This window comes from Arachis hypogaea, chromosome 13, assembly GCF_003086295.3.
Source record: "Arachis hypogaea cultivar Tifrunner chromosome 13, arahy.Tifrunner.gnm2.J5K5, whole genome shotgun sequence".
Classification (NCBI taxonomy): domain Eukaryota; kingdom Viridiplantae; phylum Streptophyta; class Magnoliopsida; order Fabales; family Fabaceae; genus Arachis; species Arachis hypogaea.
Genome location: NC_092048.1, coordinates 13,315,180 through 13,387,268, shown reverse-complemented (window position 1 = coordinate 13,387,268; position 72,089 = coordinate 13,315,180). Strand labels below are relative to the sequence as shown.

Genomic DNA, 72,089 nt, shown 5'->3' with positions numbered 1-72,089 from the left:
TAATGTGTATACATTGACCTTATGAATTGCAGTGCCTTCTTTATATGTATTGATTTATTTGTTAATGAATTTTGTACATGTGAATGTACTGCGCCTTTGATTTGTGAATTCAGAAATAAATGTGTATGATGTGTGTGCGTCGTATACTGGTACTATTGCACAAACACAGATTAATTTCCTTTTGTTAATGCCAGTGCCGTGATATTGCAATTCCTTATATAAATGTGTTATCATGTATGATTGTTTATATATATTATCATTGTTTAAGGTATAACTATATATACATGAAACCGAACTGGCGTTTAATTTATATAATAAATAAATGTTTTATTTTTTAAAACATTAATAAAGTATTATTGAATTATAATGATTAATTTTAATGTTAATGGATCAAGAATTTTTGACACATGAGTTATAATCATGTTTTTCTTTAAGGTCTTAAAAGACATTATTAAGATTTAATTCTTTTTAGGATTTAAGTATTTTTTTTTTTTGTTTTTTTTTGTTACATAAGGAAACTGGTAACAATTTAAATTAGTATACCCATCTATTTTTATAAAGATTTGGTTTTGAAATAAATTGATTGAACATTATGCTGCCAAAGTAGCCTCTTTTGTGAAAATTGATTTATTCAAAACATAAGGAATATGGTGATATGTAATTCATGCGAATATTGGTCGGCCCAAAAGAAGACCTATATTTGGCCGAATTACATACACATATTAATGGTAAATAAATATTTGGGTAACTAAGAATAAAGTAATACTTATTATTTATGCGAACAATAATCGGCCCAAAGGAAGTTTATTGTTTGGCCAAATAATAAGCATTGCACACTTCTGTTTATTTTCTATTAATTATGCGGTCAATAGTCGGCCCAAAGGAAGGTTATTGTTTGGCCAATTAATAGAAAATATATGCGGTAATAAATAGGTTGCGAAGTTTAAGTTTCCATGTGCGCATTAAGTCGATCCAAAGAAAGGCTTAATGTGTGACAGGAATTTTGACAATATTTAATTACTGCAATGAGAGTATCACTTACAGTTAATTTTTCTATCCAAAGATTGAAAATTAATGTTGTGCTGGATATCTCAATATGGATTTTTACCCATTAATTAACTAATATTTACTGCATGTTCTTTTGTTCTAATCCAGAAACTATGGCTTTAGCTACCAATGTTTCTGCACAAATTAGCAGTATTCCTATACTGAATGGTTCAAACTTTAAATTTTGGAAGGATACCGTGGAGATTGTCCTCGATTGTATGGATCTAGATATAGCTTTTCGAGAGGAGAAACCCACTTCCACTACGAAAAACCTCAATGAGGTTAAAATAGAGAAGTGGGAGAGATCCAATCGAATCAGCATTATGATCATGAAATGCTCAATTCCTGAGGCGTTTCGGGGCTCAATCACTGAGGATAAAGATGCCAAACAGTTCCTAAAGGATGTAGAAAAATTCTTTACTAAGAATGAAAAGGCGGAGGCAAGTAGTCTTTTGAGCAAACTTGTCTCCATGAGGTATAAAGGTAACGGGAACATAAGGGAGTACATTATGGAAATGTCTCATCTTGCTTCAAAATTGAAAGCACTAAAGTTAGAGTTGTCTGAAGATTTACTCGTGCATTTCATTTTGATTTCCCTTCCTGCACACTTTGGGCAATTCAAAGTGAGTTATAACACTTTGAAGGACACTTGGTCCTTAAATGAGCTTATATCTCACTGTGTGCAAGAAGAAGAGAGGCTACAGCAAGATAAGACTGAAAGTGCTCACATGGCTTCATCTTCTCAGTATAAAAGAAAGCGTGATACTACTGCGAATGTGCCTTCTCAGTAGAAAAAGGCTAAGAAACAAGATCAAGTTTCAACTTATTTCTTCTGTAAGAAGGTGGGACACATGAAGAAGGATTGTACCAAATATGTCACCTGGCGTGTAAAGAAGGGGTTGCCTGTGGAGCCGACCGCCAAATGATGCTGAAAGATACACCTATGTGGCAGACGGCAATATAGTTGCAGTCGAAGCTATAGGAACCTTTAGATTATGTTCCACGAGTGGATTTTACTTGGATTTATTAGAGACATTTTATGTACCGTCATTTAGACGGAATTTGGTTTCTGTTTCTCGTTTGGACAAATCAGGTTATTTTTTGTTCGTTCGGAGACAATAAAGTCAATCTCTTCTATAATTCGAATAATATTTGCTCTGGTCATTTGGTGGATAATCTATATAGGCTTGACTTAAATTCCTATAATAATGAAATACTGCAAACGGGTACAAAACGAAAACTAAATGAGAATTCGGCATCATTATGGCACAAACGCCTAGGTCACATCTCTAAACAGAGAATTCAGAGGCTCGTGTCGGATGGAATTCTTAGACCCCTAAATTTGGCGGACTTTGAAGTCTGTATTGAGTGCTTAAAGGGAATAAGGACAAACGAAAGGAAATTAGGTGCCGAGAAAGCTAAAGATGTCTTAGAACTGATACATACCGATATTTGTGGCCCATTCCCTACTGTCTCTTGGAATGGACAACGGTACTTTATTACGTTCATAGATGATTACTCTCGTTATGGGTATCTATATTTAATTCATGAAAAGTGTCAAGCCTTGGATGTTTTCAAGTCTTTCAAAGCTGAAGTTGAACTTCAACTTGGAAAGAAAATTAAAGCTGTCAAATCTGATCGTGGTGGTGAATACTACGGAAGATATGACGGTTCAGGTGAGCAACGTCCCGGGCCTTTTGCTCTTTTCCTAGAGGAGTGTGGTATTGTTCCGCAATACACCATGCCAGGCAAACCTAGCATGAATGGTGTTGCAGAGCGAAGGAACCGAACTCTTAAGGACATGGTGAGAAGTATGATTAGTCATTCTTCCTTGCCTGAATCACTCTGGGGAGAAGCCTTAAAGACCGCAGTGTACATCCTTAATAGGGTACCAAGCAAAGCAGTTAACAAAACCCCATATGAAATTTGGACTGGAAAAAAGGCCCAGTATAAAGCATATGCATATTTGGGGATGTCCAGTTGAGGCGCGACTTTATAGGCCGCATGAAAGAAAATTGGACTCAAAGACAATTAGTTGCTACTTTGTTGGTTACGCTGAGCGCTCACGGGGGTACAAGTTTTACAATCCTGCATCAAGGTCTATTTTGAAACGGGAAATGCGAGATTTCTTGAGAATGTTGAGTTTGGGGGGGGGGGGAAGGAAATATTAGGAATGTTGCTTTTGATGAGGATTCTGTAACTAACAATGATCAGGTCCTTGTGCCTATTGTTGTTCAAGATACAGTTATAGTACAAGAGCAAAATGAGAATCCTACTGTAGATTCAGTTATAGTACAAGAGAACAATGAGAATATTGTTGTTGCTTGAGATACTGCTACAGTACAAGAAAATGATGAGAATCCTCATCAACCCCAACCCATACAGCAAGCTCAACAACCTCAAGAAGTGTCATTAAGGAGATCCAATAGAAAAAGAAGAAAATCCATCTATGGTCTCAAACAAGCTTCCCGTTAATGGTATCACAAGTTTAATTAAGTCATTACCTCAGGGTTTTGAAGTAAATATTATAGATGAATGTGTATACCGCAAGTTTAGTGGGAGTAAATACTTTTTTTGGTCTTATATGTTGATGACATTCTACTTGCCAGTAACGATATAAGCTTGTCGCATGAAACTAAGAAATTTCTATCGAACAAATTCGAAATGAAAGATCTTGGTGATGACTCTTTTGTATTAGGAATCGAGATACTAAGAGATTGCTCTCAAGATATTCTTAGATTGTCACAAAAGAACTATATCGAAAAGATTTTAAGTAGATATGTCATAGAAAGTTGTAGACCAATGGACACACCCATAGTTAAAGGAGACAAGTTTAGTCTCAAGCAATGCCCCAAAATAATCTTAAGAAGACAACAATGCATGATAAACCTTATGCATCAGCACTAGGAAATTTAATGTATGCTCAAGTCTACATACATCCCGATATATCATTTATAGTGGGAGTGTTGGGTAGATACTTGAGCAATCCGGATATGGATCATTGGATAGCTGTTAAACGCGTAATGTGTTATTTAGAGCGAACAAAGGATTACATGCTTATTTATCGGAGATCAGAAAATTTGGAGATCGTTAGGAACTCTGATTCCGATTTCGATTTCATGGCATATGGTTGCGAAACTTTGTCACTGAGCTTCATATAGTAGATGACATTGAAAGGCCATTAAGGATATTTTGTGACAATAAGTCAGCAGTACTATACTCCAATAACAGTAAGAGCTTGACAAAATCGAAGCATATAGACATCAAGCTCTTAGTTGTCAAGGAGAAAGGTTAAGAAAAACAGATTTCCATAGGACATATAGGAACAAAGTATATGCTAGCAGACCCATGAACCAAGGGATTGATCCCTAAAGTCTTTCATGAGCATACTGCTCGGATGGGTATCAATATTTGTGATGTCTTGGTTTAGTGGGAGTTTATTTTATGCTATATGTCCTATGACAGATATTGAATTATTTTTCTGCAGAATTAAGTTGATGGTTTATTTCATATTATGTGAAATGTTCATTTTGCAATATTTGTATTGTGTTTGATCTCAATAAAGTTGGACCAGCTGGAAATAGACATGCATGAGATCACTTGGCATGTAATTTCCATATTACTCATCCAAATTTGATCTATGTCGTTAAGTATATTAGGATGGTGATTGACGTGGTTTAGTCACGGCATTTAATGTGATAAAAGCTGCGGTAGTTCCATATCTAATGTATGAGACGGACCAGATTGTTAAAATAATGATAGAAATAGCATTCAGATGCGCGCATAAAGTTTATAAAGATGTGATTATGTCAAGAAATAATATATGTATAGCCCAAGTGGGAGATTGTTAGGAAATTATTTGATTTCCTAACTTATTTGTGGGAAATACATATATTAATTATAATCACAAATTATGCTATTTCAAATTAAATGACTTATATAATGGTGATCTCATTTATTGTTATAAATGCTAAATTGAATAAGTCATTATTACTTTTGATTTGGAATTAAATGAGAATAAAACCGGATATTATCTTTTGTTCCTTAGATAATTATCTTTTTGGATTTTAGATATATTATCTTTTGGGCTTTAGATACTATTTTATTTGGGCTTAAGGGTTTAATGGGTGCCATGCTCAAATATAAATAGACCTTCAGGGTTTCGGTCCCCAATATACCAAAGTCGCCTTTGTTACTCTTTCCCCATCAAAAGAGTTGCAGTTCAGCCTCTTAGGAATACAGAAGGCTTTGGTTGAGGAAGATCGAAAGAACCACAAGATCCAAACTCTTCCAATCGTATGATTCATGTTTATGAATTCAGGTACGCTTCCGCATTATGATATATATATTTTTGGTGATTCAATATGGATGATTTGGGTTATTGAAATTAATTTATTCCAACAATAAAATGATAATAATAATTATAATAATAATTATAATAATAATAATAGTAATATAAATAATAATAATATTAATAATAATAATAACTAACCTCTTCGTCGATGTATCCAGCCACGTGAGCAATGCTATTTAGTCGATACAAGCGAGCTTCGTCCTCCATGGCTCCACCATCCAAATCTCACCAAAACCTTCCAAACCTCTCCCTGAAACTCTCTCAACCCCCAAGCTCTTTCAATTTTTGTTTCAGCACAAATGATCCGTCATGACCATCAACAGATTATGTATTTATACTACTTAGCATGTAAACCGTGGGAACTAAGGGAGATTTACGTTCAAGGCCTTCTCTTCATAAACTGTGGGAAGCAACCACGGTTTATGCCTAAGTTTTTTCCTTCATAATCCGTGGTAGGTAGCCACGAATTATGCCCAATCTCTTCCAACCATAAACTCCCGTAGCCTCCAATGATTTACGTAGAAACTGGAAATCGTGGTTAGCTCCCACAGTTTACATAAAATTAAAATTGCACATGCACGTAAGAAATTTCTGTTTTGTGTATTCAGGTAAATGATTCACACAGTTTATTTAATTAGGTAGATTGCCCAATAATTTTCTTTGTAGTTTTGTCCAATTATGCATGTGCTGTCAAAACAGTTATTTGACCTAAGCATTTATAGATTTTGTGCATATGCTTCTTTTATTCAAAATATTAGTTTTGTCTATAGAAAATAAGGAATTAATTGCTATTTCAATAAATAGCAACCAAATTTAGCAGAATCATACTCTTTCAAGACTCAACCAACCAAATTCCATCAGAATAATTAACATTTACGTTTTACCTTTTTTTGTGTTGACAATTTGATCTTTTTTACTGAAAATTTTCATCTTAGTATAAGTGATAACATGCACCCAATAGAATATTTAAACATCAAGAGACAAAAGAAACAAAAAAAAAAAAAAATTAATTTCTATATTGAAATAATAAGCAATTGAAAATGACATATCAGATTCAATGGAGCTACTAGAAATTCATAAAAATTATATTTATACATTAAAATTATATTTAGCATATACAAATTATTCAAAAAATAGCATAAAATTCATATCCATTTAGAATTTTTTAACTTTATTTTTTACATGCAGTACCATTCCAACAATATAATTAAAGAAAAATAAATAAAAAAATTAATTTACAAAGACAAATTGAAATTAAATATCAATACTATAAGGCACTAAATACAATTGCCAACTGAGCTAATGCATATTGATTCAGTTAGGAGAAAGTGGTGCATACATAGTAAATATTGTGCAGTAATGATTCTTCTATTTTAAAGTGGCTTTTGATCAGAGTCCTGCAAAATCAAAATCATGTTTTCAATTTTTGATTTGAAATACCGGAAAAAGAGGTTAAAAAATTTTGATATGGAAGCAAAATAAGTGATATACTTTAATATGGTAATTTTTGGTATTTTTTAAAATTGTGGGAGTACACAAATCGGACCCTCCAATTTGTGTTTAAAAAAGTGAAAAAAATTCATAGTACACAAATCGGAGGGTCCGATTTGTGTAAAAAAATTTGAAAAAACTTAAAGTAGATAAATCGGACCATGAAAGTTGTTTGATTTTAAAATTTTGCTTAAGAAATCGCATGGTCCGACTTGTGGTTGGGCACATATGAATTTCGGAAGCTAGAAATCGGACCCTCCAAATTGTTTGTTGTTGTCAATTTTTTCACGAAATGGAATATCCAACGCAACTCGGACCATCCGAGTTGTTCTACTGACACCACATGGCTGTGAAGTACCTATATTCCCCATGTTTGAGTTCAACACCATTCTTACTTCCATATTCAAATTAAAAAACGGGAAAAAGACGCTTATACGTATGTTTTCAATTTTTGAAATTAAACACTTTTTTAAATTGATATAACTTGTCTTGTTTTTTGAGTTACTATTTTTTTTTTCAAATTTTTATTTTGATTTTTTTGAAAAAAAATTAAGTTTTAAAAAATCTTTTATAAGATAGATAAGATTTTTTTAAATAAATATAAAAAATTTATGTAAATGTCAACGATCTTATATTAAAATAAATAAATTAAAATAATTTGTATTACTCTTTTAAATTAAAAATATTTTTATAATTTATGTTTCCATAATCAAAATATTACAAACCAATTCATTTTAAATATAAATTATTGGATACTGATACTTGAGCATTATGAGTGATTTTCTTAGTTATTTCATATAGAAAATTAATGTATTATGTTCAATTATGAAGTGTTTTGGTACTTAATTTAGATATTACTTTGATTGTTTTGAGTTAATGAATTTTGTAAGAAATAATAGAAATAGAAGTAACAAAAGCACTAATAGAAAAAGTACACTCCCAAAGTGGCAAAAGAACGAAAACAAGACTAATAAAAAAAGCATATCCCCAAAATGGCAAAAGAATGAAAACAAGTACAAGAGAAGTGGCGTGTGTGTAAGGAAGGGGTGTGCGAACTCAAGTGTGCTTGGCGTGTGGCTAGCATACCTAAGAAGTGGCATGCTGGGCCACTAACCCAGAGGGCATTTCAAGCCTCAAAAGTGGCGTGGGAACTGATGTGTGGGTGGCGTGTCTCACTCCACACGCCTTCGAGTCCCAATTTCCTGCAATCTTGGCGTGTAGAGTGGCGTGTAAGGGAAGTGGCACGCTGGGCCATTCTTACAAACTGACATCTCTTCACTCGAACAAACATAACTTAAGCTACAAAAATCTAAATGAAGCACTTCCAATGGCGTTAGAAAGCTGACTTCCAAAATTTTCCAACGATATATAATAGTTTATAGTGGAAGCTGAAGATGAGGTGAAAATCACTAATCTTTTAGCATTGCAAGGCTGGCGTGTAGTCAGCATGTAGAATTCCGCACGCCTTCAAACCTGCAAACACGCCAGGGTGACCTCTTTACCTTCAAAAGAGCATAAATTGAGTTAGAAAAGGTCAAATGACATGCTTTTAGTAATGTTAGAAAGATGACTTTTAGAACTTTCCAACGATATATAATAATCTATAGTGGACATTCAGTTTGGAACCGCGAACGATTTCAGCATTACAAACTCGGCGTGTGGACTGGAGTGTGGAGTGAAGTGGCACGCTGGGTAAACTTCTCAGGGAGATTTCCAAACTTTCAAAACTCCAAAGTGTCACCAAAGTGCCACTTCAATGACACTCCATATTGGTCCACTTCAAGTACCCAAATTCCTTTATTTATTCTTCAATGTTTCAAGCCTCCAAGAGAAAAATCAAAACTTCACAAACCCAACACAATTCCATGCAAATCAAGTCACAATTCACAATCAATCAATACCACAAAGGACCCATTATCAAACAAGGAAGGTCACTAGTGATAGTTAATTAGAAAGTGCATTTGATTGTAATTTGAATTCCATTTAAATTTATAATTTAGGATAACTTATAAATAATACCTTAGATACCTTTAGAAAAGGGCCTTTGGAGAGGAGTCTTCGGTCTCTCTTATCCTCTTCCTCAATTTCTCTTCTTCCATCTTCGTTCTTACCCATTTTATAATTCTAGAGTTATGAGTTTGTAATTTTTATCATTGGGAAAAAGAGTTCTATTGTATTTCAATGGGTTAATGTGATTTTTTCTTCATCTTCAATTCGTCTTTCATTTGCTTCTTTAGAAAGAGTCTTCGTTCTTTATCAAAGGAACTAAATTTATTAGAAGATAGTTTAGATCCAATTTGGATTTTATGATCACTTGGAAATGTTAATTCATGTAATCAAAGCTTGAAAACTCTTTCTCCCAATTCTTGTGATTTTGGATTTAGATTTGATACGTGACATTTAATCAATCTATATTTAGATTTATGAAATTATGTAGCACTAAATTAGAGGATATGCTTCATCTCTTTTCATAAGAGATTGATTAAGGAATTGGCAATTGATCAAGTCAAGAGAAATTGGATTATCAAGGAATTGGAATTCAATTACTTATGATTTGCCAAGAGATCAATGATTGTATGATTGTAGTGGCGATGAGGCTATTGATCCTAAGAATACAACATCTCTTGATTTCAATGTTCTCTCTATTCTTAATTCTTGTCATTTACTTTCCAGTCATTTACATTATTGCAATTTACATTCCTAGTCATTTACATTTCCGTCATTTACATTCAAGTCATTTATTGCTTTCATTTATTTCTTTGTTAAGTCATTTCAATTACAATTTACTTGATTAATCATCATCCAAATATGAATTGTCTAACTAGAATAATCAATTTATCATTGTTTGCTTAATCCATTAATTATCGTGGGAACGATAACCCACTCACCATAGTAGTATTACTTGATATGATTCGACGCACTTGCTGGTAGATACGCGAAAATTCCGTATCAAGTTTTTGGCACCGTTATCAGGAATTAACGGTGATTAACAAACTACCGGTTGATTGATTATCTAGATTAGACACTTTTTTTCTTTTTTTTGTTGTTCTAGTCGTTTACTTGCTTTTAATTCTTTCTTTTCTTTTGCCACTTAACTGTTTGTGTTATTACCTCACTAAAGAATTCCCTACTTGTGACATAAGAAATTTCAATTTTCCTATATCTTGGTAATTTTGTTTCTACAGAATCAAGGAAGAATGGAGTTTATATTACCCTTTGAGCAAGCAAATTACATGGTATATTTTTTACCACCACAAAATGATCCTGTTATTATGCTGATTGTGGGTGGGAATATCAAGAACAAAGTACGAGTAAGTAAACCATTCGGGGTATTTCCTAGGGCCACAACATGATTCATACTCCTATGAATGGAGTAACTATCCAAATGATGATTGAAAAAATCAAGACCAAAATAATTTCAATGTTCCATATCCCATCCATCAAGAGTCATCATCTCTTGATCGTGTCATAGACAAACTACAACAAACAGTGAACTTATTCATGCAAAATTGTCCAACTTTCCCTCATGATTTTTCACTTGACCATACCTTACCACAAAACTCCTTTCAAAATTCACAAAATTCATTTCAATCATTTTACCACCCACAAAATTCAATCCATTATATACAAACTTTCTTTCAAAATCTACAAAATTTATTTCACTACCCACAAAAATTCTTTCAAAATCCACAAAATTCATTTTACTACCCATAAAACTCATTCTGTACCCCTCAAAATAATTTCACCACAGCACTTGCATATCCACAAAATCATTTCCAACCTTTATCTCTCGAGCTAGCATCAGAACTACTTTTTCAAACTGTCAATAGTTTCATTCAAGAGTCCAGAGTAAATAGAAAAAATCAGGAAGCCTCAAGGAGAAATTTAGAAGTGCAAATAAGACAAATGGCATAATATCTTACTAAGAAACCAACCAATGTCTTTCCTAACCCAAAGAAAGAATACAGGGCCATATACTTGAGAAATGGAGTAATACTTAGCAAGAAGAATGAAGTGGTTACAAAGGAGAAGTTAGAAGTGTAAGAGCAAGACCAAGAGACCCCTGTGTCGAGTGAAATTCTAATGAAGAAGGAGGTTGTGGAGGCATACAAGCCTAGAATTCCATATCCTTAGAGGTGGCAAAAGAATATGTAAAGTCCCTCTCAAAAAAAGCAATGCAAAATCTTACAAAAAAAAAGGGAGAAAATCAACCAAGGGACTCCACACTTACTCCAACGAAGTAGAGAGTTGCATGGAGGGTGATTTAATTGAACCATCAATTCAAGAAATTTTTGATAAAGGGTATCTTCCAACCATTACACAACACCTAAACCTTGAAAAGGAAGAAGTGAAGACAATCAAAAAAAGCATTGAAAGAAGGATTATGACCAATAAACAAAAGACAATATCTATGAAAAAAAGGTTAACAAAAAGAAATCAAACTTCAACCCCAACAAGCAAGTTGAATTAAAATAATAATAATAAAAGAAAATTTGCTAGGAAAAAATCAAATATGGGGCATCAATTTTCTCCTATTCTTCTTTGAAGTCATTCTTCTTAACCAATTAAAAGAAGAGGAAGAAAATTCAAGAACCAAAAGTCAAGCTAATGATATTAAAAGAGCGCTTGTTGGAAAGCAACCCAACCATTGGTAACAAAATTTCTTGCTTGGAAAAACTACCAAAAGTATCCATAAAGTTTACGAACGCTGACAAAAGTACCCATAAACTAAGGAAATTAACGTTGTACCCATGAAAGATGAGTTCCATATGACAAAATCCAAATCTTAATTTTTTGTTGATTTTTTAATAAAATTCCTAAACTACCCTACACTCAACCTCAACTCACTTTTTCAATATTTCATAACTCAATTTGTACCAACTCTTGTCATAGAATCCAAAACTACTCCTACAACAAACCAGTCCGAAATCAATGGTAGTGGTGGTGGTGGTAGAGGATCGGACCTCAACCGATTCACTCATAAGTTTATAATTCATACCCAAACTAAATTAATCAAACACCAAAAAATACTCAAAACATAAAAATTTTCAAATCCATTCATCCAATTTCAATTCACTTTAGCAAAACTAGAAATAGAAAAAGTCATCAACCATAAAAAATCAACAAATCCATTCATCCAATTTGAAATTTATTTCAGCAAAAATTAGAAGTAGAAGTAGCCATCAACTGAATCTTCTCTAAATCAATCTCAGCCTTCATAAAAAATAGAAGCAAATTTTAAAAAAAATAGAACAGTATCATTTTAGTAGTAACTAAATCAATTTCTGAAAAGAAGAAAAATAAAATAAAAATATTTAAAAAAAAAGAAATACCTTTTTCGTCGCCGACCGACTGTAACATCGTCAATGGCAGAACCTCCATCCACAATGCCGCCTCCCTTTCTTCTCTAATTTCTCTTTACCGAACCCGCTTTCTGCATGGAAGAGTACCACGACCCCTCTCTCTTTTCAGGTGTGCGACGACGGTGTTCTCTTTGACTGGGTCAGACGCGCCACGACGACGTTCTCCTCGGCTACAACATGCGTGCCACTGTAGCATTCTCGTCAGGTTGGATCACAGGTGTGCGATGAAGGTGTTGTAGTCACTTTAATAGTGAGAGGGAGAACAGTGAGAGGGGAAGAGATTGGCGGTAATGGAGTAGGTGGGTGGCGGACTGCAATGAGGAGGTAGGAGGAGAGTTTCTGTTACTCTGTGAGGGTTTTTGAGGGATAAGTGAGGAGAGAGGAAGAAGAGAAGAGAGGGAGTGACAGTAGAATGGGGTTAGGGTGAGGTAGTTTAGGAATTTTATTAAAAAATCAACAAAAAATTAGAATTTGGATACTTTTGTCATTCGGAACCCATCTTTCATAGGTACAACATTAATTTCCTTAGTTTATTGATACTTTTGTCAGCGTTCGTAAACTTTGTGGGTACTTTTGGTAGTTTTTCCTTCTTACTTTACTTAGTTTTAACTTTCAAATAATTGGCATGTAATTACATAGAACAAGTTTGATATTATCATGCAACAATTTGAATTTTAATCTTCGCTAAAATACTTGCATAATTTTAAGATGAAAGTATCAAACCAAATTTGGTATTGACACATAATTCCCATGTAATGTACCTTTTAGAAAATATCCGTTTTAAAGACAACTTTGATAATTTACCTGTAAAAAGAAATGAAAGTTTTATCACCTTTAGGCTTTAACTTCTTATATATACCTTATTTTTTGTTTATTACACTCCACAAATAATGTGCTTTTTTCTTTCTTTTGAGTTATGATTATACATTTTATCTATTATATTTTTTTAATTTTACAACTAAAATCTGTCACATGTCATTTTTTATTGTAATTAAAATCAAATTTTTTCCTCCAAAATTAAGAAATTCTCCTCTCCTCCTTACTAATTTTACAACCAAAATGTGCCACATGTCATTCTTAATTGAAATTAAATCTTTTTCTCCAAAATTAAAGAATTCTTCCCTCCTTCTTACTAATTTTACAACCAAAATGTACCACATGTCATTCACTCATTGTAATTGAAATCAAATCTTTCCCTCCAAAATTAAAGAGTTCTCCCCTCCTCTCTCTTCCTTTCTCTATTTCTCTCATTCCTTCAACCACTCTATCTATTTTATATATCATTATCAATATCAATGACTAATTACTAATTTGATAATCAAAATGTGCAACATGACATTCTTTAATTGCATTAAAATTAAAATTAAAATATTAAAATTGAAATTGAAATTAAAATATACCTATATTGTGTATCATGTATTACTATCTAATTTAATAATCAAATGTGCCACACGACACTCTCTTATTAAAATTGAGAGAAAATAATTTTTTTAAATTAATAAACTCCCTTCCTAAATTCTCTCATCTACGTCTCTCTATTTTTCTATTTCTCTCTACTATTTTTACTCTATATAATTTATATTTTATATTAGTAATTTGACAAATCAAAATATATCATCCGATATTTTTTTACAATTAAAATAATTTTTTTCTTCAAATTAACAAATTCTCATTGTCATTCTCATTTTTCATCTTTATCTTTCTCTCTCTTTTCTCTCATTCTCTATTTTTTCTATCTTTCTGTTCTTGAGAAAATAAAATTAACAAAATAATATAATTTAAATAAAAATTATTATTATTATTATTATTATTATTATTATTATTATTATTATTATTATTATTATTATTATTATTTTTTAGTTTTTTATTTAGTTTTAAATTTTCACCGCTTATTTTTCTAATTTATATTTTTATTTTTCTTCTTTCAAATATTTATTACATATAATGTGGAGAGAATACTAATATTATAATTAAAAGTTAGAATCAAGATTCAATTGTTTTAAAAAAATTAATTTTAAGTTAATTTTATAACTATCAGTATAATTTTTTTATGTTAATATCTAATTATATTTTTATATACATAAAGAGAAAAAATATTATTTTTAAATAGTAAGTATAAAAATTAATTATTTCTATTTGTGCACCAGACTTAACACCTAATTAAATATAAAATGATACATGTTAAATTATTTTAAATTTTAGATAACGAATGTTAAAATTAATTATTAATAAAAAATTAGATATTTTCATATAAAAATATTAACTAAAAATTTTATTATTTAATTTTTTTTATCTACAGATACCTTGGTCTTCTTAGTCAGAGACTTTTGTCAATTTACGACTTTTATTGTAAAAGTAGTTTAATTTTATAAATCTTTTGTGATATGCATAATCTATACTGTCAGAATAAAGTGGACTGTAACTTTAAAATATTTATATTCCTATAATATTATTACGGATAAAAATACTACTTAATCTTATATTGATAACTATTTTAAGTAATTTAGAGTAAAAATTTGTGCACATTAAAAATAATGATTTGAAATGAAAGGGAGTGAAAGCAAATCGAACTCTATTTAAAGCAACCCTAGCATGGTGCAAACTACACACTACTCACTAAAAAGAACTAGCTAAAGCTAATATGGCAAAGGCTTTCTTCTTCTTCTTCTCATTGCTGCTTCTTCAAACACTACTCATCATGATCATTGCAACAAGCCATGTTGATGCAATGTTTCAACTAAAAGAAGCAACCATCGACGAAATCCAAAGCGCTTTTGCGCGAAACGAAATCACGTCAAAGCAACTAGTTAAGTTGTATAAAGATGAGATCTTTAAAAGAAATCCTATCCTCAGTGGCGTCTCGGATCTAAATCCGGACGCAGAATTTGAGGCTGAGAAAGCCGACGAAGAGCGGGCGGCCGGAAAAAAAGGGACAAAGTTGAGTGGAATACCGATGTTAGTAAAAGACAACATTGTATACAAAAAAAACCAAATGAGTACGACGGCCGGTTCGTATGCGCTTGTTGGGTCGGTGGTGGCAGAGGACGCTTTTGTGGTGAAGAAGTTGAGGGAGGCTGGGGCCATCATTATTGGCAAAGCCACCTTGAAGGAATGGGCTGGCTTTAGGTCTTACAATATGCCTGGTGGTTGGTCTGCCTATGGTGGCCAAGGCAAGGTAATTAACCTCATATTTTAATTAATTAAGATTTTAAATTGGTTAATAATTTTAATTTGTTTCCTATTTAGGAAAATAGTGGAAAAACTTTCTAAGTGCAGGTTTGGAAGGTGGCAAGTGGGAAGAGGCGAGATAGTGGAACAAGCTTATATATATGATGAATCAGAAATGAAATTCCGCATGCGTTAAATGATGAAACAAACTTTACAAAACTAAGTATATTGATTAGTTTATATACAACTAATTAATATTTTAATAATAATCCAACCATATATTTTATCTCATATTTTTAAATATTAATAATTAATTGATGATAAAAAATAATAAATTTTAGCGATCTTTTGACTTTTTTGTCTATAACTATGTTCTAACTCAAGCAATAACTATGTTCACTTTTTTTTTTATATTCATATATGACGTACCATTTTATTATTGTAGAAAAAATAAGATTCAAATTTTATCCAATATGCTAATCAAAATATAAATTCTAATTAGAGATGATAATGAATAATTGTGGGCTGATATTCTTTTTTATCAGTGCTTCATTTCTATTTAAAAGTAAGGGTGTACGCAGATCGGATCAGATATGGCCGAAAATTCTATCCGATCCGCACAATTTTCATCGAATCGAATCGGATATGATATCCGCGTTTTTTAGTGTCGGATCCGATCCGATTCAATTCGCAAATGTGCAGATTGCATATTGGATATATCCGCATAATTGAACATTATATTTTTAATCATATTTCTATGTAAAAATTCAATAAAAATATTTCTTTCACACTTTTAAACTTATTTATTCCTAAAATATTTTTAATCAAACATTTTCTAAATAACAAAAATAAAATAATACAATATATGAATAATAATTACTAACTAAAACATACAAACAAGTAAATATATATAATACCAAACATATATATTTATTTATTTTTTTAATTATTATTGTGCGAATTTGCAGATCCGCAGATGTAGAACAGATATCCACGATCCGATTCGTAAAGGGTGCGGATCGAATCCTATCCGATCCAATCAATCTACGAATCGGATTGTATTTATAATTTTTGAATTAAATGCAGATATTTACCGTGGATCTGTGAATATGATCTGATCCATGAACACCACTATTTAAAAGAATGTCTCTTGTCATCTTTCCATTTCCATTGCAGGTCCCATTTGATAATCTTGGTAGAAAAGATGAATAATTGTATGTAACTATGAATATTCTTTAAAGTTTTTATTTAAAAAGTTTAACAAAAAATAATAACATAACAATTATAAAATAAATCATTCCAATATTATTCATAACATAATCATTATAAATATTAATTTCACAAAAAATAATATAAAAAAACATTTCTAATTAACACGATGACATAACTTAATTTTTGGTAGTTGATTAATGTTATAGATCTAATGATGAATGAAAGTCTTAGAACGAAAAAGGAAAAAGACTCGAATTAAAGCAGAAATTAGAGTTATTAAATTAAAAAAATATGTGTATATATAAATTGAGACAGTTTAATAATCTCATATTCATAGGAATTTAATGGATTTGTATGGAATAAATAGTTTAAAATAATCACTCCTATAAAGATGCTTAAAATGTATTTTTTTTAAGATATTTTTTTAATAATTAAAATTTAACCTATAAATCGATTAAACTGTGTTATTTTTGTTAAAATTAGACGAAATAAATCGGTTTAACTGAAAAATCGATAAACCAAATCTTGAACCGATTTAAATTAATATTTTTTTACAAAAATGGCTATAATACTCCTATCATAGAAAATGGCTTAAAATATTTTTATTATATATTTTAAAAACTCTAAATCCTAACCCTTCTCTTTTCTCTATGCCATCACAAAATTAGAATTTAGAATTTTTAAAATTAATATATATAATAAAAATATTTTAGTCATTTTTTATAATAAGAGTATTATAATCATTTTTTATAAAAAAATAATATTAATTTAGATCAGTTTAATATTTGATTTATCGATTTTTCGGTCAAATCAATTTGTTTAGTCTAATTTTAATAAAAATAACACAATTTTAATCGATTATATAAGTTAAATTTTAATTATTAAAAAACGTCTTTAAAAAAAGATTTTAAGCGAGTAACTCTCATAATTAAATACCTATACGCTCGTCCTTATTCCATGTATATTTATAGGAGGATTCTTATCCGCTGTTTCGAAGAATTTTTTTTCATCCCTAATCCTAAGTAATAAGTACACCAAAAATAAATAGTCTAGTCATACATATTACAAACCTACCTTGTGAGATATATATTACTTTCATTTTATATGTTTTATTTCTGAATAATGATGATATGGATGCATGGATGGCATGCAGAACCCTTATAACCTAAGCAATGAAGTGTGTGGATCAAGCAGTGGATCAGCAATATCAATGGCAGCAAACTTTGCAACGGTGTCATTAGGGACTGAAACCGACGGCTCAATAATTTGTCCTTCATCATACAACTCAGTCGTTGGAATCAAACCCACCGTTAACCTCACTAGCAGATCCGGCGTGGTCCCTATTTCTCGAAGACAAGATTCCGTTGGGTAGATATTGCATCATACAATTTTAAATTTATTACGTCATACGAAAATTAAAACAATTATTTTATAATAATATGCATGCCAATCAAAAAGCACATGCACGCATCACTATATCATATGGCGTTCTTTTGCAATCAACATCACTAATAATTTAATGAGTAATGTCTCCAATCAACTCTTGTTTTTTTAAAAATTATTTTATTTATCCTAAATTTTAGATATTAAATTATAAATATTTAATTTTAAATTATAATCCTAAATTTTAAAGTTGGCTCATATTAATTAAAAATTAATTGATATTAACTAATCAAAAATTAATTCTTTATATTTTTAATTTAATTTATATTTTGACTTCAGTTTTGTAATTAATTCGTTGGTCTGTCTTACACAAAGTTCATTATCGCTGTTTAAGTGTTTATTGATTTTTGTATTGAGTTAATTAATTAATTAATTTTTAATTTTGATATTAAATTAAATTTAATAAAATAATTAATATTGTATGTTAAGTATAATAAAATATTTTTTTAGTTTAAAGCTCAAATTTTTAATTTATATTTTATTACCGAAACTAATATAATAACAATGAAAACACTTATACACATTTATATATAATTTTTAAATTGTTTTCTAAACTTTATTATTGGGTGAAAATCCCCTCTATAACGAAGATGTCTTTGTCTGTGGCCATAATATATTATGGAGACTCATGTAATTGTCTTCACATGAAGTTTATAGTTAAGAACTGTTAGATGATTTGATAGATTTAATTAAATTATCATCTAATAATTTTTAACTATCATCTTCACACGAAAATAGCTGCAAGTGAATTTTCACTATAATATACTTACTAAATTTTACACATATCTATTTTTATTGATAAAATATTTAATTTTACGGAATTAGATTAGATATACTTGTTCACAACAAAAAATATAAACTCTTCTAAGTAGTTTTTTGTTGGATGAACAGGCCTATGGCTAGAACGGTAGAAGATGCAGTTTATGTTCTTGACGTAATTGTAGGGAAAGATGAGAAAGATGAAGGAACTGTGAATGCCTCAAAACACATTCCAGAGGGTGGCTATGCTCAATATCTGAATCCTCGTGGTCTACAAGGAAAAAGACTTGGAATCTTGAGATACCCTGATTCTTTTAATAATTTTCCTGAAAATTCTGTCGAGAATGCTACATATCAACAACTCTTCCAAATAATGAGGTTCTGCTATACATTACCACTTTACATTATGCCACATTTATACATTTTTAATTTTAACTAAGAATTTAAGTGAAAATTGGTATGTAATTATTTTCATGTGAAATTAATATTTAAAAATCGTTATAAAAAAATTAATATAAAAAAGTATTATATTTTCATATAAAAAAATTAATTAGATGACAACGGAATTATTTTAGCGTAATGTAAGTACATTATTAATTTCTTGTTGAATAATATATAATCAGGGATCAAGGAGCGACACTTGTGGATGACATAGTAATTGAGAAGACTGAAGAAATTTATGAGAATGCAATGATAGCATTGTTAGCTGAGCTCAAGAGAGACTTGAATTCTTATCTGGAAAATCTCGTGTCTTCACCTGTGCGATCCTTGGCAGATCTCATCAGCTTCAACTATAAACACTACGTTCTTGTAAGTATATGCATCATTTTGTATAATTATTTATTTATTTATTATTTTGTTACAAATATATATAATGACTTGTATGTTTGGAGAACTTTTTCAAAAATGGCCTTTTTAATAAATTTTAAATGTAAAAAATATTTACAACAGTTGGATATAAACTTAACGATTATGCTAAGTATAGATAAAAAAATCAATATAAATATTAAAATATAAAATATATATATATATTTAATATTTATACACAATACATAATGATTAGTTTAGTGATTATTTTTAACTGTATGTAGCATTTTTTTAAACTAATTTACATACACTTGAAGTAATAACAACTAAAATATCTTATTTTGTCTTATATATATTTTTTTGTAATCCAGAAAAAATATCTAAAAGATGAAAATATTAAATATATTTTATCAATACATATTAAAACACTTTCAACCGTCAATAATATCTAAATGTTTATTTCTTTTTCTCTAAACATATAACGTTACACAAACTAAACCATCAAAATTAATTAGCACTTTCAACCGTGCATGTATAGATAATTTATTATTATCTTAAGAAAAAGTATAGATAAATAATTTTTGATAAAATTGTGAAAGAATAGGAAAAGTAAAGAAAATAACTTTTATTGATTGTTGATTGATTGAATTGTACTGAAGTGTGTTGTAAATTATGAGGGTAAAACTAAATATATATAGAGCATTGTCCTATGAAAGATAAAAGCAAATAAAGATAAGATAGAGATAAAGATAAAGATAACTATAAGATAAGATAAAGACTAAATTATAATTTAATTTGTGTATTCTGTTGGGCTGAATTTGTGGGCCACAAGACTTCTTTATTTTTGTCATGGGCTAATATAGAAGTGTAATTTAATAATTTTTAACCAACCAATTTTAAACAATTTTAAACAATTTTAAAAATACTTGTTAATTTGTTGTTGGCTGGAACTCTGTTGACTACTTAGCGAAATTGTTATTTTAATTATCTTGGTACAGGAGAAAATCGTTGAATATCCACAAGACATGTTTCTAGATGCAAACAAGAACGATGGAATGAGCAGAGAAGTTCAAGAAGCAATATCAAATCTAGAAAGACTTTCCGAAAATGGGTTTGAGAAGATGATGAAGGAGAAGAAGCTTGATGCATTAATATATGTGGGACAAAAATTGGTTCCATTTTTAGCAGTTGGTGGTCACCCAGCAATAACAGTGCCGGGTGGATACAACAATGAGAACATGGCATTGGGTGTTTCCTTTGGAGGATTAAAGTATTCAGAACCAACTCTTATTGAAATTGCTTATTCTTTTGAACAAGCTACCAAGAAACGTAGGCCTCCTCCTGATGATTTAATCATACTGCAAGTACCACAAAGCAGGAGAAGCCGGGCACCTCAATTTAATAAATATTAATAACATAAATATGTCCTAAAATATAAATTTGTATGAATTGAATAAATTGGTGAATTAATTAGAATTGTTGTTTAATATAATGGTATTCACACATTAGGTGATGAGTACAAAATGTTGTGAGTGATATGGCTTTGTCATCCCCCTTATGAGATGAAAGCCATGAAATAAGTAGCATCTTGGTGCTGTCAATGTGCAAGTTTAATTAGTTTATTGTTTCAAGTTATTCGATATAAGCATTTTGAATTTTCACTTGTAAAGTGTGATTTTTCACCTTTAAATAATTTCTTTTTCATGTTTTTTTTTTTTTGTCTTCCTGTAAAATAAATAGTGAGAGATCACACTTTACCCTTTAAAATAAAATTCAAAATTTAGAGAATCTAAATTCCATGATTTATGTCATAAATTTTAATGAAAAAATATTGGTGGCAATATTTATTTCAGCTTATTTCAGCACATAAGTTATTTAGTAAATTAATGCACTTTTTTTTGTAAGTATAGATTAATATACACTTAAAATCCTAGTTATTAAATATTTTTTTATCGTATTTCTTAATTTACTAGGCCAAAGATTAATCCGTCGCATATTGAAACTTTATTTAAAGATTTGTGGTTGAACATAGTTACTACTTATTACACACACAAAATGAAATTCGAACTACTAATAATTGTTTGGTCATGTTGTAAAATAAATAAGGAAGAGGTAATAAAATAAAGTATAAATAGAAAAATACTACTATCAATATTTATCAATACTATTATACTACTATAAAGATAATATATTAATATTATATTAGTATTGTATGAAGAGAAAAAGTAAATAAGTGCTTTATTGTATAAGAAAAGAAAGAGAATATTTGTAAAAGAGAGAGAATATTTGTTGTTAATATTGCGGGTTCATATTTTCAACCTTCATTAATATAAATTCTTTCTTGATAACATGAAAACTGAGTCACCCATATGATATTAATGGGCATCCATATCCTTTGTGTTTATCACAACATTTCCCTTGGATGACCATTTGGGATTATTGTTTCGTTAAAACTTTACTAAAGAAAAACCCAATGGGAAAAAATCTTAGTGAAGGAAAAAAAATACAATATCATTTGTGACGGAGACTGCCTCATTAAAAACCTTGTCAAGAAAAAACCCAATGGAAAAAAATCTGACCAAGGAAAAAAGAGTACAGTCTCCCCCTCTTGTCGACATCATTTAATGTCTCGAAATCGGCACATCCCAATCTCATGTACCAATCTTTCAAAGGAGGATTTTGGGAGTGACTTTGTGAATAAATCTGCCAGATTGTCACTTGAGCGGATCTGTTGGACATCAATTGTCCCTTGATTTTGAAGATCATGAGTGAAGAATAATTTGGGAGAAATATGTTTTGTTCTATCACCTTTGATGTATCCGCCTTTAAGCTGAGCAATGCATGCTGTATTATCTTCAAACAGGACAGTTGGAGCTATCTTATGATCAATCAGTCCACATGATGACAGAATATATTGGATCAAACTCCTGAGCCAAAAACACTCGTGACTTGCTTCATGAATCGCTAGTATTTCAGCATGATTAGAGGAGGTTGCTGCTATCGTCTGTTTCGTGGACCTCCATGATATAGCTGTACCACCATATGTGAACAGGTATCCTGTTTGAGATCTACTTTTGTGTGGATCAGACAAGTATCCAGCATCTACATAGCCAACTAGTTGTGACTTGGATCCATAGGGATAAAACAATCCAATATCAACCGTTCCATGAAGATATCGAAAGATTTGCTTGATTCCACTCCAATGTCTTCTGGTTGGAGAGGAATTATACCTTGCTAGTAAGTTCACAACAAATGTTATATCGGGTCGTGTATTATTAGCAAGATACATTAGCGCTCCAATGGCACTAAGATACGGTACTTCTGGACCAAGGATATCTTCATTTTCTTCTTTAGGACGGAATTGATTCTTCTACACATCCAAAGATCTTACGATCATTGGGGTACTCAAGGGATGTGACTTATCCATATAAAATATCTTCAAGATCTTTTCTATGTATGTTGTTTGATGAATAAATATCCCATTTTTTGTATGCTCGATTTGCAGGCCGAAACAAAATTTAGTCTTTCCAAGATCTTTCATCTCAAACTCTTGTTTTAGAGTTTTTATGATTGTTGGAATCTCTTCAGGAGTTCCAATGATATTTAAATCATCAACGTACACAACAATTATAATGAATCCAGATGCAGTTTTCTTTATGAAAACACATGGACAGATATCATCATTCTTGAATCCATTTTTGGCCAGATTCTCAGTAAGACGATTATACCACATTCGTCCAGATTGCTTTAGACCATATAAAGATCTTTGCAATTTGACTGAGTATAATACTTGCGAATATTCATTGGATAGTTTAGATATCTTTAGTCCTTCAGGGACTTTCATATAGATATCCTGATCTAATGAGCCGTATAAGTAGGCTGTAACCACATCTATTAAATGCATATGCAGTTTATGATATGCAGATAAACTGACCAAATAACGCAATGTTATCGCATCCACTACAGGGGAATACATTTCTTCATAATCTATACCGGGCCTTTGTGAAAAATTTTGTGCCACAAGTCGGGCTTTGTAGCGCACAACTTCATTTTTCTCATTTCGTTTTCTCAGAAATACCTATCGGTATTCAACAGGTTTTACATCTTCAAGTGTATGGACTACAGGTCCAAAGACTTCACATTTTGCAAGTGAGTCTAATTCAGCCTTCATGGCTGCTTCCCATTTTAGCTAATCATTTCTTTGTCAACATTCTTCGACTGATATTGGCTCAAGATCCTTATTTTCATGCATGATATTATGCAAATACTTCATTGACAATTGTCTTATTTCGGTCCCATTTCTCTCCTGTAAAAACATAATTTATTGAGATCTCATCATTTTCACAATTTTCAGGTACCTGAACGTCTTCTGGCGATAAATTATATCAGAATTTTAGACAACTGCAGGTGTCTCTACTATATCTTTTTCAACAGGAATCGTATTTACCTCTTTTCTCTTTCGAGAATTTTTGTCTTTAGAACCGACAGGCCTGCCACGCTTCTGGCGTGTATTTGCTTCAGTGGCGATTTGTCCTAATGGGACATCAATTCGAATTGGGGCATTTTCCGCCCTGCCACGCTTCTGGCGTGAATTTGCTTCAATAACTACTTGTCCTACTGGGACATCAATTTGAATTGGGGCATTTTCCGCTGGTATATAAGATTTGGTTATCCTCTTTGTATCGGAAAATGCATCAGGCAATTCATTTGATATTCTTTGCAAATGTATAATCTTTTGAACTTCTAGTTCCCCTAATCGAGGATCTAAATGCATCAACGATTATGCATTCCAATTAAGTTCCTTTTGAGGAAGCTTATTCTCTCCCCCTAATGTTGAAAATTTTGATTCATCAAAATGACAATCCGCAAACCGGGCTTTAAATACATCTCCCATTTGTATCTCAAGATACCTCACTATAGAGGGAGAATCATATCCAACATATATCTCCAATTTTCTTTGGGGTCCCATTTTGGTGCGATTAGGTGGTGCAATGGGAACATATATCGCACACCCAAATATTCTTAAATGAGAGACATTTGGCTGTTGGCCAAAAGCTAATTGCATAGGAGAGAACTGATGGTAACTCGTTGGCCTCAAACGAATAAGTGCTGCGGCATGTAAAATAGCATGTCCCAAACCGAGGTTGGGAGATTTGTTCTCATAAGCAAGGGTCTAGCAATCAATTGGAGGCGTTTAATAAGTAATTCTACTAACCCATTTTGTGTGTGAACATAAGCTACTGGATGTTCAACACTTATTCCATTAGCCATACAATAAGCATAAAAAACTTGGGAAGTAAATTCACCAGCATTATCAAGACGAATTACTTTGATTGGATTTTCTGGAAATTGTGCTTTTAATCGAATAATTTGAGCCAGTAATCTCGCAAACGCCGGGTTGCGAGAAGATAATAAGCACACATGTGAACATCTTAAAGATGCGTCTATCAGGACTATAAAATATCTAAAAGATCCACATGGTGGATGAATAGGTCCACATCTATCACCTTGAATCCTTTCTAGGAATTCAGGGGACTCAAATCCAATCTTTACTGGTGATGGCCTTAAAATTAACTTTTCCTGAGAACATGCAGCACAACAAAATTCACTAGTTTTAAGAATCTTCTGGTTCTTTAGTGAATGTCCATGAGAGTTTTCAATAATTCTCCTCGTCATGGTTGTTTCCGGATGACCCAATCTATCATGCCAAGTTATGAATTCATTTGGGTTAGTAAACTTCTGGTTTACAATGGCATGTGATTCAATTGCATTTATCTTGGTATAATATAACCCAGATGAAAGTGATGGTAACTATTATAATATAACCTTTTTATTTAAATCATGAGTTGTGATACACATATACTCATGATTTTCCTCATTCATTGTCTCAATATGATATCTATTTCGGTGAATATCCTTGATACTCAACAAGTTCCTCAAAGACTTGGTAGATAATAATGCATTATTTATTATAAATTTTGTTCCTCCAGGAAACAAAATTATAGCTCTTCCGGAGCCTTCTATCACATTGTCTGAGTCAATAATAGTATTAACATATTCTTCTTTTAGCACAAGATGGGTAAAATATATATCACTTTTAAGAATAGTGCGCGAACTTGCACTATCCGCAAGGCAAATATCTTCAGGATATGTCCTTGCCATTTTTCTTTAAAGACAAATAATAATAATAATAAAATGAGTAGAAATACATACACAGTAAAAATTATTCACATGAATACTTAACAAACATATACACATATCAAACTATTCCATCATTGATCAAATAGTCAATATTTCCTTCAGAATCCTTAAAGAAATTAGATACATCATAATGAGTGATGGAATTTTCATCATTTGAAACAAAATTTGTTTCCTTTTCTTTGTCATCCCTTTTCAAGGATGCTTGATAAAGATCAACTAGGTGCCTTGAGGTACGACAGGTACGTGACCAATGGCCCTTTCCACCACAACGGAAGCATTTATCCTCAATTGATATACTTTGTCCATTATTTCTTTCTTTATCTCACTTTTGGTGAGATCTTTCTTGTGAACATAATTTCTTTTCCTTCCATAATTTTTCTTGTTATCAAAATCTTGCCATTTACCTTTTCTGGGGTTAATTGCGCATTTACTTCAGGAAATGGGGCGGCGCTAACTGGACGCGCTTCATGATTCCTTAAAAGTAACTCATTGTTGCGTTTAGCAACAAAAAAGCAAGAAATTAACTCAAAATATTTTAAAATTATTTTTCTCGATACTGCTGCTGCAGGAGCACATTCGAGACATGGAAGGTCGAGAAAATTTTTCTCTAACATATCGAGCTTAAGGAAGTATCACATTATTGTACCTTTCTTCAAGATCTTTCCACAGATCTGCAGGATCTTTTAATGTGGGATATTCATTTTTCAATAATACGTCGAGATGACGATGAAGAAAAATTATGACTTTGGCTATATCCTTCTGGGATGCATTATTTTCAGCCTTAATGGTATTTTCAAGATCCATTGAATCAAGATGGATTTTAGCATATAATATCCATGATAAATAATTGTTTCCAAATATATCAAAAACATTATATTCAAGATGAAAGAGTTTCGACATAATAAAAATTTGTTACCTGAAGTATTCCTAAAATTTTGTTAGAGTTTCGTGATGATAATGTGTTGTAAAATAAATAAAAAAGAGGTAATAAAATAAAATATAAATAAAAAAATACTACTATCAATATTTACCAATACTATTATACTACTATAAAGATAATATATTAATATTATATTAATATTGTACGAAGAGAAAAAGTAAATAAGTGCTTTATTGTATAAGAAAAGAAAGAGAGAATATTTATAAAAGAGAGAGAGAATATTTATTGTTAATATTGCTGTATGTATTGTCTTGTACTATACCCCCTATTTATACATGTATAGGGTTCATATTTTCAACTTTTATTAATGTAAATTCTTTTTTGGTGACATAAAAACTGAGTCACCCATATGATATTAATGGGCATCCATATCCTTTGTGTTTATTACAACAGGCCAGAATAGTAGTTTAACAATTAGACTAATCTAAGTGGGTTATATATACATATTTTTTATTGGTTCAAGTTATTAAATGTATCCATAGAAACAAAGAAGCCCATATGAAACAGATCTAATTCGGCCCGTTTGGTAGGTGAAGAACCCAAATCTAAAAAAAAAAACAAAAAGGTGAAGAACAAGTTCCATTGATGAACACTACAAGGTTGTTGACTGAAGAACCCCAAGAAGATTGGGAACCGAACAACAACCCAGATCATCTTCATCTTCGCATTCCGTTTTGAAAGAAGCAAAAGTCAAAACACAATTGAAGAAAGGCATGTCGAAAAAGGAAGAAGCTTTGCTTCAATTCGCTCCGATGCAGAGTTCCGTCGATGAAGGCTTCTGGCACAGATTCTCTTCCTTGAAGCTCAACAAGCTCGGCATTGATGATTCTCCATTACCTATCATTGGTTCTTCCCCTTTTCTTGATTCTCTACCAACTACCATGCTTTTCCTTACAAATTTACTCCCTTTAACAGAAGGGCAACATCAAAATTGTGGTCTTTATTTTTTTTTTCTTGTATTTATTCTGATACATGCATAAGCATAACCCTATTGGAGCTGAAATGTAAACTAATTTTTTTATGATCTTTTAAGTGGGTTCATTCATCCATTTAAGATGCTGCTATTACTTGAATTTATAGGTTTCTATGCACCTTGCTCACATTCTCAAGTGTCAAATCATTTAACTCTGCTAGCTGAGTCTTTGCCTTCTGAATCAAGTGATTCTTCATTGGTACCAGAACCAAGCTCTGGTAACAGGAACAAGTGTTCTGTACCTGGGATTCTTTACAATACTAATACTGTGGAAGGTTTTCATGCACTTGATAAGATGAAACTCTTGAAGGAAGAGGCAGCAAAGGTAAACTCTTCAATTCAGTTCTTATAGATATCTCAAATATGAGATAGTTCAAAGTGGAAAAGAAGCTTAGACTTTTGGATTAAAATTATCAGTCTCACGTGTTTTTTTTTTAACTTTTAACTTTTGATGTTAATTTAGATATGGAATGACATAGTAACTGGAAAAGCTGTGGAGGACTGTTCAATGCTTTCAAGATTCCTTCTTATTTCTTTTGCAGACCTCAAAAAATGGAGCTTTCACTATTGGTTTGCTTTCCCAGCTCTGATGCTTGATCCTCCTGCAGCCTTGGTTAACCTAAGGCCAGCTTCTCAGTGGTTGAGCGCAGCCGAGGTGCTCTGAGTTTTTCATCATTATTTGATATTATACCGTTGTTTAAGTTCGCTCTAACGTTGTTTTAGTTGTTTGATTGTGAAATGCCAGGCAGAATCCCTCTCAACTGCCTGTAATGAGTGGCGCAACTCAAAATCAACGGCAGGTATAAGTCCCATTAATTTCGTCAAGCACTGGGATATAGTGTCACAGTTTGTTTCCACTGCTTCCTAATAACAGAGAATGTTGCAGATGTGCCATTCTTTTTAGTCACTATAGATCCTCAATCGCGTGCTACTGTTAGGCTCTTGAAAGACTGGGATGCTTGTCAGAGCGATGCTCACAAGGTCGCTTACGGCTTACCCTGACTCTGGTTATGATACTTAAATGCAACCTTTCTGAAAATACAGATGTCCTTGTATGAAATTTACTAGATTTTATTGGCAGATCCTCTTTGGATTTTATGACCCATGTCATCTTCCAAATAATCCTGGCTGGCCTCTACGCAACTTCTTAGCACTTATCTCTGCAAAGTGGAATCTCAAGTCTGTTCAATTTTTATGCTACAGAGAGAATCGTGGTTTTGCCGATATGGGATTATCCCTTGTTGGTGAAGCATTGATAACTGTTTCAGAAGGTAGATATGCATTGATTGTTTAACAATTATGATATCATATCTATTTCTGTTTTAACTTGAGGTTCTTACTTGAAGGGCTAATTTTTTAGGGTGGAAGAACACCATGCCGAATGCAGTTGGATGGGAACTCAATAAGGGGAGAAAAGTACCTAGGTGTATTAGCCTTGCACAGTCCATGGATCCAACAAGGTTTCTTTCCTTTGATGTTTTCTCCCATTTATTTTATCCGCTAGTGCTTCTTCCCTCATGAGCGCTTCTGTTGTTTTGTTTTACTGTTTTTACAGGTTGGCCGTATCTGCTGCAGATTTGAATTTAAAGCTTATGAGGTGGCGTGCGCTGCCTTCTCTAAACTTGAGTGCCTTATCTTCTGTCAAGTGTCTTCTCCTTGGAGCAGGAACTCTAGGATGCCAGGTTGCACGCATGCTTATGGTGTGTATTGAGGAAGTTATATAGTTATAATTGTTTAAATTCTTCTCATGGAGAGAGTTTATGATGCTTTTGCCTTTTTCAGGCATGGGGAGTCAGGAAAATTACTCTAGTAGACAATGGCAAGGTGGCCATGTCTAACCCGTTGAGGCAGTCTCTATATACTTTAGATGACTGTCTTAACGGTGGTAGTTTCAAAGCAACAGCAGCCGTTGAAAGCCTCAAACGGATATTTCCTGCGGTGGTAAGTTGTTGATCTCTAGGACTTTGCTAGATGCTAAACCTGATAACCCCTCCTTTTTCCCCTTCCTAACTGCATTCTTTTTCTTCGTTTTCAGGAAGCAGAAGGTGTTGTTATGGCTATACCGATGCCTGGACATCCAGTAAATAGCCAAGAACAGGAGAGTGTGCTCGATGATTGTAGGCGCTTGTCCGATTTGATCGATGCTCATGATTCAGTTTTCTTATTGACAGATACCAGGGAAAGTCGATGGCTGCCAACTCTTCTCTGTGCCAATACTAACAAGGTTGGCCAATTTATTCTCATTAATGGTATATCTATCGCTATAACATTAAGTCACTGCCTGCACGTGATTCGCATTTTTAACAGAAGCATGTCTTATCCCATCCATAGTTTGATTTGGTATTTTTGACTAACATGCTTGCATATTTATATATTATCTATCCTTTTGCAGATTACCATTACCGCGGCACTAGGGTTTGATAGTTTCTTGGTTATGCGGCATGGAGCTGGTCCTTTTAGTCATGCCCATGGCTTCAATGCTGAAACTGCTATTTCTTCATCTGCTGATGTGCACAAAATAAAAGATGCAAAGGGAAAGCATAGACTGGGCTGTTATTTTTGCAATGATGTTGTAGCGCCGACTGATGTAATTTCCTTGTAGCATCAAGTGTGGTTGTGTTGAACTATTATAACATATGTAACTGATTTATAGATGCTTTCCGCAGTCAACCTCCAACCGCACCTTGGACCAGCAATGTACGGTGACCCGACCGGGACTGGCTCCAATTGCTTCGGCCCTTGCAGTTGAACTTTTAGTATCAATTTTGCATCATCCTGAAGGGTAATTCAACGAAGATTGATTTTTGTGCATGAAATTTGAGGCTTACAATTGAAAAAAATATATATTCTACATGAATCTCATCACATCTTCACTATTTTTTCAGGATATTTGCAGAAGGTGATATTAGCAACAATGTCATTGGAACTAGTGAGCAACCTCTTGGTATTTTACCTCATCAGATTCGTGGTTCGCTTGCTCAATTTTCTCAAATGACCCTTGTAGGTTACTCGTCTCCTAGCTGCACAGCCTGTTGCGATACGGTAAGTTTTGGTGGCGTATGCCTCTGATAACGTCTCTTCTATTAGTTAGTGTTGTATGCTTCAATTCATTGCTCTGGTTGCATATTTTCTTAATCCCTTTGTTCTATAAAAATGTAAACCATTCAGGTTTTATCGGAATATCGAAACAAAGGGATGGAGTTCATACTACAAGCAATTAATCATCCTACATACCTAGAGGATCTCACTGGACTAACAGAGTTGATGAAATCTGCCTCGGCGTTCTCATTGGATTGGGACAAAGATGATGATGGTGGTGGTGGTGGTGATGAGGACTGTGTTGAAATCTAAGAATTTCACTCAGTTGTACATAGATAAAACTAATCTATGTAAGTTATATGATTCTTTTTTACCTATGTTAACTATATTCCCAAATAGTCAAATGTACAAAACTAATTTACAATACTGTAAGGAAAGAACTTTCCACTCAGAATTTGTCATCTCCTCAAACTAACCAGAGTTGTGGTAATTAAATTCTGCTGCATAAATAAATCTTTGAAGACAACCTTGTTCATTTCATCAATTAGTCTTGGCATTTATTTCTTACAGGAGGCATAAGTGTATAAAAGCAAGATTAGAGTAAAAAATATTGCTATTTCATTTCAAAGTGAAGGCTTGTTTTGTTACAAGAAATAATGGAACCAAAGAAATCCAATTTTGATTGAATTTTGCTTTCTTTGGGGGAATAAATAAAAACTAGGCCCCAACTACAATTATTAGTTTTTATTGAAAGCATGATTACAAGAAAAACTACTGATATCTTTTAGTATCAGGAAGAGGGGTGCCATTTAAGAAATGCATGATCAAAGAGAGAGCTCTTGCTGGTTGGTAACTTGGTACTTGATGCCCTGCTCCTCTCACTGTAGCCAATGTTAGGCCTGCTTTGTAAACTTCAGTGTAGCCACCAACCTGTGTCACATGAAAAGGTTCAAAATGAGTTCTTAATCAATAACAGTTCAGAAAGAGTTCACCGAGGGAGTTAACTTTTTTCAGCCAACATTAATCAATTCTTTTGAATTCTAAATTTTAAAGTCCAAATCCTTTAAATAATGAAGGTCAAAAAAATAATTTTACATTGAAAAAAAGTTGGCTAATGTTGACTACTTAAAAGTTGATTCTCTAATTTTTCGGAAAATTACCTCTCCATAGGCAAACCAAGCATGCCATTTAGTTTTGATGGGAAGGTTCATCTTCTTAATGGAATACTTGGTTGAAGTCACTGGCACCCTTCCATCTATGTCACCACTGTATCATACAATAATAACCACATTTATACATGTACAAAGATTAGAAGACTATATGAAGTGGAAGGAATATTATACTATAGAAAAGGGTAATGAAGATATGATTTTACCTGAAAATCCAAACTCTAAGGTTATTATTGAGGAATTCATGTAAAAGGGGAAGGACTGTTGTGGAGCTATCACCCCATCTTCCAATGACATTACTGCATAGCTCCCAATCATATACGAGCTTAGTGACATTTGCATGGAGTGCTTCTTGAACATCTTCCCTATTCATATATGCATGTACATAACTCTCACTACATGGATCAGTCACAATCTGCAAAACCAAACAAGCCATCAGTTCATCTTCAGTTTCATATATATCATGAATTTTCTTAATTCATCTTAACCATATTCCGTATTTTTTTTTAATTAATTGAGAAAAGAAAAATATTTGAATGACTCATTTTGCATCGTATACTAGACTGACTTATATTTTATCATTATTGGATAAAGATACGAGTCAGTTTAATATACAATGCAAAATGTGTATACTTTAAAAAAAAAAAGAAGATAATTAAGGATTAGAAAAATAAGGAATGAAATTTGAAGCTTACAGAAGGTTTCTTAGGATAAGCAGTGAGATTGTTATTCTTGCAGTCAGGAGCATAAATGTTGTACAAATCAATGTAGTAAATATTCTTGTCAGCTTCATAAGCGGCATCATCACACTCACTTGTGGTCTTTGAGGATGAGAAATCACAAAATTTTTCAATATCAGATGCTGTTTGGTCTGAGATGATTGCATGGGTAGCAAGAAAATCATACATTCCTTTGTTGTCAGTGTCATCATTAATCACTGCATTTCCAATCTGCATAATATAAAAATGTTACAAACATCCAGCATTGTTAGCTTAGTCTCATTTAAGTTCTATACTAATCCATTAATAATGCTTCTTTGTATAACTAATAATTGAATTGCATTTTTTCAAATGACTTTAAATCTTATCTATTAAAGTTTCATACTGTTGTATATTGCATCCAAATAATTAAAATACATATAAAGGTGCCATTATTGGCACAAGTGTCTATAAAAGGCACCAAAAATGGTTTGGTCCTTATGCAGCTTCTTACCACCCATACAATGGAAAGTTCCCAAAGGGGGTTAAAGGACCACTTATCATAACTGGTCATAAGTCCAATAAAATAGGTCTTTTTTATATTGGAGAATCTCATCCATTTGGATATCACCATTACCCAAAAACAGAATGATATCATCATAGAAGAAACATGCCATCATGAGTCAATATTAACACAACTTGTGATACTCGTTTTAGTGCAGTCCAAGAATTCCAGGTATTTTAAGAATATTAGTATTTTAGTAATTTTAACAGTTAATTTTAATTATATATATTTTATAATTGAAATTAACGACTAACATTACTAAAATACCAGTATTTTCGAATTATTTAAAAAAAATTAATGTAATAAACATAAGAATTCATTATAAATAAATTAGACTTATTCTATAGAAGATGTAGTATCAACTTATTTATTATCTATTATCCAATGAAATTTGAACTTTATTAAGTCTAATTTAATAATAAGTAATAGATAAATTAATATAATTTTTCATGTAAAATAAGTATAATAAAAAAAAAAGTGAATATCCAATCCGGTCTCTTATAATTATTTTGAAGGATTACGAGGCTTCCAAAGAAAAAATATTATTTTTCGGCTTTTGATATTTAACTTTGCGAGACTGATTAGCCCATCTGTCAATGATCTCTCTTCAAAACATACTTATGTGACACGTTAATTATTAATATATCATCAATTTAATTTTTATAAGTAAAAATAATTTAAAAATTACTAATATTTTTTACTTTTACACAGTAAATTTAGCTAATGTATTTGAAAAAGATAATGAAAAAATAAAAATAAGAACTAAACGGCCTTGATAATTATCTTTAAAAGACAATGAGACTCCCAACAAAAAAGAATTTGTTAATTCTAGTTGATTTTTAATGGATAAATCAACCGTTTAACATGTCATGTAGGCTTATTTCGTTAATAAAGATAGAAAATATTGACAGATGAATTAATTAGTCTCATAAAAATAAAGTTCAAGAACAAAAAAAAATATTTTTTTTATTAAAAGATTCGTTGTCTTTTCGAAGTAACTGTTAGTTTAAATTTTTTTCTAAAAAAAAAAAAATCCTTTCACTCATTGTCATAATGAAAGTAACATAGAATTATGGAAAATGCCTAATGCACTTATATAGACTCTAAATAGTGTAGGACACAGGACCATATCATTAGTTTCTTTACTTTTCTAGACCTAAAACTAACATGTGAGTTAATGATCATTTTTTCCAAGCTCTTTTCAATTATTGGAAAAGCAAAGAGTAGTAGTAATAGAAGAGCAAGCTAAGCACATACCAATATTCCTTTGAGGTTGATGATTGTCCTTTTTGCCCTTTTATTATGGTAAAGGATAGTGTGTGCAAGTTGAGGAACATAATGTCCAGCATAACTCTCTCCAGAAATATAGAATTCTCTATTCTTGTATTCAGGAAACCTTTCCAACCAATTCACCAAGAACAAATAATTATCTGCTGCTGTTTTCTTATCCCCATTTGTCTTGTAATCTGATGATGTGTTTGAGTAAGAAAATCCTACCCCAGTAGGTGATTCCAGGAACAAAACATTTGCAGCTTCAAAAAGCAAAATCCAATAATTAAATTATATAAGTGAGAAATTAATTTTCCAAATGGTTATTTTGGTATTCTACTCTAGAATTTAATTTTGATGCACTAATAATATAAAACAGTTGTTCAATCATATCTGTTTTTTTATATAACTATTCATATGGTCAATGAAAAAGTAGTTATTTTATTAACGTGACATTACATGATTGGATGCACGTATAAAACTAATTTACACAATAGTGCATAAAATTAAATTATTCTTTTTTTATCTAATAATAATGGTTACATTGACAAAATTGTTACATGAAAAGAAAAATGTATCTAGACTTAATTTAGATCTAAATACATTCTTGGATGTGTTAATTTTATAAGCAGAGAATTCGATTTAATTTATTTTAGTAATTTTTTATTTAATTAATTAATTACCATAGTTCCATGAATATCTATTTTTGTAGAGTGTTTTGCCATCACTATTTACTCTGAAGGGTCCAAGTTCTTGCATTGCTCCATAGGCAAGAGATGAACACCCTGGACCTGGAAGAAATGAAATTACAGACAACAACAAAATTTAATTTAGTTAGTTAATTTATTTTATTCTTAGCTTTTACATTTTTATATTCATTTGCATGTTACAATTATATGCATATTCTTTGTTTTTATATGCAAAACCAAGAAATCCTCTAGGTGCTTGAATTTTGGGATTTGTACAACCTGTTATACCACAAGATTACATGTTTAATTAATTAATTGTTTGTAACTAGCAACATGGACCAAAATATATTAAAATTATTAAATTCATAAAATAACTATAAAACAGTCAATCAATTCTACAGCACATACATTTATTTAATAACTTTATATTATTAAATAAACAGTTCATTCCAGCATATTAGCAATAATATGAGTAAATAATATCTCAAGATGATGAAAGAGAAGAAAAGTAGCACTAATGATGGAGTATAATAATATGTTAGTTGAACAAATCTAATTGAAAATTTGAAAACATAGAACATCATGCAACTTGCATTATTTTGACACTATGATGATTGATGTGATTATTATCATTTATCTAACATGATGTATATATATACTTGCAAGATAAATTGACTACAGGAAAAAAAAATGTTAATTATATAAAAACAAAATAAATCATTGCTTAGGAAATAATAATTAATGGAGGGAAACGTCTCTATAGTGTATAGTAGTATATATGGCAGCTTCTTCTACTTTAGGATTTTTCTATGACATAATTTATTTTGCCTCTAAAGTGATGTCTAGCTTAATATGAGAGCAAAGAAGAATCCAATGGGGACATTTTCATGTGCATTTTTTGTGGCCATACTCATAGACAGAGTGTGAAATGATTTCATATCAACAAGAAGCTTCATTTTTCTTATTGTAATATTAATAGTATTTTGACATCAAGAATAGACTTCATAATTTAAATAATAACAACCACAAATTATTTGACAACATTTCTAACATCATTAAAATGTCTTTTTTCTGTGGTTTGGTTTGGCCGGCTGCTATTGACAACATAAATATATAGTTTTAGTTGTAATTATGAATATTTTTAAAGGTAAAACAACTAATTCAACTGAATTAATCGAAAATTGATCTAGTTTATACTTAAAATTAGGTTGTCAATAAATTAGTCAAAATTAGTTATTCAATATAGTTTTTTAGTGAAAAAACTAATTCCAAAAAAAAATATTTTTAAAAAATATATTTTAACATATTCAATTTAATTTTGGTTAAATTTTTTAATTTTAATTTTTAATATAACTGCAAAGATACGTTATTAGTATGGTAGTGATAGTGACATAAACATTACCTCCATTGAGCCAAAGAAGAAGAGGCAATGTATCCTTAGAATTTTGAGCTTCAACAAAGTAGTAATAAAAGGCACGGCCATTGGATTTGTCAACTGTAACATAGCCTCCATACTGAGAAAACTTCACTTGGGGTTGCCCTGGAAGCTTCAAAATCCTGTCTTTCTCTTTAAGTCCTTCTTGAGAATCAATGACATCATCATAGTTAAGAAGCTCTTCAACCTCAAATTCACTCCTATGTGTAACATCTTGAGATGATGATGAACTTGTTTTAAACTTGGACTTATGAAGATTGTTAAGTGCTTGAACTTGCTTGTTGTTGCTACCATGAATTTCTGCCACAAAAGATGATAGAACGAGAAGGGATAGAAAAACAGAACAACTTGTTCTGCTCATTATTATGTTCATTGTTTTTGTGTGTTTTTTTGAGAGAAGAAATGAAGGTATGGGGTTATGTATGTATATATATAGTTGAAGAGTGGAGAATAATTGTTAAAGATTTTTTATTTATTATTATTATTTCTTTTTTTTTTGTTGGCCACAGTATCCTCTAACCTGACAGGTTAAAGATTAATCCGTCGCAAATCTGAGTTTCATTTAAGAGTCTACCGCTGGCCAATGAAGTGCTGCATGCACAAAGTGAGATTCGAATCCTGACACTTACTTGAACATACGAGTAAGTTGACCACTCGACCAAACAAAGTTGGTTTATTATTTTTTTAACTATTTGAAGTTGTAAGAACCATGAAAATGGGTCAGAATTATTAGGTAGTCCAAAATGAATGTTAAAAGAGTTTGTTATTGGCCATCAATCATGTTCAGCCATGTGAATGGGATTTTTAAGGGGGTACAAATTTCAATTGACAACACATGCAAAGTATATGAATAAGAAAAAAAAAAAAACGAAAATGGTATTTAGTTTGTACAACTACTAAATGTTTGTCTATTGTTTTTGGATAATTCTAAACAAATTATAATTTCTATTAGGATTTATAACTTCTAACAAATTAAAAGAGAAAATGGAGAAGAAAAAGGTATACAGAACACCAAATTAAATTTTACTACTCAAAATCAAAATTGTCCAAATAGCACAAATCTAAAAATAATATAATTTAAATAAGAACATACGAGTATTTTAAATGTATTGTGTTTTAATATTGAAAGTTCTCTTTTTTTTTTTATTCGTATGATCCTAACAGCTAAATATAGGTTGTGGGAAAGAGGAGTGACAAAAGAAGAATCCATAAGAAATTAAGGAAAAATCAGTTTTTTTTTTTTTAATAAATTTCAGCATCACTTTATTTATTGAAGTTGAGAATAGGATAATAATTATAGAAATTATATACTAAATATTCTTGACATTTGTATGAAAAATATAGTTGTTATTAATTAATTATATATTTAAATTATATTTTAATTAATAAAATAAAAAAATACTGGTGCCAATAATTTTCTTTTGACTTTTACATCTGTCATGACAATAAGTCATCATTATTTCAATAAACCTCTCTTCTTTAATACTAATAGGCTGAAATGATTTTTGGTGTAAAATACAGACACAAACAAACTAAAGTGAAAGAGAGAGAGAGAGAGATAGAGAGGATTATTGAGGATTGGAAGAAAAAGAAGGAAGTAGGAAGATTCACACATTGCTTAATCATTCTTCATTAACATGTGAAATAATGATGCCCTTCATATGGATTCCTAAATCAAAATAATAAACAAAGTCAACGCACTGTTTCTAAAATTGATAAATAATTAGATGAACTTCTTCTGAGCTCTTCCTAACATTTTTTTACCTTTTTTAATATATGGTATACCATATAAGAAAAATTTAAATGTTCCAATAGTTTTAGCCAATAACTTCAATTATAAAAAATATATTATATATTAATTAAAATCAAAAGTTAAAATTATTGACACATCGATATTTCATAAACATTTAAAAATTTTTCAATCAGGTATATAGATGAATACTTTTCATAGAGCCAAACCATCAGTTTGCAATTTAAGACCTCAAATGTAAAAGTGTTTGTAGCTGTCTTGTAACTATATATATATATATATATATATATATATATATATACACGCGTGTGTGCGTGTTTTTTAGATGGAAAAAGATGGTATTTGTTATTCAATTTCACTCCATCAAGTTATAGTTTGTGCAAATCATATGTTTATATATTAATATTTTTTTTGTAGGTTAAATTAAAGGGTAATAGCAATAATTATTACAAAAAAATTTATCAGATATCATCAGATTTATTGATGGATTTATTAAAAAAATTTGTCGTAACTTATTTATCATTAGATTTAGCAACGGAATAAATCTGACAGTATAAATCTCGCCAGTAATTATTTATTAGCGAATTTTTTTGTCCGTCACTAATTACTGACGAATATAAAATTTTAATTACAAAATTATGGAGATTGTTACGGTTGAATTTTTTCTCCCATAAATTCAACGGTAATATATTATTTATTATTAATAATTAAATTAATAGTTACCGGTGAATTTAATCGACGGTAAATCCGACGGTAAAATTAAATTTTAAATTTTTTTAAATTTTTTTAAAATTTTAATATATAATTTTAAATATTTAAATTTAATAATTTTTAAACTAACAAGATTTAAAGTTTTATAATTTCTTATAATAATTCATTTATAATTTTTTGTTAAAAGTTTACAAATAAGTTCAATTACAAAAATTGAACAAAATTAAATCAGAAATCGAAAGAGCAATTATTTACTTAACATTTACAATGAACCAAGAAAAAATAATTTATTTTATATTTAAAAATATAAATTTAAGCATTCAATCTAAGAATATGTTGTCAAAATCAATTATATCATATGAACTACAAGTCTACAACAAAAAAAAGTATAACTCTTATATACTAAAAATAATTATATCACATCAACTTCTACCTCATGTTATGTTTCTATCACTAAGCATTCTATTAGAAAAAAAATCATAACTAGTAATCCAAAATTATACATAATAAAAAAACTTAAAATACTTCTAACAAATTGTTAAAAACATCAACAACACATTGCATTATACAATAAAAAACATCAATGTTTATACCAAATATTCAAAATTATTTCATACATGATTGTTACTTCATGATAAAATGTGTAAATTATTGCTAATTTATTTTCATTCTACTTTAGTAAAATCAAAATTGCAATTATAAGTGCATATGACTTAAATTAGTAGCCTATATTAGAGATATCTTCACATTTCATAATAAGCAAGCATTATTCATTTGAACATTAAAAGTTAAAACAGCAATTACTTTAGCAAGGTTTTGCATCAGATCTCATCAGCTCACCATCGAAAAAAATAATGACATCTTATTATTTTAACTGACACAATTTATTAGCGTCCTATTAGAAGAATGAATAATTATTCAACCTAGCTACTGATTCACTGAATCAAAAGTTTAACTGTAGTTCAATCACAATAACCGAATTATAATAAAATAATATATAAAATATAAATAAACACACAAAACATAATTATATTCTAATATAAACCTTAACCTCATTCAAAGTAAAATTTCTACATTAGCCAAAGTGTTACATAATCTCATCCAAATCCGCACAAGTCAAATAACAAAAGAAATATCCAAACAAGATTAATAAGTAGTAGGGGTGGTAAAGCGGGCCGGCCCGTCCCAACCCACCCGCCCCGCCAACTAAAATGGGTTCAAAATGCTAGCCCGCTCCGCTTTATGACGGATTGGCGGGTTGGTGGACTAACCCGCTTCTTTTTTTTTTTTAAATAAAATTCATTAAAATTAACCAAAAAATAATAATTAAAAAATTAAATACAAATAAAAAATAGTCAAATTATAATATAATTTTTTTTTTAATTTTTAACTTCAATAAAATTGTTCAAAATAATATTTGTCAATAGAATCATCTTTATTTTAAAAAATAAGTCACATAATTTGAGCATATATATGAAATTGTAAAATAAAATAAATAAAGTTAATAACTAAAAGAAGAATAAAAACAAAAAATAAAAAAATATTTAAAAATTCTATAATTATTAATTTTATAATAGTAATAACTCTTTTATTTAATAAAAAATAAAAAATAAAAATCTTCAGCCCGACGGACCGGCCCGCCCCGCCCCGCCAAAATCTGCCAATTTGGCGGTGCGGGTTTGGCGGATTTTTTTAATTTGGCGAGTTCCAAATCCTAATCCGATCCGCCTTTTTTAGCGGGTTTAGCGAATCGGCCCGACGGGCTCGACCCGTTTTGCCACCCCTAATAAGTAGGCACTAATTAGTAAGCAAATAAATAACAGTTAGAACAATAAGTAGGCAGTGGTAGGCAAATAAATTCAATAACTACATAGCAAAAAATTTAATAACACCTAACAAAAAATTAGCAAAAGAATTATTAGCAAAAACTGAACAATTATTAGCAAAAAATTTAACAAATCAACAAGAACAATGACAACAACAACAACAATTACTAACAAATCAACAAGAACCATAACAGCAATAACTACGAGAATTGAACAATTATTAGCAAAAAATTAAAGTAATAAAAAACAATAATAACAAATAAATTCAATAACTACAAGAACTGAACATCTATGCAACAATAACATAACAATTAATAAGAAGAATCAACAACAAGAAGAACAATTAACAGAGGCTGAAAGCGATGGCAGATGAGAGGCAGAAGATGATGATATGGCAACGACAGAGCTCGCAGAATGACAGACAAAGGAACTCGTAGCTTCAAGCTCTGAGAGAAGAAGGGGACACACCATTGGAGAGGGCAAAAAGGGCTTAGGGCAAATAGGAGTTAGGATTTTTTATTAAAAAAAAAATAAAAACAAGATGGAATAGGGAGAGGGATGATGGCAACCTACCTGAATGACGGAGGAGAGACACAACTCCGCGGCAGCGGCAGCTCTTCCAACGGTGGCGGAGACAAAGGGAGAAACTCCGTTTGAGGCAACGAAACGCGATACAGGCGACTTGACGCAGACTTTGAAGAAGAATAGAGGTGGGCACCGCTGGTGAAGGGTGGGCAGAGGGGCTGCCGGAGGTAGTTGTAGGGGAGAGAGAAGAGAGAGGGGAGAATGGGAGAGAGAGAGAGAAGAGTGTTCTCGAAAGTGAGAGGAGAAGGCCGCACATTTTTTAATTTAGATCAGGTTTACCGGCGGATAAATTCGACGGTAATGCATTGCGTATGACCAAAACATAGCATTCCATTAATTGAGTTTTACCGGCAGATAAATCCGACATAGCATTCTCAAGTTTTATCTTTCTTCGTTTCATTCAATGAAAAAAGGCATAAATATGAGGATTTAGAAAAAGTGATTGACAGAAAATACAAAGAGAATTAGATTGGAGAAAAACAAAAAATTATGTCAATCTCTTTTGTAATCATTTTCTATTTTGTTTCTTGAACCTAAGAATTTTTGTTGCTAAATTGTGTGAATACTTAGTATTGAGAGTCTAGGCATCTAGGGAGTGAATCTAGCCACATCAAATTTCATTAAAAATTTGGTTTGTCCTGGAAAGGATTAGGAAGAATTCTAGAGAATTGGTGTATGTAAATATTTGTTAAGATAGCGAAAATTCTACCATAATTATTGTGGAGATTGGATATAGGTCACATTACACAAAGTGGTTGAACTAGAATATATGACTCCGTATTTTTTTCTTCTCAGTTATGTTTCTAGTTTGTTCATTATGAGACAAATAAATTATCTCCTGCATAATTACTTTCGCAAACACAACAGAATCTAATTTTGGTTATAAAATTTAAAAAGAATTAAAAACGATTGTAAATTCAACTTCCTTCTCTAGACAATAAAAAATTTTCAAGAGAATCATTGTCCTTTTTTTTTTTTTTTTGTTGCATGAGACTCTATGATTTCTTTCTAAAAAATACTCAATTATCAAAGCTAATTTATAAAAAAAATATATATTATAGACCAATTTTTTTATCAATATTAATAAATTTTTTTTACCAACACTTTATTTTTATATTACTTGAATTAATAATTTAGAGTTTAAGATGAAGAATTTAATTTTTAGTGTTTAGATTAGTCAATATTAATTAAAAATAATAAATTTAATCACTCATGTATCATTAATCATTTATAAATAATTTATCCATTAATTAGAAGCATGTGATATAGGTTTCTTTGACTAAAATGGTGGGGGAAATTAGCAGAAAGCAAATGACAAGAATCATATTAAAAGGTGCAATCACAGCATGAATTGAAACACTTTTGGAAGGTTCCCTTCTTAGCTTTACCTACCGAGCATAATTAACGAAGATTTATTTATGAGAAAGAAGAATATCAACAAAGTATGATTGGTAATTTTGTACATGTTTGCATATCATAAAAAGTACTATAGTATAGTTAATAATTGATAATGATGTTGAAGTATTGTGAGCAGAAATTAATCACAACAGTAGCTAGCTGTAGATACCAAATAATTTAATTAAGGGCATAAATTATAAATTTCCTTGTTCTATTATTTGCGTGTGGGTTCCACTTCTTTTTTGCTTTTTTCTAAGTTTACTAAATTCCCAGAAACACGATTACATTCATTTAAAGTTCTGATTTCTGAATTCTGATACGAAAGGCTTAGGCATTTCAATAAAAATGTAGAAATGAAAAATATTGTAATTCTTTTGTTTTAAATTTTTGGTACACTATACCAAAATTTATAAATTAAAAAAAAAATATTTTTGATTGGATGGAGTAGTTAAATTTATAATTTAACGGCTTATATGCTATTGCAATTTCACGGGTTGTTTCCCTTTTTTTTTTTAATGAGATAGTGCATTATTAAGAACTCTATGTATATCAGAATTTCAAGTTTACCTTGTATATAAAGTAATTAAGTAATTAATAAGAGATAGTATGAGAAACAAAAAGAGAAATTTTATATCATTTTTATATCCACAAATTAGAATATCTATCTACTAAGTTACAGCGGTGAATGATATCTTAGGTAGGGATTATATTCCGTGAGTCACGGGTCTCACAAAGTAGAGTCGTGGTTTGATTAACAAACACTCTATGTATTAAGTATTAACTATTAAGTAAGAGAAAGTATGCCAAAGCAATCTAATGGGTCCCTAATTGGAAAAATTTTAGCACGACAAAAGTTTGACTGCAAAAGTTGAGTTGGAAAAACTTATCGCATTTCATATTCATAACATATCACACAGTCCTTAAAAATGACGTTAGTAAAATGTTAACAAATATCTGACTTCACTTCACTCATGATAGTTTCTTTAAGGAAATAAATTTAAAGGGTGATCTAAATCTAACCAATTTGAATATCAACTATATTACATGTGCATACAAAAATTAATTATTCATATAAAAATATATTAAAATATAAAATATATATTTGTTCATACCCTGACCCAACACTAAGGCTCAGGTCCAAATGAAAGGCTCAACCCAAAGATTGGCCCTCATTCGACACCGACCTTCTCTCGAGAAGTCGAATCTAACAACGACTTGCTCTAAGAAGGTCGGAGGTGAAGATTAGCTGGCAGATAACACTTATTCAAATAAGTAATTGCCTCTAAAATCTCCCAACCCACTTCCAAGAGCCATATCTCAACTTCCCTAAGATAAAGGGACGGTTATCCTCCTTAAAAGGTGGAACTACTCCAACGGTGGTTATTGGTTTACCACTATAAATACACTGACACCCCTCAGGTATCTTTAAGTTCTAATACTCTCTAAACTTGCTTAGACCGTTGCTGACTTAAGCGTCAGAGTGTCTTTGCAGGTACCACCCCCCAATTCTTTCACAAAACACAAGTCGGACAGAGGCTCCCTCCATCAGACGATTGGACCAACCCAACGAGTCTAGTCCATTAATCTCCGGTTACCCATCGTAACATTGGCACCGTTGTCGGGGACCGAGAGATCAACCAGTAATGGTGGACAATTCACCCGAAGATGGCCACACTGCGTCTGATTCTGAGCAAGAGAATATGGACCTCAGGAACAACGACGCGGATATAGCCACCCACCAAGGGGTGACCAACCAGCATAGAGAGGGTACCTCTGGGTTGAAAGACCCAAAGGCAAACTCTTCTGAAGGGCGCGAGTCAGGAAAGGAAGGACAACCCCATGCAGCAGATTTCATGGGATTGTTCCACGGCCACCAAGGGCGCCTGGAGCAGTTGGAGCAAGAACTGGAACGACAAAGAGAGACGGAGAGAAGCCTGAGGAACGAGATAGAGCGACGAAAAGAGATAGAAGAAAAGCTCTTAAGGCTGGAGTATACTCTCAAAGGTCGAAGCTCCCGTAGCGACCGAGAAGATTCTCCCTTGGGAGAAGAAGACCCATTCAGCGAGGACATAATGAGGACAAAAGTCCCAAGAAACTTTAAAAGCCCCGATATGGACCTATATGATGGAACCACTGATCCAAAGCATCATTTAAGCAACTTTAAAAGTTGGATGTACCTGGCCGACGCTTCTGATGCTACTCGCTGCAAGGCTTTCTCGACCACCTTGACGAAAGCAGTGATGAAGTGGTTCGACAGCCTTCCCCCAAGGTCGGTCACTAGCTTCGATGACCTCTCACGAAAGTTCCTGATGCGATTCTCCATCCAAAAGGACAAAGTCAAACACGCACCGAACCTCTTGGGAGTAAAACAGGAGGTCGGAGAACCTTTAAGAGACTACATGGAAAGGTTCAACAAAGCGTGCCTGGAGATTCAAGACCTGCCCACGGAGGCAGTGATTATAGGCCTAGTAAATGGACTTCGAGAAAGTCCCTTCTCCCAGTCCATATCAAAAAGGCACCCGACCTCCCTAAGTGATGTACAAGAGAGAGCTGAAAAGTACATCAACATGGAGGAAAACGCCAGACTGCGAGAACCGAGTTGGCGACCTGGACATTCTCACTCATCAAAAGAGAAAGAAAGAGAGCCCAAGAAAAAAGAGGAAGTCGGCCCCGAAAGGCCTAGGAGATATAACTCCTATACTCCACTAAGAGTTTCCTTAGTTGATGTATACAGGGAAATCTGCCATACTGAAAGGCTACCGCCCCCTAGGCCCATCAAAAATAAAAAGGGGGGAGTCGTGGTGACTACTGTGAGTACCATAAGATATATGGTCACTCGACAAATGACTGTTACGACCTTAAAAATGTGATAGAAAAGCTGGCCAAAGAAGGTCGGCTTGATATATATCTCACGAAAAGGTCGGACCATTAGGGAAAAAGGAAGCGAGATGACGAGGACCGAAGAGATCCACCACCACAGACCCCGGAAAGACATATACATATGATCTCGGGGGGATTCGGTGGAGGCGGCCTCACAAAGTCATCTCGCAAGAGGCACTTGAAGGAAGTCTACCAGGTCGTGGGCGAGGCTCCCGACCTCCCAACCATCTCATTTACCAAAGAAGATGGGCAAGAAATCATTCCTGGACATGATGATCCAGTTGTGATAACTATGATCCTTGTCAACGCCCATCTTTATAGAACCCTAGTAGATCAGGGGAGCTCAGCCGACTTACTTTTCAAATCGGTATTCGATAAGTTGGGGTTAGATGAAAAGGAATTAAGAGCTTACCCTGACACCCTATAAGAGCTCGGGGATACACCAGTAAAACCACTGGGATTCATACCCCTTCACACAACTTTTGGAAAAGGGGGAAAATCCAAAACTCTGAGCATCGACTTCATAGCCGTTGATGTGGGATCAGCCTACAATGCCCTAATCGACAGAACCACTCTAAATTGGCTCGGAGCGGTGGTGTCTACCCCTCACCTTTGCATGAAATTCCCAACACCAGAGGGAATAGCAACCATTAGGAGAGACCAGAAATTAGCAAGAAAATGCTACAATGAAAGCTTGAATCTGAGAAGAAAAGGCAAGGAGGTGCACACAATTGAGCTCGGAGGGGTCAGAGCCAAGGAAAAGTTACGACCACAACCCGGGAAAAAGACTGAGGAGGTACTAATCAAAGAAGAGGAAGGAAAAAACACTAATATAGGAACCAACCTGAAAGAAGAATTGAAGAAGAAGCTTATAAAGCTCCTACAAGAAAATTCCGACCTCTTCGCCTGGAAAGCCTCCGACATGCCAGGGATAGATCCCGAACTCATGTTGTACAAACTGTCAGTTTATCCTGGTTCGCGACCTGTTCAGCAAAGAAGATGGAAGCTCGGACCTGAATGAGCCCAAGTAGTAGAAGAACAAGTCAAAGCCCTCCTAGAAGCTGGGTTCATTAAAGAGGTCAAATATCCGGCGTGGCTGGCCAATGTAGTGCTAGTCAAAAAACAAAACGGCAAGTGGAGGATGTGTGTCGATTACACCGATCTGAACAAAGCGTGTCCCAAAGATGCATATCCACTTCCAAGCATTGATATCCTAGTAGACTCCAGCTCAGGGTATCAGTACTTGTCATTTATGGATGCATACTCGGGATACAATCAAATCCCGATGTACGAGCCGGATCAAGAAAAAACATCATTCATCACGCCTAGGGCAAACTATTGCTATGTGGTAATGCCCTTTGGGCTGAAAAATGCTGGAGCTACATACCAAAGGCTGATGAACAAGGTGTTCGCACCTCACCTTGGGGAATTAATGGAAGTCTACGTAGACGACATGTTAGTAAAAACCAAGGATGAGGCCGACCTCTTGCCTAATCTTTCGCGAGTTTTCAACACCATAAGGATGCATGGGATGAGACTAAATCCTGCAAAATGCACCTTTGCGGTGGAGGCAGAAAAATTTCTAGGATTCATGCTTACACAAAGGGGGATCGAAGCCAACCCCGACAAGTGTAAAGCAGTCCTAGAAATGAAAAGCCCAACTTGTTTAAAAGAAGTTCAACAGCTGAACGGCCGACTCGTTGCCCTCTCCAGGTTTTTGGCAGGATCAGCATTAAGATCCCTGCCACTCTTCTCTCTACTAAGAAAAGGATGCCAGTTCAAATGGACTCCTGAGTGCGAAGAAGCATTCCAGGAATTCAAAAGGCTTTTAAGCCAACCTCCCATTCTTACCCGACCTAAAGTCGGGGAAGAACTCGTCCTGTATTTATCCGTAGCAGACAAAGTTGTAGCATCAGCTCTAATACAAGAAGACGAGGTCGGGCAGCATCCTATATATTTCACCAGCAAAGCCCTACAAGGCCCTGAATTAAGGTATCAAAAACTTGAGAAGTTTGCGTATGCTTTAATAGTAGCCTCTCGGAGGCTACGGCCTTATTTTCAAGCTCATACGATAAAGGTTCAAACGAACCAACCCATGAAGCAAATCCTCCAGAAGACGGATATTGCGGGTAGAATGGTTCAATGAGCAATAGAGCTATCCGAGTTCGACTTAAAGTACGAAACTCAGACGGCAATAAAAGTCCAATGCCTCACCGACTTTGTGGACGAATATGCAAGAGACCAAGAGGAAGCATCCACTACATGGGAGCTATATGTAGATGGATCCTCAAACAAAGTCAAAAGCGGTGCAGGCATAATACTAGTCAATCAAGAGGGAACGCAAATAAAAGTTTCCCTCAAATTTGACTTTCGATCCTCTAACAATCAGGCAAAATATGAAGCCTTGATTGCAGGATTAAATCTGGCAGAAGAAGTCGGTGCAACCAAGGTAGTCGTGTTCAGCGACTCTCAAGTGGTAACCTCCCAAATAAATGGAGAGTATCAGGCTAAAGACCCCAATATGAGGAGGTACTTGGACAAAACCTTGGAGTATCTTAAGTGCTTTGCAGAAACCGAGGTCAAGCATATAACTCGGGATCTCAACAGCAGAGCAGACGCCCTCTCCAAGCTAGCAAGTACCAAACCAGGGGGGAATAATAGAAGTATGATCCAAGAAACTCTCCAAGAACCCTCTGTGACAAAAATAGAAGCCAAGCAAGACGTCCTTGAAGTCTCCGGATTAGACCTCGGATGGATGAACCCTTTAATCGAATACCTAAAATTCGACATCCTGCCCAAAGAGGAAAAATAAGCCAAGAAAATCCGGAGGGAAGCACAAAACTACACTTTGGTGAAAAATATCCTCTATAAAAAGGGGATATCAACACCTTTATTAAAATGCGTCCCAACCTCAAGGACGACAGAAGTCTTAGAAGAGGTCCACAATGGTATCTGCAGAAACCATCTCGGAGCAAGGTCCTTGGCTAGGAAAGTCATTCGGGCTGGATTCTACTGGCCGACCTTGCAGAAAGATGCCACCGAGTTCGTGAAGAAGTGTCAGCCATGCCAAATGCATGCAAAGTTCCATGTCGCTCCCCCTGAGGAGCTCATAAGTATAACCTCTCCATGGCCTTTTGCTAAATGGGGATTGGACCTACTGGGACCCTTTCCCCAAGCGCCTGGATAAGTAAAGTACTTAATAATGGGAGTAGACTACATGAAGTTGATCGAAGTAGAACCATTGGCCACCATTACCGCCCAGAGAAGTCGAAAATTCCTCTACAAGAACATCATTACAAGGTATGGGATACCCCACTCCATCACCACTGATAATGGCACCCAGTTCACCGACTCTACCTTTAAAAACCTGGTAGCCAGCATGAAGATCAAGCATCAGTTCACCTAGGTAGAACATCCACAAGTGAATGAACAAGTCAAGGCAGCCAACAAAGTCATACTGGCAAGGTTGAAGAAAAGATTGCAAGAGGCAAAGGGAGCTTGGGCTGAAGAACTCCCTAAAGTACTATGGGCCTATCGGACTACACCTCAATCTGCCACAGGGAAAACACCCTTCCGACTTGCTTATGGCATAGAAGCCATGATACCAGTTGAAATCAACGAGCAAAGTCCAAGGGTGAGCTTCTACGACAAGGTTGGAAACATACAGGGGCACAAAGAAGAACTTGAGCTACTCCCTGAAGTCCGAGAACAGGCCCAGATAAAGGAGGCAGAATTGAAACAAAGGATGACAAATAGATATAATAAAAAGTCATTCGAAGAAGTTTCACCTCAGACGACTTGGTTTTGATTAGAAATGACATTGGAGTCAACAAATTCGGGGATGGAAAACTTACTGCTAATTGGAAAGGACTATACAAAATTAGTGAGGTCTTAGGAAAGGACTACTATAATATTTTTTACTTAAACGGTACCTAGCTACCTAGGTCGTGGCATGCTTGTAATATGAAAAGGTACTATAGTTAAAAGCAAACTCCGTTTCCTGATGTACTCTTTTTCCGACTTCATGGTTTTGTCCCAAAGAAAGGGTTTTCCTGAAGAGGGTTTTTAACGAGGCATCAAAATGGAGACTAAGGGGCAACACTTTGTCAAATCCCTCAGTAGCAAAAAGTACCTTTGTGAATAAATAAAGATCTTCTTCTCTACATCTCTTTATAAATTCCTTTTACGTTATTACCATCATTTCTACGAAATGCGCCGACTTAAGCTCGACAAAACGTGAAAATTTCATGAATCGACCTAGAAGGTCGTCAGGATAAAACGACGAGGTACAAGTCGGTGTAAAGAGGTTATAAAAGTAGATCATGATAAACTCAGAAATTTATCAACTTACAAGTCGGTAAAATCGAGAAGAATGGAAATGCATCACGAAAATAGCCTAAGTTACAGAAGCTCAATAAAAAACAAAAATTGAGCACAAGAAATACAAAAAGATATAAGAAAATCCATCAAAAATCAAAGGTAGAGGATGTCCCAAGTCTTTGGAAAAATCTAAATAACTTAGACAAAAGACAACCAGCCAAGATAAAAGATTTTCCAAAATAAAAAGATCAAAATGGTTTTTTATGAAAAACCTAGCAAACAAAAAAAAATCATGCAAATGACAATGAAGCTCAACCCCTCATCCAAAAAAGAAAAAATAAATTAAAAGACATTTTTTTGTTTACGGCCATAAAAGGCCAAGAAAATGTCAGCAGCCAACCATCAGTAAACAAAATATAAAATTGTTTCAAAAAACAAGGGGCCCACAAGCTGGGCCCTGAAATAGCTCAATCCAAATAAAAGAAAAATTAAGAGTCACCAGAGGTCGGATCAGCGACAGTCGGATCAGCAGCAAGGAAAGACGGAGTAGATTTTTCAGGAGCTTGAGCAGGATCCTCTGAAGAACTAGGCAGGTAGCCATCTTGGCGCTCCTCACGAGGAGGAGATTCTGTTATCCTCTGCCCATGAGTCTTCAAGTCGGAGTCAGTCTCAGGTCGGAGAGGGTAGACAATGGCCCCATCAACTACAATCTTGTCAGGGTCAAGAGGAGAAAAATCCAAGTCAGGGGCAATGACCCCGACTTGCTCCTTGAAATCCTCCAGGCCTCCTCTGCACCCTCAGCCACTGAATCTTCTAAGTCCTGGAAAGCCTCCCAACATCCTGACAGCTCCTTCTTCAAGTCAAGATTCTCCCCATAAAGCCTGATATAGTTCTACTCCGCCTTCTCCTTAAGGCCATCCGCCATAGCGTACTTCCCCATCAACCTCTTCTCCCTCTCCTAGAGATGGTCCCTTTCCTCCTTCAGCTCGGCGACCTCATCTTTAAGCCTCTTCTCTTCCTCATGATAAAGAAAAATCCTCCCCTCCAATTCCTCAACCTTCTAGGTTGAGCCCAAAGAGCTAAGGGGAGTTTTTTCCAAAATATCAAGGAGTTTCGTGCATACCCCAGCCGCCCGAACACTCCCCTGAACTAAAGTATTAAGATGGTTTCGAACAGAACCATCATCCATATTAATTCGGGTATGAGGATAAATGTGGTTCCGAATGAACTTGGGACCATCAAAATTAGCTTCCCCAGAAAAAGAAGAGCCAGACTCTAAAGTCTTGCGCTTCTTCTTCTCGGGTTCAGGAGGGGGTTGGACGGGGGGAGAAAGAGAAGAGGCAGAAGATACCAATATAGGGCGAGAAGAGGTCCCCAAATTTTGAGGAGGAGGGGGAGGAGGAGGAGGAAGAGTGCCAGCAGCCCTAGCGGCATCAACTCGGGTCCGAGACCTCTTTTTGGCATCTTGTACTTTCTGGTAGGAGGAACTAGAATTCTTCTTCACCATTTCTATCAAAAGAAAAATAAAAAAATCAACCTACAAGTCGGGAATAACAGCTCGAAAGGAGATCAAAGACGGAAGTAGCAAAATCAAGTCGGAAAATAATAGAAAAGCAACAAACAATAAAGCTACCTAACTGAGTCTGTACGAAAGTCGGAAACCCCTGAAGAAACTTTTTTGTATCAAGATAAGGGTCTCTTCCCCAAACTTCTCGGAAGAACCCCACTACAGCTTCCTCCACCTCGTCCAAGTCATCCATGCCATATTTCTCTACAGGAGAGGCCTCTGACCAGTAAAAGGGAAAACGGGGAGAAGAATTTTGATCCAAGAAAAAGGGGTGGTGACCCTCTACGGCTTGAACTTTAAAAAAGAAGTTTTTGAAGTCATGAAAGGATACATCAAAAAGGTTAAAAATTCTCCGACCTTGAATAGCTCGAAAAGACACTCATTGCTGCTTATTGTTTTGCCCACTAAAGGGCTTGGTCATATGAAAAAGATAAAAGAAGTTTTTCAAAGAGGTCGGAAAATTCAGTGCCTGACTGACAAGTTGGTAAATTTTCATGAAGCCCCAAGAATTGGGGTGAAGTTGGGTGGGAGCAATGCAACAGTGAGACAAAACAGCTATCTCAAAATCAAAAAAAGGTAAAAGAACTCCCAGACGAGTAAAAAGGCTTTCATACATAAAAAAGAAATGAGGGTCTGCATCAGAAGCCCTCCCAAAATAAACCCAGTCTTCTGGACCCGGGGCAGTCAATTCATATTTTGGCTCATCCTCATCAAGAACACAGATTCTATGGTGGGTACGAAGATCAGTGATATAATCAGTATCTACAAAGGGTTCCTCCCTAAGGACTGTAACATCCACCCACTGGGAAAGAGACTCTAGAGAAGACATCTTTTTCTAGTAAAAGGGTGACGAAACCTACAAAGAAAAAGGGAAAGGATCAAAAATAGGGTCTCTAAAAGGCCTAAAGCAAGTACTACAATAAACAAAGTCACTAGGCCTACAGTCAGACGCATCGTAAACACTCCCCTAAAACAAAACATGCAAAATAAAAGCATTTCATAAAAGAAGAGAAGGAAAAGAACTGACCTTTACTTCCAGAGAGGATCAGGCGCGACAGCAAGCACTCGAAGAAGGAAGAAGCTTTCTTTTGAACAAAGAGTGTAAGCAAAAAAAGTTTTCAGAAACAAAACAAAGAAAGAGAGGAAAATTATTTATAAACACGCCAAGGGTATAATGGTAAATCCACGCGATCATTAAAGAGATGCGCCGTTACCAATGTTACTGCTCCCCACGTGTAAATACGAAAACCCAAACGGACGCGACTGTTGAGAAATTTTGAATCACGTCGGTTTTGGAAAATCACGTCGGTTCCTCACCATGTCGGCTACAAACTCGAGTCAAAATACTCGAACCCAACTCTTAAAGAAAAGAGATTGTACTCGAGTAGGGGCACTGTTCATACCTTGACCCAACACTAAGGCCCAGGTCCAAATGAAAGGCCCAATCCAAAGATTGGCCCTCATTCGACACCGACCTTCTCTCAAGAAGTCGGATCTAACCACGACTTGCTCTAAGAAGGTCGGAGGTGAAGATTAGCTGGCAGATAACACTTATTCAAATAAGTAATTGCCTCTAAAATCTCTCAACCTACTTCCAAGAGGTATATCTCAACTTCCCTAAGATAAAGGGACGGTTATCCTCTTTAAAAGGTGGAACTACTCCAACAGTGGTTATTGGTTCACCATTATAAATACACTGACACCCCTCAGGTATCTTTAAGTTCCAATACTCTCTAAACTTGCTTAGACCTTTGCTGACTTAAACATCGGAGTGTCTTTGCAGGTACCACCCCCCCTATTCTTTCACAACACACAAGTCGGACAGAGGCTCCCTCCATCAGACGATTGGACTAACCCAACGAATCTAGTCCATTAATCTCCGGTTACTCATCGTAACAATATTTAATATGAATTAAATAACACATGTTTATATAAAAATATATAATGCAATAAATTTTTAATATCCACGTATATTATTTTTTTAATCAACTCAAAAAGTCTTTTTAATGGTTTAGGATTTAGGAACTTTGTTTATGTTCCTCAAGGGCTTATATTTTTGGGCTAACACTCAGCAAAACTGGATGAAGGGAAATAAAGGCCGTTCAAGTATTGGGCTCAACATAAGACCAAAAATATGTCTTGGGCTCACCCCATAAAAGGATTAGGCTTCTTTCCCTGATCCATTGTGAAATCTTCTCTTTGGGTTGCCCTAAATATTAGGCTCTCAAACAAAAACCAAAAAGCGATCTTAGAGAAAACTATAAATTGGAGGTAGCCCCAAATGTTTCAGATTATCCTCGCAATCTCAGTTAAACACTTAATCCTATGTTAATCGCCATCAAATTTTGCAATGATCATTTTTATATTTTGCAATGATCGAATTAGAAAAGATGTTAACATAGTAGTTAAGCAAAATGTAAAAAATCATACACAATTACATACGTTACTTTATTTTTCTATGGAAGAGAATTACGTTACTTTGAAGTTTTAAAAAGAAACTACGTAAACGATGAATAGATTTGTGGTGTTGACTTTTTTACTGTTTTTTAGATTTTTAACTTTGGGTTGTGTTATGTGTGTATATATATAGTGTTGATTCACACAATTTATTTATTATTCTGTGAGCTATAAATTCAAAGTTGAATTCAATTCTAATTTTTTTGTCACACATAACTCGATTTTTATTTTCTTTTTAAAATGCCGTGTTTGAGTCCATGTTGTTAGTAGTTGACTTCATCAACAAGTAACCGCGTATGTCTCAATATAGGAGCTATCGATTTCACAGTTGCACTGCACGTAATGAATAGGTATATAATTGTTATATTGAACTGAACTATACCATTTCTCTTAATTCTCATTATATTCATTATTCCTAAAACTTATTCATCTCTGTTATTTGTATTATTGTATACTCTCTCCGTTTTACAATATCTTATCTATTTGTATCTGTTAAGGTTTAAAATTTCGTATATAATATTTGGTAACATTTTTATACGAAGTTAATAGTTAAAAATTATAAAATGAAAATTTAGTTGAACTTATTAAATTATTTAACTATTCTTAAGTATTAATTTTATGTGAAGATAGTTTCATAAGAATTTCCTTCATAATATTTAGATTTTTTATTTTTAAAATTTATCTAAAGAAAAATAATAAATGTACTATTAATTACATTAGTTGAAATCTGTCTTTTGAAATTATGACAATATCTCTATTAGAAATTATTTTTAATATTCGAAAATGTTTAGTAACCAAAGAAAATCAGTCAAAAACAACTATAACTTACCTTATTTAGCATTCATTAATTGTTGCGATAATTAATTAATGCTAAATAAGGCTGGCTGATTTTTTTTTGTCTACCTAACATTACCCTTAATATTAAGGTAGAGATAGTGTTTTATTTGAATATTGACATTTAAAGTGTATTATATTATTGTGGAAATATTCAACACGTCTCCTACATATTTTACTATTTTAGCACAGTCTCTGTGTGTTGGCTGGAATGTTGCCACATGTTCAATACGTTCCTACGTGTTGCAACATGCCCCCACTTATTGTAATACGCCTCTAAGTGTTGACTTTTCACCTACAAAATCCACATATTTTTAATTACACCCAATAATTTCATTTTAAACAAAAATACCAATATTTTTTTCATTTAAAAAAAATTAGTCTAATTCTGTCTGTTGACATATTTTTATAGGGTTTATTTAATATGTGCTCTAAAGACCCATAATAAACTAATCATTAATAAAAAATTTTAAATATTTTTATTTAATAAATATAAAATAAATATATTAAAAATTTAAATTTTTTATATTTTTTAATTAAAACTTTTTTAATTTGTAACATGTACCTTAAAGGCACATATTTTTTATAAATAATTAGTACATGTATTTGTGTCTTGCACAAAATAATATATAAAATATGTAAAATATTTTTTTTAAAAAAATCAAATAAAAATATACATACTAATTTTTGTTATAAAAATTTTGAAAAAGACAAATCAGTCCTGATATTTTTTTCGCAAACATTTTTGTCTTTGACCATTAAAAAATATTTTTAAGTCACTGACGTCCTTAAAAAGTTGGACGTATCAGTCCCTCGTCTAAATGCCTCTATTAGACCCAACGGAAAAGTCTGACATGCCGTAATGCTTGTCTCTCGTACGCGTGGGTTACAGGTACGCGTCGCCTGCCAGACTTCCCTCCCACTCGTTCGCGTGACACACGCACGCGTCGCCATGAATTCTCTCATTCACCAAAAATTCTCCACTTTGCATACTTTTTTTTTTCCATTTTTTCAAGTCATTCTTGCCTTCAAAACTTTAAATCACTCAAACAAATATATCAAGACATCGAATGAGAGAAAAGTAAATTAAATTTTGCAATTTAGAGTGTGTTTGGCTTAGCATTTGAAGCATCAAACGTAAGTTTAGTTTTTTTTTTAAGTTTCACTTTTTAGTTTGACTATTTTTCTTCTTCTTCTGGACGTAAACGTGATTCTAGTCGTCAACCCAAGTTTAGCCAAATCTAAAAATGATAGCTTTTGCGTTTACATTTTCACGTTAGATTGAAATTTACTTTCTATCTCCCAATTTTGTCCTTCATTGTTCATATGATTAATTTTGTTACTTTTTTTTATAATATTTTTTTCTAGTAGTCTCTCTTGGATATTATTATTCTTTATAGAATTTTTTTATATAATTTTTTACCTATTATTTTTTTATATAAAATAATTATAGTAAAATTATAGCATACTAAAAAAGAGTACTAAGAGTACTAAAAATATCTATATAAAAATATCATAAAAAACTTTTAGATTTATTTCCATCGCTATCAAGATAAATATTTAATTTTTATTATTTTTAGTACTCTCTTTTATAATTGTAATTCTCGTGTACTATAATCATAAACATTGGATTCCAAAATAATATTAAGAATAAGATTATTGAGAGTATTGGAATAAGAGTACGATGTAAAAGAATACTAAATTAATATTTTGATGTCAAAACTTGCAATGCAAGGCTATGGTGATGTAAAAAATAAAAAAGAAAAAAAAAAGCCTACAAAAAATGTTACTAACAATGATTTTAACTTTGAGAGCAGTTTCATCGTTGTAACTTTATTTAATCATGTAGAGGCGGTGTCATTTTTACTTTTGATTTAAAGTTTTAAAGGCAAGAATGACTTGAAAGAAATGAAAAAAAAAGCATGCAAAGTGAAGATTTAATAAAGTGACGAGATTTTGCTGAATTCATGGCGACGCGTACGCGTGACAAGTATTACGGGAGCCATGTCAGATTTTTCTGTGTGACAGAGGCATTTGGACGGAGGGACTGATCCGTCCAACTTTTAAGGACGTCAGGGACTTCAAAGTATTTTTCAATGATCAGGGACAAAAATGTCCGCAGAAATGTATTTGTCTTTTTCTCTAAAAATTTTATAAAATTAATTAAATTTAAAAATTACTAATTTTTTATTCTTATCATTATTAATAATCTAAATAAAATAGCATCCTAAAATTTATTTTATTATCTATTTTAAAATAATTATAAATATTTTATTTTTTAATTATTCTTTATTTTTATTTATTATTTTTTTAATCAATTATATTAATGTACAAATAACTTAAATTAAATACGATCATACTTTTAGTCATATTCTAAATTAATAAATAAGAGAGAATAACTTAGTAAAATTAGCTATATATAAGAGTAATAAATAGTGTGAATTTGATCATGTTGTAATTTTTCAATTTTTATAATAACTTGAATACATTTTAATAAGTTTTTAATCCAAATCTATTATCTATTATCTACTTAATATACTAAAACTGGGTTTTCCCCTAGCTAATAAGAGTGACGTGTCACTTTTTCGTGAGTCCGTTTTCCCTCCAAAACGAATAAAATTTTTCATCTATTCTAAATTATTTATTATAATTATATTATTATATTATATTTAATATTTAATGAATAATATATAATTATACTAATTTAAGAACATATCTTCATTATAATTATATCAAATCAATATTTAATGCACTATTAAACTACTTATCAATTATAATGCCTAATTACTGTACATAATAACAAATTGCCTTAATAGTAATTAATTTACATATTTATTTTTGTTTTACTAAGGTCTATAAATAGTGTTTTTCTATCATACATACATCTAAATTTGAGAGTCAGCTCATAATTTTATATTTAGTATTTTTTTTACTACTTCATAGAATAAGAATGTATTCTTCATTTTTTATTGAAGTTGATCCTTTTAAGGTACAATTTATAATTTTTTATAATATTTTTCATATACTCATTCTATTATATTATTCTTTTAATAATTTATTAATTGTTGTTACTCTAAGTTGTTCTTATCGTCTAATGTTCCAGTTCAATTGTCTTTTACCACAATCGTTTACAATGCATCACATCTATAAAATACCTCATCAAGTTGTCTTCACTAATTCGGATTCCAACTACATAGATGTAAGCGTTCAAAGAAGGGGCAATAATCTCTACTTTACCGAATAATTGTTGGATCTACTCACCTATTATGACCAACCTAATGGAATGTGGTTAAAGGAGGATGAGTAAATTATTATAATTTTAATTATTCGATTAAAATTGTAATATCAGTTGTGATATTTTAATTATTAATGCATTATTAAACTACTTATCAATAATTTTAATTATCTAACATTTGTAATTTATTTTTATAATTAAAATAATTAAAATTAAGTAGATCGTTATTAAACTACTTATCAATAATTTTAATTATCTAACATTTATAATTTACTCATCCTCCTTTTTTATCAAATTATTATAATTGTTTGGTTGCATAATTTCTCATTAGATTCACCATCCTAAATTGGTCAATTTGGTTCAAATTCAGATTTTATTTTTCTTTTTGTTTTTTTTTTTAATTGCTCTTACTGCAGCAAGTGTCCTCAGATTTTTATTGTGAGCTGCAAGATGAATGTCCAAACTCTCAATACTTTTGTCATCCTTTTCGTTGTGTTTTTAACTCTATTGAGGTACTATTAATTTTAAATTTGTACAAATTTTAAATGTTGATACTTACGATATTATTTCAGTTGGTTGTCGTTACGAGAATAACTTTATACTATACATGACTAAAGACTAGAATAGATTCAATATTGTTTAAGTAATTTTGGTTTTAATATTAGTATTTGATTAAATTATAATTAAAGAATTTTAAATTATTGCCTCAATTTATATATTATGATTATTTTTCGTGGATGTACTATTTTTAAATAATTTAATAATTAATAAAATAAAGTAGTGTCAAGTATATTATTTAAGTTTATTTTTATTCTTTATTTCTTTATTGGTATTTTCATTATATTTGACAAAAAAAACTCTACCTAAATATATAGTTTTCGTTGTCCTAAGCACAATTTAGTTGCCAATAAAAACCGATTTTATCTATAAAAAATAATGAAACATGTATCTTTTGATATTATATTAATATAGTAAGTAGACATTATGATATAATAATATCTTTAATTGCATTATAATTGTCTCATAAATAATATATGATTATATTATTTTAGAAAAAAATTTTCATTATAATTATATCAAATCAATATTTAATTATGATAAAATATGTTAATTATAATTATATCATAAAATTATAATAATTACGATAGTTATGTTATATATTTTAATCATTTATGTAAGTAAATAAACTAGAAAACAATCAAATCAAATCATGACGGTAAATAAATAATATAGAATATTATTATATATTTAATTGCATTATAATTAGCTCATGAATAATATATGATTATATTATTTTAGAAAAATATTATTATTATAATTATATCAAATCAATATTTAATATATTATTTAAATCTAACTTTTATATAATAATAATATTATATATATTTATATATCACTTTTTTAAACTCATTCTTACAAATATATATTGACATATAATTAATATAGATAACATATATACTTAATAAATATCTTTATTAAATTAATTATAATGATTAATACAAGATAATCTCATAAGTATAACCTAATTATAGCAAGAATTTTTAAAAAAATAATTGACTACTAATTTGAATATAATTGATATAGTTAAATTGATACAACTTATAAGATTGAGAATATGTAGTAATTATAGCAATTATTATATCAATTATAATAATCATTCACGTGACTTCATATACAGTAATTTTTGAATTATAATTGTCACATAATTACTGTTGAATATTATTTAATTTTAGATGTTTTATAGGTAATATTCATTATCACATGAATTATCATCATTATTCAATAATAATAATAATAATTTCGAATTTATATAATTGATAAAATTTTAATTCTCATTCGTATGTAATAATTTTATTAGTATGTATTCACAGTTTTAGTCAATATATAATAATAATATTATTATTATATGGACATCAAATTAATTAGTTAACAAATTGAATTTAGCTTATGGAGTTTTATTTTCTACTCAAATTTTTAATCATTAGTGATTTTATTTTTTATATTTACAGTAAATTTTGACTATAAAAAAAATTAGTATTGATTGTTTCCTATTTTATTTATTTACAGTCATAATTAAATTTGATATAATTATAGTAAGTCTCTATAATTATAATAATATAAAACTGCTTCATATATAACAATAATATTATACATATTTATATATCTCCACTTTTATCTCTTTTTTCGAAATTTTGACATATTATTAATATAGATAAAATATAATATTAAACTGCTTTGTTATACATATATATATAAAGTTATAAAATAACCCGTATAATTTATACGTATGGCATAATACGTATGTAAAAAAAAAATTCCATACTTTTTGTTAACCACTGTTTTGTTATACGAAATTGATTGAAATTATATAATTTCTATTTATATAATTTTTTTCTATTAGTAACAATTAGTATCTGCATTAAAAATTCATACAGTTTGTAATTAGTTTATATATATATATATATATATATATATATATATATATATATATATATATATATATATATATATATATATATATATATACTAAAATTGGGTTTTCTTTCAACTAATGAAAATGAGGTGTCGATTCCTCGTGAATCTATTTTCCTGCCAAAAATAATACACTATTTTCTCTTCTAAGTTTATTTTATAAAAATATCTTTATTATAATTATATTATAATTAGCATTTAAGCAATAATACATAATTATACTAATTTAAGAAAATATCTTTATTATAGTTATATGAAATCAATATTTAATACATTATTAAACTACTTATTATCAATCGAAAATATTTTTGATCATTTTAATTATATTGATAATAATAATGATAATAATAATATAATATGATAATTATATGATAATGGCATCGGCCATTAATAACCAATTTATATTTCTCTAAATAAATTTATTTTATAAAAATATTTTTATTATAATTATATTACAATATTATAATAAATATTTAATAAATAATGTATAATTACACTAATTTAAGAAAATATCTTTATTATCTATCTATTCTATTCTATTCTATTATATAAAAATAGAATTTTTACATTTAATGATGGAACTGATGTGGCATGCTCTTGAGGTGTTTTCAAATCTATTTCATTTAATTCGTCAAAGCAAATCAATTATAATTAATTAATTATATCAATTAATTAATTTGATTAGCCATTCAAATCTCACCATTTATTATAATTTATATAAATTAATTAATTATAATCAATATTCAATGCGTTATTAAACTACGTATCAATTATCGATATTTTTAATCATTCTAATTATATCAATTGATATAGTTCTAATCCGCATTTAAGTATAATAATTTTATTAGAAGATAGTTGATGCACATATTAATAGTGACCTATTTAATTTGATATCAATTAGTGGATAATAATAATAATAATAATAATAAGATCTACATAGTACATGCATTATATTTTAAAAAAGGTAAAATATATTTAAAAAAAGAATAGGATATCAATAATTAATTGTGATTAATATCAACATCAATAATTAATTCTTATAATTATTTTTGTACGACTAAAAGTTACGTATAGTGTTTTTTTTATGTAGAATAAAAAAAGTTTGTGATTCATAATATTTTCATAAAGTTTTATTGTATGGATACAAGATTAATTAGATAGCAAATTGAATTTTAATTAATATATTTTATTTTTTGTTCATATTTTTTCATTAATTATCTTACTTTTTATATTTACAGTAAATATTGAATGCAAAAAGAAAAAAATAATATTGAATGTTATCTATTTTATTTATCTAGAGTCATAATTAAATTTGATATAATTATAGCAAGTATCTAGAATTAATAATAACATGATACTACAATTTTAAGTTGTATAATATAATAAAAAAAATGTATCAATTTATGTATGCTTCCTATTAGAACCGTCAAAATGGGTTAAACTCATCGGACCAACCCGTTTACCCATTTAAATTGGCGGACTTTGCCTCTAAAATTAAACCCGTTTAAATTTCGGGCTAGCCTGTGTGCTAAATGGGTGGCCCGTTTATTTTTTTTTTACATTTTTTTCAAAAAAATTAGTACTTTTAGTTGATATTTCTCTCGATTCGACCTGAAAATCAGACCTATCAACTAAAAAAAATATTATTTTTAAAGATTTTTGACCTAAAAGTGGTATTTTTTGTCAAAATATTTTTCAAAAAATAAAATTAAATGATAAACGGGCTGGCCCATTTAATCCATTGGACTGACCATAAACGGTCCGGGCTAGAAATTAAAATTCTGGCCTGCGAATAAAGTGGGCTTAAACGGGTTAGCCCATTTAACCCATTGGCTTAATGGGCTGGGCCTAAATGGACCGGACTAGCCCGTTTGACAGCCCTACTTCCTATATAGCAATGATATTATATATATTTATATATCTCCTCTTTTAGCTCTTTCTAAAAATATTGGCATATAATTAATGTAGATAACATATATATTGAGTAAGTATCTCTATTGAATTAATCATAAAGGTTAATAAAATATAATGAAATAAATTTCACCTAATTGTAGTAAGTATTTCCATTGAAGATATTTGCTAATTATTACCGTGTATAATTAGTGTATATATATATAGAGAGAAGGAGTAATAGTGAATTGTTACAATTATTTAATTTATCATTTAGAAAATTCGTACTTCGGACATAAATTTTCTTCTGTTTATTATTTTTCATACCTAAGGGCTACTAATTACGATTCTATCAACAGTGTTACCTATGGTACGGTAGATTATGTAATGAAAAGGTTTGAAAAATAAAGGCAAGAATTATAAGGTTATGGAAAGTCCCATACAAATTTGACAAGAACAAGACGACTTACGTAGAAATGGTTCTCATGGATGATAAGATAAGTTGATTATTTTTCATGATTCTTTCAAGTGATGCTAGGTCCAGCTTATAAATATTTTTTGTTTATATTTTTAATTTATTTGACAAGTAAACCTTCGCACGAATAAAAAAAAGTACGATTTTATAGATTTATAAGTGTTAATAGTCTTTATATTTAATTTGTTTAATAGTGTGATAATATAGCTAATATATTTGTTGGTGGATTTAACTATTATAACTATATTATTTATGATCACATTCAGTATATATGTGTGATTTATTGAAGAAAGTACATTATTAAAATCGATTAATAACTATTTTAGAATTAATCCAATTAACACTGAATTAAAAAAAGAACAAACAATGCATAACATGTTACTTTTTTATTAATCAAATTATTATAATTCAAATTAATTTTAAAAGAATAATTTAAAATTATAATTTCAATCTTCTCACGTGCATGGCACGGGTGATTATACTTGTTTATTTCTAATTTTACAACCAAAATGTGCCAAATGTCACTTTCTTATTGTAATTGGAATCAAATTTTTCCCTCCAAAATTAGGTAGAATTCTTCACTCCTCCATACTAATTCTACAACTAAAATGTGCCACATGTCATTCCCTCATTGCAATTGAAATCAAATATTTTCCTCCAAAATTAAAGAGTTCTCCCCTCCTCCTTCTTCCTTTCTCTATCTCTCTCATTCCTTCAACCACTCTATCTATTTTATATATCATTATCAATTATCAATATCAATGACTAATTACTAATTTGACAATCAAAATGTGCAACATAACATTCTTTAATTACATTAAAATTAAAATTGAAATATACATATATTATGTATCATATATTACTATCTAATTTAATAATCAAATGTGTCACATGACACTCTCTTATTGAAATTGAGAAAATATTTTTCTCCAAAACTAATAAACCCCCTTCCTAAATTCTCTCATCTATCTCTCTCCATTTTTCTATTTCTCTCTACCATTTTCACTCTATATATAATTTATATTTTATATTAGTAATTTGACAAATCAAAATATGTCATCCGATATTTTCTTATTACAATTAAAATAATTTTTTTTCTAAAATTAACAAACTCTCACTCTCATTTTTCATCTTTATCTTTCTCTCTCTTTTCTCTCATTCTCTATTTTTTTCTAATTTTTTGTTTTACAGAAAATAAAATTAACAAAATAATATAATTCAAATAAAAATTAGACCTTTTTGTTATTTAACTTTTTATCTAGAAAGACTTTGGTTTTCTTAATTAGAGACTTTTGTCAACCTACGATTTTTTATTTTTTTTATAAAAATAGTTTAATTTTATAATTTTTTTGTGTCATGCATAATTTATACTGTTAGAATAAAATAGACTATAATTTTAAAAAAATTATATTTCCGTAATATTGTTACGAATAAAAATACTAATAAATATTTAAAACTTAAAAGTAGATAATAAACTAAAATTAGACCGAGTATATATAATATAATTATATATAATATGGCACTGCTTATCCACCCTGTGGAATACTCATTATTGCATACACTCTAGCAAACGGTGTCATTCATCATGTTTTTTGTTCCCTTCCTAAAAGCAATTCTTCAATCAATGACGTAAGCGCTTACAATATTTAACAAGTGATTTTATATTGGAATTTCTACATCTTAATCTTAATGTCTTAAAATTACGGTACAACACATTTTGCCATAGTATATTTTAGATTAGATTAGAAGAGATTAATCCGTTAGTTGACTTCTAGAATTGTAATAAATTTTAAATTTAATAACCAATATATATACATGGGTACAGATTCAAAAATATTATTATGAGACTAATAATATATATAATATTAAATTAAAATAAAATTTATGTAAATAAATTATATAATGTAAGATACATTATAAAAATATATTGATGATAAAAAATATATTTAAAAGTATAAAAAATATGTGTATTTTTTATTAATGAAATAGTATAAATCGATTTTTTATATTGTAAAATTTATCGATAATAAAATTTATGTCAAATTTTTTAATAATTTTTTAATGTAAATCAAAAGACAATTAGCAAGAACTTCATCTTTTATTTTGTTTCTGAGTCTATTCGGTTTTCATAATATTTATAGTTGAAACATAACTCAAAAATTGTGCACAAATTACTTAATTCAACATGATTAGAAACATTAAGTTTATAATATTGAATTTGCATTCTAATGTAAAATGTTCGGTAGGTCGGGTACCGGACGGTTCGGGTTGATACTTCGGTTGGTGAGAGGGAGATCGCCTGGTTCCGGGCTACTGGGTTGGAGAGGGTGTGTACGATTTCCCGAGCACTTCGTGTGGAGAGGGGGTGTCACCTACAAGGACACTCCGACACTCTAGTCAGTGAAATGTGCAGGCGAATAAGGATTGAGTGGCATGTGACGTACCTTGGGGGAAGGGTAGGTCCTTCCCCATATATACCGTGTCAGAGGTGGGCCCTGCAGGGACAGGCCCACCTTCTTCTAGGCCTCCTTTGCACAGCCGTGGCGAAGTTGTCAGAGACGCGTGTCCGGGTTGGCAGCTGGGCGTCTCATTCCTAATCGTTCGGGTCGGGTGTTGCCCGGGTCGGGCCGGCCCGTAAACTGTTTGGGCCAGGCCGTAACAGTGCCCCCGACGCGCCAGCAACGACCGTGAGAATCGTTGGTGGCGTGTCATCTTCTCTTTCGCGCATTGTCGTCAGGTCGGCCGTCCGTGGGGTGCACGTGCCTCTTGCGCGCGTGTCCGTTCGTTGCTGGAACGACCACTTGTCGCCTCGTTCTTCGCGCGGAGCATTAAATGCTCATAATGGGCTGGAAAATCTTGTGGGTAAAGACTATTCTGCCCCCAGGTCTTTCGTGCTTCCTGGGTGGCAGTTTTGAACAGTTTTTGTTTTGATCTTTCCCTTTACACTCTTGCTCCTACTATCTCCCTATTATCTCCTTCTTCTTCTCCCAGAAAATCTCAGAGTCTCGTTCTAGTATCCTTGTGCATCTTTCCTTCTTCCTTCTCAGTTTTTGCAACCGATTCAGGTAATCTTTGATCCTTTTTTTCTTTTTTCTGCTCCATCGTCGTATGCATGTTGCTTGCATTTGCTCCATGTTCTTGCTGTTTTAATTTGACCTCTGTTGCTAAATGGCTTTCTAATGCCAAGTAGATGCGTTAGGGGAGGGGTACCATTCTTAGGGTAGGCTTTTAGGTAGTTTGCATGATAGATAACTTTAGCCATGCTTGATCTTAGATGTTGAGTAGGATGGACATAGTTTCTGGGTTTTTCCCAGACTCCCGACCTCATAGACTAATGGAGTGGTACCCCCACTGTAGGTATGCCTCGCGTCGTTTTCCGGGCTACTCCTTCCGCCGTGAACTACGACCCTACGCCTGGGTGACCTCCGATGTGAAGGACTCGCCGAATCAGATGGATCTGGAGGAGTTGACGGAATTTCGGCAAGCCGAGTATCTGTGCGGGGGGACAGACGAGGAGGCCAATTATGACATCTTCGTTCCTGCCTCCCACGAGCAGTTGTATGAGATTAATCTTCCCTCCCCCCGGGTTGCCGACTGGATTTGGTTTTACAAGGCCATGTTCACCCAGGTGGGCGTTCGCATACCGTTTTTCGATTTCCAGATGTCGCTTCTTAATCGGATATCCGTATCGCCGTCGCAGCTTCATTCGAACAGCTGGGCTTCAATCCGCTGTTTCGAGATGGTTTGTGAATATCTCGAGCTGTCGGTGTCGGTGGATGTCTTTCTCTTCTTCTTCACCCTTACCAACCCCACCAAGCAGGGGAAAGCGAAAAAAGGGTTCCTGTCTTTCCGATCTGCCCAAGGTCGGAGGATATTTGGTCTGTTCGAGGACTCCTATCATGGGTTCAAGGACAAGTATTTTAAGGTTCATCCCGTCAAAGGTCGCCATCCTTTTTGGTTGTCGCTAGAGGGAGAGCGCCTCATCCCGACGTATTGGAGCTTCGGGGCGGGGTCTAACACCTTCATCAAGGTGACCTACAAGGGGATGTCCCCTGTAAATAAAAGGATTGCCGATGTGCTGCTCACAGTTTTTGGAAAAAACCCTATGAACCCCCACCTTCTTATGGGTGACCGGGAGGTCGCTAAGAATTATATTTGTGAGCTGTTTTGCCTCGTACTTTTGTATTGTTTATCATCTTATTTGTCTTTTGCCGACTTTACGACTGACGCATTTGTTTGTCTATTGTAGTGGAGATGTCTACTTCAGTGACCGGTCTTGAGGGCCTAGTTAAGACCTTTTTGGAGGATAGTGACGAGGAAAAAGCCGACGAGAAGGTCACCGGGAAGTCTGGGGACCTTACTGATGAAAAGAAGGCTGCTGTGACTTCTCCTCGGGACACCGAGACGTCCGACAAGAACTCTGTCGGGGAGCGAACTTCTCCTGTTCTTGATGAGACGGCCGTTGTTGATGAGGCGGCTGTTGTTGGGCACTCGTCCCCTTCTCGTCAAGAGGATGATGACTTGAAGCTCATCCCCACTCCTAAGAGGCGAAGAGCATCCTCCAGCCCGGAAGGAACCCTTACCGTGATGGAGAGGAATTTTGACGCTGCCGCCTTCCTTGACTCCCAGCTGATCCCTGGCACGGAGGACCACTTTCATGGCACCGAATTGGCGGGCCAAGCGAGGTGGATGTATCGTACTCTGCTCTGTGGAGCTGTGATAGCTTGGAAAGCCGAGTTCGAGTTGTCGGGGATGCAGGCGCTTCGAAGGAAACTTGAGTCTTCTGTCAAGGCGAACAACGATTTCAAAGTTCAAGTCGAGTCGCTCCAGGGGCAGCTGTCCGAGGCAGGGGAGAAGCTCAAGGCTGCTGAGGAGAAAGTTGCCTCTGTTGAGGAGAAGTTGAAAGCCTCCGATGAGACTGTGTCCCATTTGGTCGAGCGGGAGATGACTCTTGAGAGCCAGTTGAATGCCGGGCAGGGTCGGGTGGCGGCCTTGGAGAAGGAACGTGACCAGGCGATTTCGTCGGCTAGAGCTGCTCAAGCCGAGGTCGAAGAGCTTAAGAGGAAGCACAAGGCGACTAAAGAGCAAGGAAGGAACGCGATCTTCATGACTGAGGAGGCTCTTAAGGCTCTGGTGAAGGTCGTAGTTCCGGACTTCGACACGTCGGCAATCGGGGTCTTTAAAACGATTCAGGACGGCAAGATTGTTGATGTGCCCCGAAAGTGAACTCTTGTGTTTTTGTATGGTTTTGTAAAATACTTTGTTGCAACTAACAAGACCTTTGTTACTCTTTAACGGTCGCCTGGTCGGCTTCTATTTATCGCCTTTATCTTGTTTGTTTAGTAGTTTATGTTTTGTTACCGTTTTTCTGGTGTGGACCTATTGCTTGTGTCCGTTTTTCCGTTTACGTTGGTAACATGGTCGAAACCGTCTTGGTCATGTTATCGCGGCCGTTAGTTATGGCTATGATCTGACTGGCTTCCGGGGTGATCAGTCCCGGGTTTTCGTTGAAGAACGCGATTGTGTAGGATACGTATTGGGGAATAGTAGGTGGAAGAATTCAGACAAGTAAAAATTAGTCGTTAGCTAAACAAATTCGTGAACATGATAGGTATTTGATAAAAGTAAGTCATTAGGAATTAACATTTGGATAAAGTAAACATCTATGTAGCTCTTCAAGCCACTTGGCCGGCGTGCCCGAGCTATGAATAGAACCTCCTCAGGTTACCTGCATTCCACGTTCTCGGGATTTCTTTGCCGTCGAGTCTTTCCAGTTTGTAGGCGCCTTTGCCAAGCACTTCTTTGATTCCGTAAGGGCCTTCCCAGTTTGCCGCCAGCTTTCCTTCTCCTGGTGTTAGTGGCCCGACATCGTTGCGTCGCAGGACGAGGTCTCTTTCCTCAAATTCTCTTCTGAGGACCTTGGTACTGTAGCGTAGGGCTATTCTTTGTTTCAGCGCTACTTCTGACAAGTGGTCCATCCTTCTGACCTCGTCTACTAGGTCTTTGTCCACCGCTTCTTCTACTCCTGCGAGGAGTAACCACGGGCTCGGATCGCCGATTTCCACGGGTATCACCGCCTCTACCCCGTACGTTAAACGGAAAGGGGTTTTTCCCCGTGGAGCTTTGCTCGGTTGTTCGATAGGACCAGAGGACCGAGGCGAGCTCGTCGGCCCATGAGCCGTTTTTGCTGTCTAGACGCTTCTTGAGACCTAGTAAGATGATCTTATTTACAGACTCCACTTGTCCGTTTGTTTGGGGGTGTTTGACCGAGGATAATTTCTGTTTTATCCCCAAACCGGCGAGAAACTCTGCGAACTTCTTGTCAGTGAACTGCGTCCCATTATCCGAAATGACGATCTCCGGGATTCCGAAACGGGTTATCACCTGCCTCCACATGAACTTCCTACAATTAGATGAGGATATGCTGGCCAGCGGCTCAGCCTCTATCCATTTGATGTAGTAGTCGATGGCAACTATGAGGTACTTGACCTGCCCCAGGCCAACTGGGAAAGGTCCCAAGAGGTCGACTCCCCACTGTGCGAAAGGTCGGGTGGACGTCAATAGGCTCAGCTCGGAAGCTGGCGCTTTGTGGAAGTTGGCGTTTTGTTGGCACTTCGCGCATCTTTTCATGAACTCCCTGGAGTCATTCATCATTGTTGGCCAGTAGTATCCAGCTCGGATGAGCTTCCTTGCTAGGGCTTTGCCCCCGATATGATGGCCGCAGCATCCCTCGTGGACTTCTCTGATTACGTAGTCCATCTGGTCGGGATGAAGGCACTTCAGCAAAGGTTGGCTGAGTCCCTTTTTGAATAGCTGGTCCTATATGACCGTATATTTGGCGGCCTCCCTTCTTACCGTTTTGGCTTCCTTCTCGTCCTGAGGGAGTTTGCCATTTTCCAAGAAATCGGTGATGGGGTCCATCCAAGAGGGGCTCATCTTGGTCAGGTGTAGAGCAACTGCGGGCTCCCTCGTGACGCCTTGGATGAGGGAGCGGTTGCTGATTCCAGGTTTCGTGCTCGCCAGCTTGGATAGGAGGTCTGCTCGTGTGTTCTTTTTCCTTGGGACGTGTTGGACCATGACCTCCTCAAATTGTTTGATAAGCTCTTTAACCCTTTCTAAGTACTTTTGCAGCAGCGAGTCTCTGGCTTGGTAGCTCCCATTTACTTGCGCGGTGACGACCTACTAGTCGTTGCATACTTCTAACCTTGTGGCCCCGACTTCCCGAGCTAGAACCAAGCCCCCCAGAAGGGCTTCGTATTCTGCTTGGTTGTTTGATATGGGAAACTCGAACTTAACTGACTGTTCGTAAATGACTCCGGCCAGACTTTCTAGGATGATCCCGGCGCCCCCGGACATCTGGTTGGAAGCTCCGTCCACGTGGAGCTTCCAACGTGTGCTCGTGTCCTCGGTTCCGGTTACTTCCACCAAGAAGTCCGTCATTGCTTGTGCCTTAATTGCGTTTCGGGGTTCGTAGCTCAGATCATATTGGGACAGCTCGATGGCCCAGGTTATCATCCTCCCCGCCAGATCAGGTTTTTGGAGCACCTGGCGGATTCCCTGGTCCGTTCTCACGACCACCTGGTGACCCTGGAAGTATTGTCGTAGCCTGCGGGAGGAGGTCAGGAGCGCTATTGCCAATTTCTCCAGCTTGCTGTACCTAAGCTCTGCCCCTTGCAGCGCCCTACTCACGAAGTAGATCGGTTGTTGGGCCTTTCCTTCTTCTCATACCAGCACCGCAGCAAGCTCTGCTTCTGTTATGGCTAAGTATAAGTAGAGTGGTTCTCCGGCTCTGGGTTTCCCGAGCACAGGGGGCGCTGCTAGGATTTCCTTGAAGTGGTTGAACGCCTCCTCGCACGCAGGTGTCCATTCAAACGCTATTCCTTTCTTCATCAAGTTGAAGAAGGGTAGGGCCTTCGCTGCCGCTGCACCAAGGAATCTGGACAACGCGGTGAGCCTTCCCGCCAGCCGCTGAACATCTTTGATGCAACCCGGACTTCTCATCTGGAGTATCGCCTGGCACTTTTCGGGGTTAGCTTCCACTCCCCTTTGGGTTATCATGAACCCCAGGAATTTTCCGGCCTCCATGGCAAAGACGCACTTAAGCGGGTTGAGCCTCATGCCGTGTTGTCGGAGGGACGTGAACACGTTTTCCAGGTCGCTTAGGAGGTCATCGGGTCGGGCAGTCTTCGCAAGGACATCGTCCACGTAGACTTCCACCATTTTGCCGATAAGGTCGCTGAATATTTTGTTCATTAGCCTCTGGTACGTCGCCCCCGCGTTTTTCAGTCCGAAGGGCATCACTTTGTAGTAGTAAGTCTCTCCTGGCGTTATGAACGCCATTTTATCCTCGTCTGGCCGGTGCATCGGTATCTAGTTGTAGCCGGAGTAGGTGTCCATGAAGCTCAGATACCAGTACCCCGCGGCCGCGTCAACGAGTGCATCAATGTTGGGGAGGGGATAGCAGTCCTTGGGACACGCCTTGTTGAGATCAGAATAGTCTACACACATCCTCCATCTCCCATTGTGCTTTTTTACCAGGACCACGTTTGACAACCTGGTAGAATAGTCTAGTTTCCGGATAAACCCTGCTTCAAGGAGGCTGGCCGTTTGTCTGGCCACTTCCTCTGCCCTTTCCTGAGACATTTTTCTTCTTCTTTGGGCCACTGGTTTGGCTTCCGGCCTAATGGCTAGGCGGTGTGACATGAGCCCGGGGTCTATCTCTGGCATATCGGCAGGTGTCCAGGCAAACAGATCGCCATTGGCTCTGATCATTTCCATCAAAGGTTCTTTCAACTCATGGGGGAGGTTCCTATTTACGAACGTGAACTTTTCCTCCGAGTTCCCGACCCTAAACTTTTCCAGGTCCCCTTCGGGTTCGGGTCTGGGTTTGTCGTCAATTCTGGCATCCAAGTCGGCGAGGAATACTCCCGATGCCTCTTTAGACTTCCTTCTCAACGAGAGACTGGCGTTGTCGCAAGCGACTGCCGTTTCCAGGTCTCCCCTCACAGACCCTACTGACTCTTCTTCAGTTATGAACTTCATTACCAACATCCTCGTGCTGATGACC

At 33.3% G+C, this 72,089-nt stretch overlaps 3 protein-coding genes across 3 annotated transcripts; 2 read left to right on the top strand and 1 right to left on the bottom strand.

The window, feature by feature from the left end:
* Nucleotides 1-14,896: 14,896 nt before the first annotated feature.
* Nucleotides 14,897-21,056, top strand: LOC112732702 (probable amidase At4g34880). The gene is made up of 5 exons (XM_025781458.2): nt 14,897-15,430; nt 17,789-18,003; nt 18,970-19,215; nt 19,461-19,647; nt 20,643-21,056. Exons 1-5 carry the CDS (start codon nt 14,897-14,899, stop codon nt 21,054-21,056), a joined length of 1,596 nt encoding a protein of 531 aa, XP_025637243.2.
* Nucleotides 21,057-27,281: 6,225 nt separating this feature from the next.
* Nucleotides 27,282-31,344, top strand: LOC112737326 (ubiquitin-like modifier-activating enzyme atg7). The gene is made up of 14 exons (XM_025787170.3): nt 27,282-27,631; nt 27,866-28,083; nt 28,222-28,413; nt 28,504-28,558; nt 28,645-28,739; nt 28,840-29,029; nt 29,119-29,218; nt 29,314-29,458; nt 29,541-29,699; nt 29,794-29,982; nt 30,151-30,345; nt 30,425-30,540; nt 30,644-30,800; nt 30,927-31,344. The coding sequence occupies exons 1-14, from the start codon at nt 27,499-27,501 to the stop codon at nt 31,107-31,109; spliced, it is 2,127 nt and encodes a 708-aa protein (XP_025642955.1). The 5' UTR covers nt 27,282-27,498; the 3' UTR covers nt 31,110-31,344.
* Nucleotides 31,345-31,392: 48 nt separating this feature from the next.
* LOC112737327 (serine carboxypeptidase-like 40) lies at nt 31,393-37,062 on the bottom strand. Its single transcript, XM_025787171.2, has 7 exons — nt 36,590-37,062; nt 35,182-35,289; nt 34,487-34,761; nt 32,662-32,916; nt 32,173-32,381; nt 31,958-32,063; nt 31,393-31,727 (listed from the first exon to the last, which is right to left on the bottom strand). The coding sequence occupies exons 1-7, from the start codon at nt 36,993-36,995 to the stop codon at nt 31,569-31,571; spliced, it is 1,518 nt and encodes a 505-aa protein (XP_025642956.1). The 5' UTR covers nt 36,996-37,062; the 3' UTR covers nt 31,393-31,568.
* Between the last annotated feature and the right edge of the window lie 35,027 nt (nt 37,063-72,089).

Bases quoted from the DNA above. Each gene is read 5' to 3' on its own strand.
- LOC112732702 (XM_025781458.2), top strand. From the start codon at position 14,897: ATGGCAAAGGCTTTCTTCTTCTTCTTCTCATTGCTGCTTCTTCAAACA. The intron at 19,216-19,460 runs GTTCTGCTATAC...ATATATAATCAG, and splicing joins CAACTCTTCCAAATAATGAG to GGATCAAGGAGCGACACTTG. The intron at 19,648-20,642 runs GTAAGTATATGC...ATCTTGGTACAG, and splicing joins ACTATAAACACTACGTTCTT to GAGAAAATCGTTGAATATCC.
- LOC112737326 (XM_025787170.3), top strand. From the start codon at position 27,499: ATGTCGAAAAAGGAAGAAGCTTTGCTTCAATTCGCTCCGATGCAGAGT. The intron at 28,740-28,839 runs GTCGCTTACGGC...TTTTATTGGCAG, and splicing joins GTCAGAGCGATGCTCACAAG to ATCCTCTTTGGATTTTATGA. The intron at 30,541-30,643 runs GTAATTCAACGA...CTATTTTTTCAG, and splicing joins ATTTTGCATCATCCTGAAGG to GATATTTGCAGAAGGTGATA.
- LOC112737327 (XM_025787171.2), bottom strand. From the start codon at position 36,995: ATGAACATAATAATGAGCAGAACAAGTTGTTCTGTTTTTCTATCCCTT. The intron at 32,917-34,486 runs GTATGTGCTTAG...TATATTATGCAG, and splicing joins TCAACCTCAAAGGAATATTG to ATTGGAAATGCAGTGATTAA. The intron at 31,728-31,957 runs GTAATTTTCCGA...CATGTGACACAG, and splicing joins CTTGGTTTGCCTATGGAGAG to GTTGGTGGCTACACTGAAGT.